At 37.5% G+C, this 70,990-nt stretch overlaps 8 protein-coding genes and 1 non-coding gene across 12 annotated transcripts; 4 read left to right on the top strand and 5 right to left on the bottom strand.

The window, feature by feature from the left end:
* The first annotated feature begins 16,319 nt into the window (after positions 1-16,319).
* Positions 16,320-21,721, top strand: LOC141622169 (vacuolar lysine transporter YPQ1). The gene is made up of 11 exons (XM_074438226.1): positions 16,320-16,724; positions 17,167-17,209; positions 17,475-17,501; positions 18,901-18,999; positions 19,262-19,365; positions 19,534-19,717; positions 20,570-20,674; positions 20,763-20,858; positions 20,991-21,070; positions 21,167-21,257; positions 21,457-21,721. Exons 1-11 carry the CDS (start codon positions 16,468-16,470, stop codon positions 21,556-21,558), a joined length of 1,188 nt encoding a protein of 395 aa, XP_074294327.1. The 5' UTR covers positions 16,320-16,467; the 3' UTR covers positions 21,559-21,721.
* Positions 21,722-23,999: 2,278 nt separating this feature from the next.
* LOC141622167 (uncharacterized) lies at positions 24,000-25,372 on the bottom strand. The gene is made up of 2 exons (XM_074438225.1): positions 25,185-25,372; positions 24,000-25,029 (listed from the first exon to the last, which is right to left on the bottom strand). The coding sequence occupies exon 2, from the start codon at positions 25,025-25,027 to the stop codon at positions 24,281-24,283; it is 747 nt and encodes a 248-aa protein (XP_074294326.1). The 5' UTR covers positions 25,028-25,029; positions 25,185-25,372; the 3' UTR covers positions 24,000-24,280.
* A 5,947-nt stretch (positions 25,373-31,319) lies between these two features.
* On the top strand, positions 31,320-32,862 carry LOC141622165 (fatty acid elongase 3-like). Its single transcript, XM_074438223.1, has one exon. The coding sequence runs from the start codon at positions 31,594-31,596 to the stop codon at positions 32,461-32,463; it is 870 nt and encodes a 289-aa protein (XP_074294324.1). The 5' UTR covers positions 31,320-31,593; the 3' UTR covers positions 32,464-32,862.
* Positions 32,863-39,973: 7,111 nt separating this feature from the next.
* On the bottom strand, positions 39,974-43,016 carry LOC141622164 (calcium uniporter protein 2, mitochondrial). Of its 2 annotated transcripts, XM_074438221.1 has the most exons (3): positions 42,256-42,971; positions 41,966-41,980; positions 39,974-40,730 (listed from the first exon to the last, which is right to left on the bottom strand). In XM_074438221.1, the coding sequence occupies exons 1-3, from the start codon at positions 42,808-42,810 to the stop codon at positions 40,248-40,250; spliced, it is 1,053 nt and encodes a 350-aa protein (XP_074294322.1). In that variant the 5' UTR covers positions 42,811-42,971; the 3' UTR covers positions 39,974-40,247. The 2 variants fall into 2 exon arrangements, with proteins under 2 accessions (XP_074294322.1, XP_074294323.1); XM_074438222.1 differs by lacking the exon at positions 41,966-41,980 and having other exon boundaries at positions 42,256-43,016.
* Positions 43,017-44,860: 1,844 nt separating this feature from the next.
* Positions 44,861-50,355, bottom strand: LOC141622163 (pentatricopeptide repeat-containing protein At2g01390-like). Of its 3 annotated transcripts, XR_012532887.1 has the most exons (5): positions 50,266-50,355; positions 48,797-49,644; positions 46,781-48,032; positions 45,286-45,424; positions 44,862-45,186 (listed from the first exon to the last, which is right to left on the bottom strand). XR_012532887.1 is itself a non-coding variant. In XM_074438220.1 (3 exons), the coding sequence occupies exons 2-3, from the start codon at positions 49,557-49,559 to the stop codon at positions 47,032-47,034; spliced, it is 1,764 nt and encodes a 587-aa protein (XP_074294321.1). In that variant the 5' UTR covers positions 49,560-49,644; positions 50,266-50,355; the 3' UTR covers positions 46,636-47,031. The 3 variants fall into 3 exon arrangements, 1 of the variants encoding a protein (XP_074294321.1); XR_012532886.1 differs by having other exon boundaries at positions 44,861-45,424; XM_074438220.1 differs by lacking the exons at positions 44,862-45,186; positions 45,286-45,424 and having other exon boundaries at positions 46,636-48,032.
* A 31-nt stretch (positions 50,356-50,386) lies between these two features.
* TRNAD-GUC (transfer RNA aspartic acid (anticodon GUC)) lies at positions 50,387-50,458 on the bottom strand. The gene has a single exon. It is a non-coding gene; the product is annotated as a tRNA-Asp (tRNA).
* Positions 50,459-51,370: 912 nt separating this feature from the next.
* LOC141621125 (kinesin-like protein KIN-14D) lies at positions 51,371-53,139 on the bottom strand. The gene is made up of 7 exons (XM_074437822.1): positions 52,926-53,139; positions 52,676-52,820; positions 52,448-52,545; positions 52,287-52,352; positions 52,029-52,148; positions 51,883-51,948; positions 51,371-51,794 (listed from the first exon to the last, which is right to left on the bottom strand). Exons 1-7 carry the CDS (start codon positions 52,998-53,000, stop codon positions 51,642-51,644), a joined length of 723 nt encoding a protein of 240 aa, XP_074293923.1. The 5' UTR covers positions 53,001-53,139; the 3' UTR covers positions 51,371-51,641.
* A 4,047-nt stretch (positions 53,140-57,186) lies between these two features.
* On the top strand, positions 57,187-58,826 carry LOC141622161 (UPF0496 protein At4g34320-like). Its single transcript, XM_074438219.1, has one exon. The coding sequence runs from the start codon at positions 57,343-57,345 to the stop codon at positions 58,501-58,503; it is 1,161 nt and encodes a 386-aa protein (XP_074294320.1). The 5' UTR covers positions 57,187-57,342; the 3' UTR covers positions 58,504-58,826.
* Positions 58,827-61,044: 2,218 nt separating this feature from the next.
* On the top strand, positions 61,045-68,439 carry LOC141622179 (uncharacterized). The gene is made up of 3 exons (XM_074438237.1): positions 61,045-61,653; positions 62,533-63,968; positions 66,956-68,439. The coding sequence occupies exons 2-3, from the start codon at positions 62,567-62,569 to the stop codon at positions 68,437-68,439; spliced, it is 2,886 nt and encodes a 961-aa protein (XP_074294338.1). The 5' UTR covers positions 61,045-61,653; positions 62,533-62,566.
* The last annotated feature ends 2,551 nt before the right edge of the window (positions 68,440-70,990 follow it).

The raw sequence follows: 70,990 nt of genomic DNA, 5'->3' as shown, positions 1-70,990 counted from the left end.
TATGCCATAAACCAAAGATTCATCGAACCTCGGATAATCGTGAAAAATGGATTAATGGTCGTTTAATGCTCGTTATTTGAGGCTGAATCGAATATATTAACTCCTGAAATGACCTCGAACGCGTGATTAAAAAACAGGGACAAAATGAAACAGTGGTCCGTCGACCGACCCCGAACGGCTCAAATTGAAGTGTATAATACGGTTTTTCGGGATTCAGGATCCCGGAACAAAATTCTCCGGAAATCACATAGAAAGTTTCTCGGGTCGATAAAGCGCCACGCAAAATTTGAGTAGCAACGGAAGACATTTGGGGCTGCAAGTATGCCATAAACCAGTATTCATCGAACTTCGGATAATAGTGAAAATTGGATTAATGCTCGTTTAATGCTCGTTATTTGAGGCTGAATCGAATTGATTAACTCCTGAAATGACCTCGAACGCGTGATTAAAAAACAGGGACAAAATGAAACAGGTGGTCCGACCTCCCGAACGGCTCAAATTGAAGTGTATAATACACGGTTTTTCGGGATTCAGGGATCCCGGAACAAAATTCTCCGGAAATCACATAGAAAGTTCCTCGGGTCGATAAAGCGGCCACGCAAAATTTGAGTAGCAACGGAAGACATTTGGGGGTGCGGTATGCCATAAACCAAAGATTCGTCGAACCTCGGATAATCGCGAAAAATGGATTAATGCTCGTTATTTGAGGCTGAATCGAATAGGTTTACTCCTGAAATGACCTCGAACGCGTGATTAAAAAATAGGGACAAAATGAAACCGGTCGCACGACCTCCCGAACGGCTCAAATTGAAGTGTATAATACACGGTTTTCGGAATTTCGGGGTCCCGGAACAAAATTCTCCGAAATCACATAGAAAGTTCCTCGGGTCAGATAAAGCGGCCACGCAAAATTTGAGTAACAACGTAAGACATTTGGGGATGCCGGTATGCCATAAACTAGCATTCGTCGAACCTCGGATAATCGCGAAAAATGGATTAATGCTCGTTATTTGAGGCTGAATCAAATAGGTTAACTCCTGAAATGACCTCGGACGCGTGATTAAAAACAGGAGAAAATGTAGGAGGTCCGCACGACCTCCCAAAAGCTCAAATTGAAGTGTATAATACACGATTTTCGGGATTCTAGGATCCCGGGACAAAATTCTTCGGAAATAACATAGAAAGTTCCTCGGGTGGATAAAGCGCCACGCAAAATTTGAGTAGCAACGGAAGAAATTTGGGGGTGCCGGTATGCCATAAACCAGCATTCATCGAACCTCGGATAAACGTGAAAAATGGATTAACGCTCGTTTAATGCTCGTTATTTGAGGCTGAATCGAATAGGTTAACTCCTGAAATGACCTCGGACGCGTGATTAAAAACAGGAGAAAATGTAACAGGTCGTGACGACCTCCCGAAAGCTCAAATTGAAGTGTATAATACACGGTTTTTCGGGATTCCAGGGTCCCGGGACAAAATTCTTCGGAAATAACATAGAAAGTTCCTCGGGTCAGATAAAGCGGCCACGCAAAATTTGAGTAGCAACGGAAGACATTTGGGGGTACCGGTATGCCATAAACCAGCATTCATCTAACCTCGGATAATCGTGAAAAATGGATTAATGCTCGTTTAATGCTCGTTATTTGAGGCTGAATCGAATAGGTTAACTCCTGAAATGACCTCGAACGCGTGATTAAAAACGGGGACAAAATGAAACGAGGGTCAAGTACGACCTCCCGACGGCTCAAATTAAAGTGTATAATACACGGTTTTTCGGGATTCAGGGGTTCCGGAACAAAATTCTCCGGAAATCACATAGAAAGTTCCTCGGGCAGATAAAGCGGCCACACAAAATCTGAGTAGCAACAGAAGACATTTGGGCTGCCGGTATGCCATAAACCAAAGATTCGTCGAACCTCGGATAATCGCGAAAAATGGATTAATGCTCGTTATTTGAGGCTGAATCGAATAGGTTAACTCCTGAAATGACCTCGGACGCGTGATTAAAAAACAGGGAGAAAATGTAACTGGGTCCGGTACGACCTCCCGAACAGCTCAAATTGAAGTGTATAATACACGGTTTTTGGGATTCGGGTCCGGGACAAAATTCTTCGGAAATAACATAGAAAGTTCCTCGGGTCAGATAAAGCGGCCACGCAAAATTTGAGTAGCAACGGAAGACATTTGGGGGTACCGGTATGCCATAAACCAGCATTCATCGAACCTCGGATAATCGTGAAAAATGGATTAATGCTCGTTTAATGCTTGTTATTTGAGGTTGAATCGAATAGGTTAACTCCTGAAATGACCACGAACGCGTGATTAAAAAAAAAGGACAAAATGAAACAGGGTCCGGTACGACCTCCCGAACGGCTCAAAGTGAAGTCTATAATACACGGTTTTTCGGGATTCTAGGGTCCCGGAACAAAATTCTCCAGAAATCACATAGAAAGTTCCTCGGGTCAGATAAAGCGGCCACGCAAAATTTGAGTAGCAACGGATGACATTTGGGGGTGCCGGTATGCCATAAATCAGTATTCGTCGAACCTCGGATAATCACGAAAAATGGATTAATGCTCGTTTAATGCTCGTTATTTGAGGCTGAATCAAAAAGGTTAACTCCTAAAATGACCTCGGACGCGTGATTAAAAAACAGGGAGAAAATGTAACAGGGTCCGGTACGACCTCCCGAAAAGCTCAAATTGAAGTGTATAATACACTTTGTTTGCCGGGATTCGGGGTCCCGGACAAAATTCTTCGGAAATAACATAGAAAGTTCCTCGGTCGGATAAAACGGCCACGCAAAATTTGAGTAGCAACGGAAGACATTTGGGGTTGCCAGTATGCCATAAACCAGCATTCGTCGAACCTCGGATAATAGTGAAAAATGGATTAATGCTCGTTTAATGCTCGTCATTTGAGGCTGAATCGAATATATTAACTCCAGAAATGACCTCGGACGCGTGATTAAAAAACAGGGAGAAAATGTAATAGGGTCCGGTACGACCTCCCGTACGGCTCAAATTGAAGTGTATATAATACAAGGTTTTTCGAGATTCCAGGGTCCTCGGACAAAATTCTTCCGAAATCACATAGAAAGTTCCTCGGGTCAGATAAAGCGGTCACGCAAAATTTGAGTTGCAACGGAAGACATTTGAGGTTCTTGGTATGCCATAAACCAAAGATTCGTCGAATCTTGGATAATCGTGAAAAATGGATTGATGTTCGTTTAAACTCGTTATTTGAGGCTGAATCGAATAGCTTAACTCCAGAAATGACCTCGGACGCGTGATTGAAAACCGGGAGAAAAAGTAACTGGGTCCGGTACGACCTCCCGAACGGCTCAAATTGAAGTGTATAGTACACGGTTTTTCGGGATTCCAGGGTCCCGGAAAAAAATTCTCCGGAAATCACGTAGAAAGTTCCTCGGGTCAGATAAAGTCCACGCAAAATTTGAGTAGCAACGGAAGACATTTGGGGGTGCCGGTATACCATAAACCAGCATTCATCGAACCTCGGATAATCGTGAAAAATGGATTAATGGTCGTTTAATGCTCGTTATTTGAGGCTGAATCGAATATATTAACTCCTGAAATGACCTCGAACGCGTGATTAAAAAACAGGGACAAAATGAAACAGGTCGATCGACCTCCCGAACGGCTCAAATTGAAGTGTATAATACACGGTTTTTCGGGATTCCAGGGTCCCGGAACAAAATTCTCCCGAAATCACATAGAAAGTTCCTCGGGTCAGATAAAGCGGCCACGCAAAATTTGAGTAGCAACGGAAGACATTTGGGGCTGCCAGTATGCCATAAACCAGCATTCATCGAACTTCGGATAATAGTGAAAATTGGATTAATGGTCGTCTAATGCTCGTTATTTGAGGCTGAATCGAATTGATTAACTCCTGAAATGACCTCGAACGCGTGATTAAAAAACAGGGACAAAATGAAACAGGTCCGCATGACGACCTCCCGAACGGCTCAAATTAAAGTGTATAATACACGGTTTTTCGGGATTCCGGGGTCCCGGAACAAAATTCTCGTAAATCACATAGAAAGTTCCTCGGGTCAGATAAAGCGGCCACGCAAAATTTGAGTAGCAACGGAAGACATTTGGGGTGCCGGTATGCCATAAACAAAGATTCGTCGAACCTCGGATAATCGCGAAAAATGGATTAATGCTCGTTATTTGAGGCTGAATCGAATAGGTTTACTCCTGAAATGACCTCGAACGCGTGATTAAAAAATAGGGACAAAATGAAACCGGGTCAGGTACGACCTCCCGAACGGCTCAAATTGAAGTGTATAATACACGGTTTTTCGGGATTCCAGGGTCCCGGAACAAAATTCTCCAGAAATCACATAGAAAGTTCCTCGGGTCAGATAAAGCGGCCACGCAAAATTTGAGTAACAACGTAAGACATTTGGGGATGCCGGTATGCCATAAACTAGCATTCGTCGAACCTCGGATAATCGCGAAAAATGGATTAATGCTCGTTTAATGCTCGTTATTTGAGGTGAATCGAATAGGTTAACTCTGAAATGACCTCGGACGCGTGATTAAAAAACAGGGAGAAAATGTAACAGGGTCCGGTACGACCTCCCGAAAAGCTCAAATTGAAGTGTATAATACACGATTTTCGGGATTCTAGGATCCCGGGACAAAATTCTTCGGAAATAACATAGAAAGTTCCTCGGGTCAGATAAAGCGGCCACGCAAAATTTGAGTAGCAACGGAAGAAATTTGGGGGTGCCGGTATGCCATAAACCAGCATTCATCGAACCTCGGATAAACGTGAAAAATGGATTAATGCTCGTTTAATGCTCGTTATTTGAGGCTGAATCGAATAGGTTAACTCCTGAAATGACCTCGGACGCGTGATTAAAAAACAGGGAGAAAATGTAACAGGGTCCGGTACGACCTCCCGAAAAACTCAAATTGAAGTGTATAATACACGGTTTTTGGGATTCCAGGGTCCCGGAACAAAATTCTTCGGAAATCACATAGAAAGTTCCTCGAGTCAGATAAAGCGCCCACGCAAAATTTGAGTAGCAACGGAAGACATTTGGGGTACCGGTATGCCATAAAACCAAAGATTCATCTAACCTCGGATAATCGTGAAAATGGATTAATGCTCGTTTAATGCTCGTTATTTGAGGCTGAATCGAATAGGTTAACTCTGAAATGACCTCGAACGCGTGATTAAAAAACGGGACAAAATAAAACAGGTCCGCATTCGACCTCCCGAACGGCTCAAATTAAAGTGTATAATACACGGTTTTTCGGGATTCAGGGTCCCGGAACAAAATTCTCCGTAAATCACATAGAAAGTTCCTCGGGTCGGATAAAGCGGCCACACAAAATTTGAGTAGCAACGGAAGACATTTGGGGGGCCGGTATGCCATAAACCAAAGATTCGTCGAACCTCGGATAATCGCGAAAAATGGATTAATGCTCGTTATTTGAGGCTGAATCGAATAGGTTAACTCTTGAAATGACCTCGGACGCGTGATTAAAAAACAGGAGAAAATGTAATGGGTCCGTCGACCTCCCGAACAGCTCAAATTGAAGTGTATAATACACGGTTTTTCGGGATTCAGGGTCCAGGACAAAATTCTTCGGAAATAACATAGAAAGTTCCTCGGGTCAGATAAAGCGCCACGCAAAATTTGAGTAGCAACGGAAGACATTTGGGGTACCGGTATGCCATAAACCAGCATTCATCGAACCTCGGATAATCGTGAAAAATGGATTAATGCTCGTTTAATGCTCGTTATTTGAGGTGAATCGAATAGGTTAACTCTGCAATGACCTCGAACGCGTGATTAAAAACGGGGACAAAATGAAACAGGGTCGGTCCGACGACCTCCCGAACGGCTCAAATTGAAGTCTATAATACGGTTTTTCGGGATTCTAGGGTCCGGAACAAAATTCTCAGAAATCACATAGAAAGTTCCTCGGGTCAGATAAAGCGGCCACGCTAAATTTGAGTAGCAACGGAAGACATTTGGGGGTGCCGGTATGCCATAAACCAGTATTCGTCGAACCTCGGATAATCACGAAAAATGGATTAATGCTCGTTTAATGCTCGTTATTTGAGGCTGAATCAAAAAGGTTAACTCCTAAAATGACCTCGGACGCGTGATTAAAAAACAGGGAGAAAATGTAACAGGGTCCGGTACGACCTCCCGAAAAGCTCAAATTGAAGTGTATAATACACTGTTTTTCGGGATTCCAGGGTCCCGGGACAAAATTCTTTGGAAATAACATAGAAAGTTCCTCGGGTCAGATAAAACGGCCACGCAAAATTTGAGTAGCAACGGAGGACATTTGGGGTTGCCAGTATGCCATAAACCAGCATTCGTCGAACCTCGGATAATAGTGAAAAATGGATTAATGCTCGTTTAATGCTCGTTATTTGAGGCTGAATCGAATTGATTAACTCCATAAATGACCTCGGACGCGTGATTAAAAAACAGGGAGAAAATGTAATAGGTCCGCATTCGACCTCCGCACGGCTCAAATTGAAGTGTATATAATACAAGGTTTTTCAAGATTCCAGGGTCCTCGGACAAAATTCTTCCGAAATCACATAGAAAGTTCCTCGGGCCAGATAAAGCGGTCACGCAAAATTTGAGTTGCAACTGAAGACATTTAAGGTTGCCGGTATGCCATAAACCAGCATTCGTCGAATCTTGGATAATCGTGAAAAATGGATTGATGTTCGTTTAAACTCATTATTTGAGGCTGAATCGAATAGCTTAACTCCAGAAATGACCTCGGACGCATGATTGAAAACCGGAGAAAAAAATGGCGGGTCACGACCTCTAACGGCTCAAATTGAAGTGTATAGTACACGGTTTTTCGGGATTCCAGGGTCCCGGAAAAAAATTCTCCGGAAATCACGTAGAAAGTTCCTCGGGTCAGATAAAGCGGCCACGCAAAATTTGAGTAGCAACGGAAGACATTTGGGGGTGCCGGTATGCCATAAACCAGCATTCGTCGAACCTCGGATAATCGTGAAAAATGGATTAATGCTCGTTTAGTGCTCGTTATTTGAGTCTGAATCGAATAGGTTAACTCCTGAAATGACTTCAGACGCTTGATTAAAAAACAGGGAGAAAATGTAATAGGGTTTGGTACGACCTCCCGAACAGCTCAAATTGAAGTGTATAATACACGGTTTTTCGGGATTTATGGGTCCCGGGACAAAATTCCTCCGAAGTAACATAGAAAGTTCCTCGGGTCAGATAAAGCGGTCACGCAAAATTTGAGTAGCAACGGAAGACATTTGGGGGTGCCGGTATGCCATAAACCAGCATTCGTCGAACCTCGGATAATCGTGAAAATGGATTAATGCTCGTTATTTGAGGCTGAATCGAATAGGTTAACTCCTGAAAGGACCTCGAACGCGTGATTAAAAAACAAGGAGAAAATGAAACAGGGTCTGGTACGACCTCCGGAACGGCTCAAATTGAAGTGTATAATACACGGTTTTTCGGAATTCCAGGGTCCCGGAACAAAATTTTCCGAAAATCACATAGAAAGTTCCTCGGGTCAGATAAAGCGGCCACGCAAAATTTGAGTAGCAACGGAAGACATTTGGGGTGCCGGTATGCCATAAACCAGCATTCGTCGAACCTCGGATAATCGTGAAAAATTGATTAATGCTCGTTTAATGCTCGTTATTTGAGGCTGAATCGAATAGGTTAACTCCTGAAATGAACTCGGACACGTGATTAAAAACAGGAGAAAATGTAACAGGTCCCATGCGACCTCTCGAACGGCTCAAATTGAAGTGTATATAATACGGTTTTGGGATTCCAGGTCCGGGACAAAATTCTCGAAAATCACATAGAAAGTTACTCGGGTCGGATAAAGTGGCCACGCAAAATTTGAGTAGCTACGGAAGACATTTGGGGATGCCGGTATGCCATAAACCAGCATTTGTCGAACCTCAGATAGGTGAAAAATGGATTAATGCTCGTTATTTGAGGCTGAATCGAATAGGTTAACTCCTGAAATGACCTCGAACGCGTGATTAAAAAACAGGGAGAAAATGAAACATGGTCTGGTACAACTTCCCGAACGGCTCAAATTGAAGTGTATAATACACGGTTTTCGGGATTCCAAGGTTCCGGAACAAAATTCTCCGGAAATCACATAGAAAGTTTCTCGGGTCAGATAAAGCGGCCACGCAAAATTTGAGTAGCAACGGAAGACATTTGGGGTGTCGGTATTCCATAAACCAAAGATTAAATCGAACCTCGGATAATCGCGAAAAATGGATTAATGCTCGTTTAATGCTCGTTATTTGAGGTGAATCGAATAGGTTAACTCGAAATGACCTCGGACGCGTGATTAAAAAACAGGGAGAAAATGTAGGTCCAGGTCGACCTCCGAAAAGCTCAAATTGAAGTGTATAATACACGATTTTCGGGATTCTAGGATCCCGGGACAAAATTCTTCGGAAATAACATAGAAAGTTCCTCGGGTCAGATAAAGCGGCCACGCAAAATTTGAGTAGCAACGGAAGACATTTGGGGGTGACGGTATGCCATAAACGAGCATTCGTCGAACCTCGGATAATCGAAAAAAATGGATTAATGCTCGTTTAATGCTCGTTATTTGAGGCTGAATCGAAAATTTTGTTCCGGGACCCTCTAATCTCGAAAACCGCGTATTATACACTTCAATTTGAGCCGTTCGAGAGGTCGTACCGGACCACATTTCTTTTTCTCCCGGTTTTTCTACCACGTGTTTGAGGGTCATTTCATAAGTTAACCTATTCAATTTCAGCCGAAAAAAACGAGTATTAATCCATTTCTCACGATAATCCGAGATTCGACTAATGAGGGTTTATTGCATAGCGGCACCCCAAAATATCCTACGTTTCTCCTCAAATTTTTTGTGGCCGCTTTACCTAATCCTAGGAACCTTCTGTGTCATTTACGTAGAATTTTGTTTCGGGACCCTGTAATCTCGAAAACCGTATATTATTATACACTTCAATTTGATCCGTTCGGGAGGTCGCACCGGACCAGGTTTCTTTTTCACCCGGTTTTTTACCACGTGTCCGAGGTCATTTCAGGAATTAACCTATTCGATTTCAGACCCAAATAACGAGTATTAATCCATTTTTCACGATTATCGGAGGTTCGACGAATGCTGGTTTATTGCATACCGGCACCTCCCAAATGTCCTATGTTGCTCCTCAAATTTTGTGTGGCCGCTTTTTCTGATCCGCGGAATCTTCTGTGTGATTTCCAGAGAATTTTGTTCCGAGACCTTGTAATCTCGAAAATCGTGTATTGTTATACACTTCAATTTGAGCCGTTCGGGAGGTGGTACCGGACCACGTTTCTTTTTCTCCCGATTTTTATACCATGTGTCTGAAGTCATTTCACGAGTTTAACCTATTCTATTTCATCCCCAAATAACAAGTGCAGTTTTTAAATTAAAAGGCAAGTATAAGCGTAGACTAGGAAATGATAATACATGTGGAAATGGTTTCACGTCGATGGGAACAGGCTGCAGGCAGGTGGTGGCCAAGCCCACGAGGAGGGAGTTGTGGTCCTGTTGGTCAACCCCAAAAGACTTATGCGCTCATAGGAGAGGATCCTTTCATTACTCACTAAGTCACTAGACCCATAACCATCCTCACAATGACACAAATAAATAATAACCAATTAAAATTTGACTCCAATTTACGAGTCAATCAACCGCGGGTATATTATTGTAAAGGTCTTAGTTTAATGGTAAAGATGTACGTCGTATACTCGTATACATAATTTATTAAAAGTTTGCAAATTTTACATTTTTATAAAGTTGTAGTCTTATGTTTATTGTCGTTATATAAAACCCGTTTTTCCATAAATATGTTAAATTCAAAATTAAAGAATTTGAAGCCTATGCAAATATTTGTGTGAAGTTTTCACCAAATGACCTTTTTGTATACAACCTCAACATAAAATGTGTATACTTCGTAAATGATAATGCGAGGTCGATAGATTTACTTGTTGAATATCGTAAATCATATAATGGTAGACATAGCTTTCACCTTTCGGGTTCACTGAATACTATAACCGGGTGTATGAGGACTCTAAAAGCATACACAATATTTTTTACAATTTATTCTGACCCAAATTGACTCTCCCATAAGATTATCATACAGCGAGTTATTTATACTTTTATATATCAAAAACTTTTCTATAAGACCGTTTTATATCTTAAGATTGGTCCAATAGGAGAATAACCAAAGTTGACATTTAGTTTTATTTATATTTTACTTTAATTTGATAAACCGTTATCTTCTGATGAATACGGATATATTTAAATGTGCAAGCTATTAATATATAACATTTCGGTGATAAAAAAAATCACAAGGTGTCTACATAGGCGACGACGCAAATGGAATGTCCTTTCTATTTTTGGATCAATTAAGAAAAGATAATGATTAGTAGCATGAGTGTCCAGCATAAAGCCGAACACAAAGACCCTAAAAGACTCTAAATCTAACTACAAACAAATATATACAAAGACACTTAAACAAACAATTGTCTTCCCCGGCAACGACGCCAAAATTTGACTAGGCTTGTCGTGAGCTTCCAAATTAGAACATTTATAAAGCCTTAGACTCACTAATTATGTAGTACAGTATCGGTAAGTTAAGGGTCGAACCCAAGAGAAGGTAATGTAGTGTTTAACAAGTGTCTTAGATTGTCACAAATAAAGGAGGGTTGTTTTGATTGAACCTATTGTTAATGAGAGAAAATAAAAGTTAAGCAAATCAATAATAACAAGTATTCTTACCTCTCAACTCGCACCAAACAACAATGTAATCAAATCATTGACCAAATTATCTATAAATTCCAATTAAATGTCCTTTACAAATAACATCAATAAAATCACCCTAACATGAATCGGCATAATCATGGTAGAATTCGATAATACTAGCAATTGAAATAGGAAAAAGAGACGAGCATATCGTATGCAGGCATATACTCCTACCCAATTGATTATCCCCTCCCGCAATACAATAACAATGATCCGCATATAAATTGGATATCACGAGTTGCTACAATACAAGACTACGATGAATCAACATACAAATAGTCTTTAGCAAATAGAAGAGTAACCGTATCAATTTGGTTGAATCGACAATCACAAATCAATATTGTTAGTATATAAACCGACAAGTGAGGTGTCCCACATTGTTGGAGAAATAGAGATTGGACTAGTTTATAACCAAGAGGGTTACTCCTCTTATTGCCAACTGGTTTTAGGATGGAACCACCCTTGTGTTGTCGAGTGGTCCGTCTCTCCTCCATTTGGGTGTGGCCCGACCCATTTGCATGTTCTAACTAATATAATTACTCTAATTAAATCAAAAGGATAATCTAAATCAATTAGAATCAATAAGTAAATTGCTCTCAAAACTTACATCGTTGTTGGTTTGAGAATCGAGATAAGAAATGAAGAACTAGCCAATGATTATCATGGTTGAAAGCGTGATAATCATCTAAGTTTTAATATTCAAATCAAAAATTATTTTTTTAGCTTTTTTGTGTCTTCTTTTTGTCTTTCTAAATGCTAAGATGATATATGATGATAATGATAAAATTAATGGGTAATTATAGCCAATAAAAATCTAAGTTAATGCCATAAAGTCAATGTAACAACTAAAGAAAGGAATCCAAAGCGACGAGTTGCAGCAGTCTAGCCACTGATAGCGGCTTTCCTCTTGTACGGGTCTGATCTTGCCACTTTTAGCGGCTCCAACCGCTTATAGAAGCCCTCTTTTCTTCCGCGTTTGCTTCCTTATTTTGACTTTGATGTTTTGGGCCTTGACTTGTATTCAAATCACAAGGTTTTAGCACTTCTTAGCCCATTAATTGATATTTTTGTAGTCCACGACATGAGTGTAAAGGCGTCCAAGCCGCTTCTCGAACTTGGAATACGACTCTTGATCACGACACCTACACATTAAACTCAAAAAGCGCATAAACATATCCAAACAATGCAACCACTATTCTAATGCATAAGTGAGCTAAAAGTAACTATAAATAATACAATTAGGGTCTAAAATAGTTAACAATTGCGTTGGTAAAGCCGGTATAAAACCGTTACATCAAATGCGTGTGCCGACTGGTTGACGAATCGGAAGTTACTCAAAATCAACAACTTGTCATTTGGGAACCGGGAGATACGCCAAACCACCTTTTCCAGTTGATGCAACAGGATGTAGGTGGTATTTCATGGCCAAGAATCGTTCTTTTATTGCGTTCTATTTTCTATTATGTTATTTCGGTATTTCTGGGTTAATCCCGCTTCTTATACCAAAAAAATACTTATAGGGTAATTTATGACCACAAATATTTGAAGAGTTAGATGCGTACCACGTGATTGGGCCGCGTCAATGTAGAGGTGCGGGAAATTGTTATCAGCTGGGCACAGCCCATTTTCGCTACATTGGGCTTAGCTTAGCAACTTTGTCATGCACTAAAATTTTGACTTTATTATGAAAGTGAGTGTATTTGATCCGTCTTAAGTTTAAGACGACGGTGTTAATCTTAAGCAAGATTTACTAAGTTATGTAAACTATTGTGTGTGAGTTAGAGTTGTTTACGGACGGAAAGATTCACTAGATATAGTCCGTTTAGTCTGTTAATAAAACGAGGCTGGACAATGTATTGTTTTAAAGTTACAAAGGCCTAGCCATGAATCTGTCAAAAACCCACTAATCCGCATGTCTAAGGACACACAAATCATGTCATACCGATCCGTGTTCGCCCCAAGCACGCATTCCATTATTTTTTTTAGTGCAAAGGAGGTCATAAGGCAAATATGTTGTGAAGAGATTTGACCTAGATCATGAGTATTTGATTTATCATTACTCCTTAGATATATTCTATACGAGACAATTATTGGTAAACAAATCTACGGGAGTGTAACAATTGTATCTATGTTTGGAGTTTGAATATTTTTTTTAAAAAAATACTCCCTTCGTCCCGGTCATTTGTTGTCCTTTGGTTTTGACACAAAGACCAAAGAAAGAGGAGAGAGCCAATTATTAAATGACAAGTAAAACAAATTGAGTGTTAATGATCAAAATACTCACCAAGTTCATCCTTAAAATAGAAATGACAATAAATGACTGAGACACCCAAAAAAAAAAAAACGACAATAAATGACCGGGACAGTAAAAGATAAAGAAGACACTAATTAAGCTTGGATTTGGTGGTGGCGGTAACATCTGTTGAGTACTTGAGTTCAGCGAATGACAAATTAAATTGAAAAAGAAAGTGTCCGCATGAGACAGAAAAGAAAGCCACAAGCATACAGATTGCAGCGGACGGTAGCCGCTTCACAACACGCGTCGTCTTCCTCTTTCACTTATCGTCATTTCTATTTCGATTCTCGATAACACAGTTTTTTTTCTTCTTATTTATCTCTTACCTACGTTTCTTAAACGAAAATTTGTGAAGTTGAAGTTAGCTAAACTAAATAGAAATTTGCCAATAAATAGAGCTGAAATTAAGTCGGAGAGAACAAGGTCTAACACTTGATATCAATGTAACATATTATATAATGTCTTCTCATTTTCGCTCATCATTAAATGTACCAGGATGCAAAACAGATAATCTTCCATTTACATCATAATCAAAAATACGAGGCTATAAATGAGTGTTCAAGTAAAGTCTTAACGTATTTTAGAATTTTTACTTTCTCATCTGATTTTTATACGTATCTCTTATGCATACTCCATGCGTCATCGTTCTCATCTGACACCTCAGATACTATATGTAGTCAAATTTTATGTAAACTCAACTTCATCAATATCGTCCACTTAACATGATCAATCGAGGTTTTCTTGAACACCCATCACGATAACTTTTAAATGAATTTGTTTATAATGTACTCCATGTTTTTTAGCCACTAGTTCCAAAAAAAAATTCAATTGATTTCTTATGAAGCCATTTTACGATAATATATAGGATTAGCTTAAATGGAAAATAAAAACTGAAAATTCAGTCATAGAAATCTGTTGTAACACCAATCTTATGAGAAACGGCCTTATTTTTATCGTGAATTTTCAGCGTATTCAAGCCTTTTATCGTGTTTGACACACCAATCTACTAATTTATATGTTTTGTAAATGACATATTGAAACAGTATGAGCTCCAATCTACTGTTTTCCAATATGCTGCTAGCTCCCCCAGCATATTCACTTTAGTAGATTGAAAAAAATGAATTTATCATATCATTTACACATGGATACAACAATCTATTAACATAAACCCGCTAATTACAAAAATACTTTTTACTAAATCTGCCAATTGAAACATACTAATCAAACATGTCAAATACCAAAGTTGGCTGGTGTGAGTGGTAAGGGCTCTCATCTCTTAACCAAGTGGTCAAGAGTTCGATTCTCAACTCTTGCGAATAAAAAAACCAAACTTGGAATAGGTCAACCCATTAAATTGTCTTATACGAACGGTCTAGTAATTGTGGTCACTATAGATAGTCCAATCACTATTGTCTTGGAAACTGCAAATGAACGAGGATGGTATTGAGCAACTGATTCATGAGCTCGTACAGTGCAGGAAAATGCCAGAAATAAAGATCACTGTACTGTACACCCTCATTTAATTTGGACACCATACTTGGGCTATTGAACTTGGTCATGTTCTAGGGTTACATTCATAAGCCAAGTGCATTATTTTACACCGGTTCCAGCAATACATGCCGCATCTACGTACCCGACTTTTAAATCGTACTCCCTCTGTTTTTCTACGCAATTTCGATTTCCAAGAAATCCGTTTCAAGTCTTAATTTGAAGGGAAAATATATACAATCGCGAGTAGCAAGTTAAAATCTGGAAAATTATTTTATATTTTTATAATCGTAAAACATACGTAAATTTTGGTCTCACATAATGTGGTTCGACCAACTGAGGCCTGTTTTGTTCGTTTGGTGTACTCGTTAATTTTTTTCATAACTTTTCTTCTGTATCAATCGTCAGTTAAAATGACCAACGAATATCCTGTTGTAACCTTTAGGATGTAAAGCATCAAAATGCAGAATATCCGCATAAGAAGTACTAGGAATTTGTAATAATTGTTTGGATATGTAGGAAAACGTACGACCGTTCTAACACAAATCATGTCGAAGGAGATCATTTCCGGTTATCTAAATGAGAATCGTTAAATTAGATAATTTTTTTTTTTTTGGATGACGAGGGGTTGAATCCCCGGGCCCATGCATTCCAGCACCACCACATGGACCATGTAAGCCACCCCTTCGGGAGTTGTAGTGGTCAAGTGATCATCGCCACAGCTACTGCACTTCTGCAAGCTTCAAGGTTTAACCCGGCTACCACTGGACTAACATCACTTGGTTAAAATTAGATAAGTTAGATAATGGTTACTGTCATGTGTTCTTAAGCCAACGTTAGAAGATTCTTATATACCATTTCCTATTAATAATATCGATTATCAACTTCAACTATTAATCTCCATCGAATATACTTGTAGTCAAAATTTGTACCTTGTCAAATACGGAGTACTATGTAGGGTTGCTAACGAGCCGAGCTAGGCCCAAGCTTGGCCTTGCTCGGCTTGTGCTCATGAACCAAAACTCGAGGTCGAGCCGATCTCGAGCATATCTGAGCTTGTAGAAAATGTGCTCGCTATCAAGCTTGCGAGAATTAAAGCGAGCTCGAGTCAAACTCGAGCTTAAATCGAGCCTATATATCATAAATAAATTTTTGATTTTTTTTTCTTCCGATATTTTAAATCACAAGGCTCGAAGATTATATGTCAACATATTTGACAAATCAATGAGACATTTAAAATGTATGATACAAAAATTTGAGCAATATCTTATCTAATCATACAAGTTCGAGCCACTCGCGAGCTTTTTGAGTCGAGCATGTGTTTGCTCGGCTTGACTCGTTAAGCTCGTTTGCTCGCGAGTTGTCTCGTCTCATTATCACCCCTAGTCTCAACCAAAACCCGTGTAAAAACTGTCAAAAAATAAATTATCTCAACCAAAAGTTTAAGCTGATGGTTAGAGTTTCAAGATCGATTTTATATTCCACTTTCGAATTAAGAGGGGTAAGATTCGAACTCGTGACCTTGTGATTAAACTGACTCTGATACCATGTCAAGAAACCAAGCCTGCCAACCAAAAGTTTTTTAAGGTGATAATTGAAGTCCTAGATCAATTTTATATGCTAACAAAAACTACTCTTATACTATGGTGGGGACTTAAACCTCATACCTCGTCACATAAATACAAGCAAAGTCTAGTTACATCTCTACAAAACAAACTCAACAATATTTTAGCCGACCTCCCTTGAGTCTCTAAGTTCTAACTCAAAAAAAAAAAAAATTCTCCACAAATTAACTAAATATAAGAAGGTAATAAAACTATCATAATCATTATAACTATAATAATGAAGGGATGGAAGATAAACAAAGTTTCCGAAAATACAATGAAATATTGCTTAAAAGAGAAGAAACCATGTGTTTGGTGGGTTGATAAGTACTTCAAAGATTGTCTATGCAACTTAAAAGATGAATTTTCATTTGCATTTGGGCTAGTTAGTTTGGTTGCTTGGGGTGTTGCTGAAGTTCCTCAAATCATCACTAATTTTCGCACCAAGTCTAGCCATGGTGTCTCTCTTACTTTCCTCCTCACTTGGTTTGTTGGGTATGTTCTCAAATATATGTCCTTAGAGTAATTTATTCGGAAAGTATTGTGTTTTGGTATCACCCTTTTAATCGGGTATTCTGTATATTGTAATTTCTCACTTCACTATTGAGTTTATATGATACATACGTAAAATGATTGGTACTGAGTTTCAGTATCTCGTATCTCGTATCTCCAATCTCCTATCATGTTCTCTAGAAAATAACACATTTATTTACCTTTAATTAACATATTTCACCCAAAGAATAAAAAAGTAATCAAATGAATGGTACGAGGAGTATTGTTTGTTACGAATCAACCCAATTGCATCGTGATCCATATTCCTTCACGTTATTAGACAATTTTTTTTTCCTAAACTAGAGAAAATTATTGATTTGTTAGTGATAAAATATAAAGTTTTTTGTTATTAACCTTGTAATTTAATTAACTTTTTATTTTACAGGGATATTTTTAATCTAATAGGGTGTCTGCTAGAACCTGCAACGGTACGTGAACGGCTTTCTTTATTTTTCTGTATTTTGTTTTTGGTGTAATTTTGCGTAAAAACGTTAAATAAACAGTACGGAATACGGAGTATCACTGAACACTAAAACTGAAAAAAGTCGGAAATATTGATCGTTAGGACTTAGGACTTTATCGATTAAGCTAGTAACTAGTTAAATATACGTAAAATCGAGATTTTTTTTTTTAAAGAGTCGTATTTTGAGTCCGTCATTCTAATTGTAATTGTTTTAATTTGTAAAATTGCAGCTGCCCACCCAATACTACACAGCATTGGTGAGTGTTTCTTTTCAACATACAGCATCACTTATTCACTGTATAATGTACTAAGTTTATGAAGTTAATTAAACATAAAAGTTGAGTAAAATTCAAGAAAATTTTGTGGCAAATAGAAAATGTTTAAGTGCAACTTTTCAATGATAGATAGAAGAGTAGATGTCATATGCACCAAAAGACAGATGCTATGAATTAAGCTTGGTGATGTGGCCAACATGCGTGCGCCCTGATTTGTTGATAATGTTTTATGTAAAGTTAAAGTTAATGATTATCATCAATTAATGAGCTCAAAATTTAATGGACTTTGTCGGCCTTTTCGAGTTGATTGATTTTGAATTTAATGGTTTAAAAGAATGATTCATGTTAGCTGACTAATGATAAATCCTTTTGTTGAATCAAGTATATCAACTAGCACTCGGCCTTTAGTTGATGACCATGTGATAATGATCGATGTTAGAAACGAGTTCAAATAAACTTCAGCTCCTCGTACTTTTTCTCCGAAATTTGACACTAAGAGTGTATTTGGATTGAGAGATTTGGAGAGAAAAGAAATGAATAGAGAGTAGGTGATTTAAAATTCATTGTTTGGATAATAAATAAGGGTGGAGGGAAATGGAGGGGGAGAGATTAGGGGGATCCATTTTCCCTCCTCCAAGTCTAATCAAAGTCTCTCCACAATAGACAAGATTTGGAGGAAAGCTGTATCCAAACACCCACACCCTATTCCCCCTCCTCTTCCCTTCTCTCCCCTCCTTCACCCTCTCGTCCCTTTCCCTCCACATTTGCTATCCAAACACACCCTAAGAGTGTGTTTGGATAGTAAAAGTGGAGGGAAAGGGAGGGGAGGGGGAAGGAGAGAAGGGAAGGGGAGGGGAATGGGGGGTGGGTGTTTGGATACAATTTCCCTCCAAATTTTGCCTATTGTGGAGAGATTTTGATTAGGCTTGGTGGAGGTAAATTGGATCCCTTTGAATCTCTCCCCCTCCATTTTCCTCCACCCTCATTTCCTATCCAAACAAAGAATTTTTAATTCCCTAGTCCCCCTCCCTTTCTTTTCGCTCCAAATCACTCAATCCAAACACACCCTAAGGTGGCTCAAAACATCGATACGGAGTACTATTCATACTACGGAACTGCTATTACTAAACTTGACATTTTTAGATGCCAAAAAAAAAAAAAAAAAACTTGACATTTTATTGACAAAAATTGTTGTACTTTTGTCTATGTGGCAACAATATCGTCACAATGACTCGGTGATGCCACATTACTTGGACTACAAACATTATTTTCAAATCTCTATTAGTTTCATTGTTTAATTAATACTTGTGAATTGTTTTAAAAATCTATAGGCACGAATGCAAGATTGACATTATACATTTATACTGCTCTGTTATTACAGCTTTACACAGTAAGCACAATAGTGCTGGTATTGCAGAGCCTGTACTATGACCACATCTATACATGGTGGAAATGTCCTCATAATAGAGCTCATCTTGAGGTAACAATGTCCTTATTCCTACATTATGATTATGTTTCTTTTTGTAAATGTCATTTTTCGACAATAGCCGATCATTTTGTCACCGTAGCATAAAAAAGCGAATCAAGAGAATATAATAAGTTAGTATGACTATTTAATATCTCAACAAGAATATCACGATGCCATTCAAAACAATTTAATTAATGACGAGTCTAATTTTAGTACTCTGAGTCTGTGACCAAATGCCCATCTATTTAAAAATATTGTTTTGTTAATGTTATAGATTGAAGAAGAGAAAAAACCACTTAATCCAAAGACAACCGATGATCAGCAAGGTATCCCGATTCCAACTGCCCCAGTGAGAGCATCCCCGCGAAGATACTACATGTATGTTCTAGACTGTTCGTGATAGTACGTTCAATCATTAGTGGTAATTAAATGCAGCCTTGGGTCGGACACGGGTCAGGCCAAGTGGCCAACATGAATTATTTTGTGGCGCTTAATAGATAAATTTATATTCATATCATATAACTTAAAAAATGCCGAAAAATACAGGTCAGCAAGGTCTCTAGCTGGGAGTGACACACCTCCATTCCGATCTTATCTACGGTCAGGTCCACAGAGTGGTCCTTCAGCTCTAGGACTTCATGACCTGTCATCTTCCGATGATGACGAGCCAGTTCCCGTTCCTATCCCTCGCAGGAAAGGCTCAAGCCAACCCAGAGATATTCCTCGTTCTGTAAGCCTTTTTTTCCTGGTTATATGTCAATAGGATTAGTAATCAGACTCGATCTCGATTCTTAAGCCCTAATGTCTTTCTAGTACCAACCACAAGCCCCACACGAAAAAAAAAAAAAAAAAAAAAAAAAAAAAAAAAACGTACAAGCTTTAAATTGATACAAAATCATTTTTTCTCACAAGCCGTAGATCGTTGGCAATCCTATAATTTGCATGTTTGATTACGATGTTCCGAAATTCTAATGTTTTCTTCCTTTAAACAAACATTCCTGGGATCCGTACAGAATTTAGTGCCACTAATTGTATTATTTGTATAGTTGATGACTTGCTGTCTTTGTCAATCCTTGGACCCCTGCTAGCTTTGAATATCTTTGAAAGGTGCTAGAGAAATCCCAATAATACCAAACATGCAATTATGCGGAAACTCGAGTGCGTTTTCGATGTTATAAAGTTGATAAAGTTGATAAAGTTGATATATACGTTTGTTACTTGTCCTCTGGCTCTATGACAGTAACATGTCCAAAACAATCAATATTCTTATCCATAGACTAGATAAGATTGCTACATCTTCCTCAAAACTGAAGCATGGCCGGGCAGCTGTCGGACGTAAATGTCTAACTTAGTTTCTAACACTTCGCCATGTGATTGTCATCGTTATCATCATATCAGTTCCGAAAAAAGACTTCCTGTAAATAGTCGGATGTACACGACAGTAAGTCAATAACGTAAGATGTAAAACGGAACTCTGTGTAAGATCCGGAAGATAAATTGTGCAGACAAATTAACGAGTCTAACCATATTTAGTTGTATGCACATCCTTAATGAGTAAAGAAAACTTTGCTGCAATATATAGGCTGCTCGAGGAGCAATGGTCGCAGCTGCAACTGTCAACTTGCCTTTCCAAGGCAATGCATTATCTGAAGCATACATGGGACTCACAGGGAGACGAATTCTAAGTGTATGAATCCTTAGTTATTCATATTCTAGTAATAATCAGTTGTAGGAATACAAAAACGAGGACTGAAAAGTCGTGACCTTACTTGCAGGAACGTAGTTTTGAGCATAATGCTGTGGGACAGTGGCTAGGATGGTTGATGGCCGCAATTTACATGGGCGGCCGAGTTCCTCAGATTGTCTTGAATGTGAGGCTTTCTAACTTTCTTCTCGAACCTGTTTAGCGATATACGAGTACAAGTTAGAACATTTAATTACTTGAAAATTCTAAATTGTAATTTCTTAAGATAACAACTGTTCTTGCTGTATTTGTTGAGCAGATCAGAAGAGGAAGCGTAGAGGGACTGAATCCATTGATGTTCATATTTGCGCTTGTTGCGAACGCCACCTATGTCGCTAGGTACACCTGACCGACCTTTCTTTTCTGACGGAAATATCTCAATTTCCTTGTAAAATCATTCACTCCAAATTGACATTATTTGTGTTTCAAATGCAGCATTTTGGTAAGAACTACAGAGTGGAGTAGCATTAAACCCAATATGCCATGGCTGCTGGATGCTATAGTTTGCGTGGCGCTTGATTTTTTCGTATCCTTGCCCATCGAGCTAATTTTTTTATTTCATACTAGTCCATTCTATATAGGTCAAGTGTGTACATAGTTTTACCCGTATTTCTACACGACTAATTTAGAATTGCGACAGTATGATAGCAGTTGTCGAAATTTAACAAGACAATCATGGTTTCTATAAAATGGTTTATTAACCTTAACCGAGCTTCTTTTACAAGATAATTATGCAGTACATCTACTATCGATATCTGAGGAGGAACTCAAGGGAGGAAGTGCAGGATCAATTCTACGAGGAGGCGGAAAAGGCAATTGGTTCCTGAATGTAATATGTCAAGTTTCATACTGTGAGGATTGTATTATAGAATATGAGTGGCTGTATTCTTCTTTAATGTATGTAGAGAGACTGTAGCATGGCATTCTTGGTTATCATCAAATCAAGTTTACCGACGGGATTCTACTGTTAATTCTTACTGTTGTAGTTAATCAACCACCAATGAACACCCTTTGCACCCATTCCAAATAATCAACACACCCACTTTGGCCAAGGCTCTCCTACTATTATTTCCCCAATGAGTCATCTTCTGCATAGCAATGTATTGTCTGTCAGTTTCCGCCTGCATATTAGAAAGGAACAAAAGTCTGGTAATCCAAAATGGGTATAGGTATCAAGGACGTGACTTTGGAGAGTTGGGGCGTTTACAAGGGGCCGAGGCAACGTGGAAGGAGAGGCCGTTGAGGCAAGAAGAGCAGAGAAGGATAAACATGAGCGCAGCCATACAGCCTGAAGGAAGCTGGACGTTCAGCAATTACTTTGTTAACGGTAACAAAATGCGCTAAACTATGAGCTACTTGATCATGATTCACGAGTAAAAATAACACAGCTTTGGCAACGATCTTTATGGGAAGTACATAGTAGTATTCATTTTTTTTTGGTGTAAACCGGGGTGTCCACCGTCGACAGCAGTGTATAATCCCCTCGCCGCGCGTGCTCTCACATAGTAGTATTCATGAAATGGTTAAGAAACATCAACACTTGTTATTCCTTAACACACTCCAAAAAAACACAAGCACTTATTTAAGACAGCTTTATACAAGTATATTGTAAAACCGATTCTTTAGGTAACTAGTCTATGGCCGTGTTATTGGGATCCATTTTACACGGTAGTAGTTTAAAACCGCCTCACATAAGACTAATTGCCAAAAAACACAGTTATACACAATGTGATGAGAACAAGGAAATAAACAGCAGATTGAATATTTCACTGACTAAAGAGTCTAAGTCAAGTTAACCGACAAGCAAAAAAGTCGAGGGAAAACAGTAAAAACACCCAGGAAAGTGCAGTAACCATCCTTAATGTGATTCAATGGATATGACGCTCCCTGATAACTGGATGCGCCTACCAACAATGACATACTTAATGTGATTCAATGGATATGACGCGCCCTGATAACTGGACGCGCCTACCAACAATGACATACTTAATGTGATTCGATGGATAAGATGCAATCTAAGAACTGGATGCGCCTACCAACAATGACATACTAAATGACCCAGACCCTCTTAATATAGACAACAGTTGGATCTCATGTACCTAAGGTTGCAGTCTTGCGGAGGGTGCACATCTTAGGTACATGAAATACTAGTATTATATAAAATCAGCACCCTAGTAAATATGTGTACCTAAGGTTGCAGTCTTGCGGAAGCTCAAAGGCTCAATCTATCATGTACACATCTCTACTGCGTACCTTCTTATTATATAAAATCTGCACCCTAGTATCTCAAAGGCTCAATCTATCATGTACACATCTCTACTGTGTTACTGAATTACACACAGAAGCTGATAATGAATGACACATTAGAGTGCACTAAGAAATATGTTGATCAGTGGCCACAAGCACAAACAGTTTAGTAAGAAGTGGTATTTCACTCCATATTTCAGAGTCAAAAGAACAATAATATAGTCTGACAGATGTCAATGAAATGAAGGTACAAACTCTTCAAACGTGCCCTTACTTATCAACTGAAATGAGGGAGTAACTCCTCGCATATCCTAGGAAGCCACTAAGTGAAAGACAATGGGGTCTTTTGAAAGTTAAAACATCACGCAATGGCAAAAGAAGATAAAAAGGCCACAGGTTAGGTTACTCGTACACACCAATTCACACCCGCATACAGTCGTACTCACACAACCTATATTGGAGTATATGCAACTCCTACCCAAGACAGGCTACTGCCACATCCTCGTCTGAATCTAGATGATATTAGTGACTTGAAACATTGAACATATCAGGAACCTAGTCGAGGAACAGAGATTACCAGTCCTCAAGACTTCGAACAAGTAAACAACCATCACCGACTCGCAAAGAAGATGTATGCAATACATTTAAGCTAGAGAAATCTGCAAATAACTGCTATGCAGAAGTGTCCGTCGTTAGGTAAAGTAGTGACCAAGTAGTCCAATGCTAAAGGTACAGGGAAAAGGGCAGATAGACCAAGGCCAGGTCCTAGTATCTACACAAAGCGTAAGATCATTGATTCCAATGGTGAAGGTCGTGGCGGAATGAGGGGGCTAGCATGCCAGATTAGACACATACGTTATAGGAATGGGATCAAGGCTCTACTAGGCGTGTCACCATCAGACAAAGACAGGCCACAAACAACATCAAAGGTCCAACCATCCAATCCAAAACGATGAAATACATCTCTTAAGAGAAAAGCGAATGAGATATCCTCCTCAAGATCACTGCAAACTTAAACAAGGCTCAAACAAATCTTCATTAGAAGCTGTGCAAATGCATATGTAAAAGAGAGTGTGAATTCCAATCAAGCATGTCAAGCAATAACCCAGAATCTAGATGAATTACAACAAACAATGATCAAACAGAAACCGATGATTGACATCCTATTTTATACACAACTTTCTCAATCACATACAGCTATACAGAGAACACAAAATGGGCTATACTTGTGGTGCAGAATTATCAAATATTAGAAGACATTACCAGGACGATGTCCAACAGTAAAGTAGTAAACTTCAATCCTCAGGTAAAAATGATACTAAGCAGCACAAGAAACCCAACAATCACAAGCAGATTCTTCAGAAGCATATCCTGTCGTTGACTCGAACCCTGGGGATGATTCCGATACCCATACCCATGTCCATGGTGTAACCCATGACCATAAACCGCCCGTGGAAAACCATGTTGAAACCCATGAGCATGACCACCTCCATACATCGAACCACCAGGAAATCCATTAAACTGAAAACTCATAGCCGGGAACAACCCACCAAGCCCAGCCGACATATTCACACTCCCAAACCTCGCACTAGCCATAGGCATAAACCCCTCTAACAACCCAAACCCAAAATTCCCAAAATTCGGCAAATACCTTTGCTCAGCCGAAACTGGGGACGAGGCAGTTTCCGGCCGCATCCCAGCAGGACGGTTAGGCACCTCAAAACCCGGGATTGGCCTCGTCCGAGGATCGGACGTCGACTTTCCCCTACCATAAAGGGGCACAAGTTTGTTTCCTTGAACAAGGGCCTTACAAACAGGACATTCTTGTGATTTAGAATGGTAATGAAGCCATCTATATAAACATGGCCAACAAAATAGATGCCCACATGATGTAACAATTGGGTCTTGTGCTAAATCTAAACATATATTACACTCAAAATCACCAACATCATTGTTATTGTTATCGTTGTCGTTATCGTAATTTGTTTCTCCACCATTATTACTTGAACTTGATGCAAATGTTGAAGATTCATTCAACCCTCTTCCCATTTCTAAATCACATAAAAAAATGAAGAATTTAGATGCAATTGAAAGATTGTTGATGATGATGGGGTCAATTATTATTTACTCGTACATTAAATCAAATAGTTTATGACAACAAAACTAATAAAATAGAATTAATAAAAATATGGAAAGATTAACTGACCTGTAGAATGAGTGAAAAGGGAAGAGTAACAATTAGAAGAACCCTTAATTAGGGGAAATAATGTTAGGGTTTAGAATTGGGGGTATTTTTGTGGTGCATTAGATTAGATGTACATCAGTACATGTAGTATTGGTTAACGCACCGGAGTATATATCACAATTTAGACCCATAAGTCTCTGCAATGTAGTCTATAAGATAATTAGCAAGACTATTGCAAACCGTATTAAAAAAGTCCTTCCTTGGCTCATTTCTGAGACTCAAAGTGGGTTCGTCCCGGGGCGACAAATTACGGATAATATCGTAGTTTTCCAGGAAGCTATCCACACGATGCGAAAGAAAAAGGGAAATAAAGGGTATATGGCTATAAAAATTGATCTCGAGAAAGCATACGATCGTCCAATGTTTGGGCCGGGATTACTTCACAAGCTAAGATCATCAATAAGGGCAGCAGTACAGCCGTGGGTAACGGTCGAAAGACACTTTTCTGGGACCATTCATGGGTTGATTCGGGGTGTCTATCCGACAGAATTATTTCGCCTATTCCGGATAGCATATTAGGCGCCACCGTAGCAGATATGTGGGACGAGGAAACAGGGTGGAAATGGGATGAATTCTCCAATTATTTATCACGAGAAGACCTCCTAAAAATAGCAGCTTATTATCTATCCCCGGAGCCTTATTTGGAAGATTCGCTTTACTGGAATGCCTCATCAAACGGGAAATTTACCATAAAATCAGCCCTAGCCCTTATAAAAACAGCCGAAGTAGCTCCTGAGACGGAACCGATAGCTTGGCATGTAATTTGGAACTCCCTGTTCAACAAAGAATTAGGATGTTTATTTGGCTCGAACTCATCGACGCCTTATGACCAACTACAATCGAGTAAGGAGGGGCATCCATGACGATCCTATATGTCCAAGATGTCTCGAAGAAGACGGGTCCACTGACCACCTCCTACGTAATTGCCCGTACTCCAAGGAACTTTGGAGTCTTCTCGGTGAGTGTGCCACAACCCCTTCCTTTTATACTCTTCCTTTTGCGAGTTGGATTTCTAAAAATGCTAGCAACGAGATTCCTTCTGCATCACATAACTGGTCAATGAAATTTGCGATAACTTGTTGGTGGATTTGGCGATGGCGAAATAATGTAGCTTTTGGTCGAGCTGTTGATAACCCCACGGACCCCTTACCCTTTCTTCGACATCAATTCGAAGTTACCAGTAGAGCTCTTGACCCCTTCTCCCTCCTTATCCCTTCTCCTGGCACGGTTCATGAGGAACGGTACATTCGTTGGAATGCTCCGCCACACGGTTGGATGCTCTTAAATACTGACGGAGCTTCTAAAGGGAACCCAGGTCCTGCGGGTTGTGGAGGCATTTTGCGTGACGAGACGGGTAATTTTATAAGTGCTTTTACCTTATCCTGCGGTATTTGTAATTCAATGAGAGCGGAGATGCGAGCCCTAGTGATTGGTCTTGAGCGCGCTCGAAGCATGGGAATAAGCAAATTGTTAGTGCATATGGACAACTCGTCTTGCGTAAGCTTCGTACACCAAGAACAACTCATAAATAACAGCTTAAGGCCTCTCGTCCAAAGATGTATTGACCTCATCAATCTAGACGGATGGTCAGTGAAGGTATATCATGTTTTTCGTGAAGCAAATAGAGCAGCTGACTGACTCGCTAACATCGGGGTTGAAGCTAATACTACCGTCACCTACTTCGAACACCCTCCTGATGGCCTTCGTTCGATTTTACGGGAAGACGCTCTCGGTGTTGCCTTTCCTCGTTTAGTACCTATTTAGTCATTCTATTTGTATCGGGGCTTTGCCCTCTTAAGCACCAAAAAAAAGTACATGTAGTATTAGAGTTTTATCGAGTTTGAACTCTTTGATGTGATGAAGGAAAGAGAGTTGAAATTAGCATGAGTGATATTGGTAGCACAACGTTTTCTGGATTATTTCAACATCTATCTACATAACTACATTTGAGGCTATTGTGTTTTAATTAGGGAAAATAAATTTTAGGGTCTCTATCCCCGATTAGAGGTGTTCATCGGTTCGATCTAAGACCGAAAAATTTGACTTGGAGCTGAAGGATGATTTTTTTTTTTTTTACTAGAAGTATCCCCTACTAATACAGCCAGGACATTTTTGACTTTTTCATTTACAAGAGTCAGTATTCGAATCTCTAACCACTTGTTTAAGAGATGAGAGCATTTACCCATTCACACCAGCCAATTTTGGTTGGAGCTGAAGTATGATGATAAAGTAGATTAGAGATCCCAATTATAATGACATTGGTGAAGACTACATCTCGGATTGATACCTTTATGCGAAAACCACCCTAATTTAATTTTTGATTCCGTGAATTAGACTGAACAAGACCACATGGATCTTACAGAATTCTCTCATGCAAATTTGTGGAATGAACAATATCTTAAAGTGATATTATAGTTCATCTGAATTATTATAAGTTATTATAAATATCAACTAATTAACCAAATTCTAACATTATAGAACAAATATACGAAGTATTTCATATATACAAATTCTCACTTTATACGAACATTATCCGTCTAAAGTTGTAGACGGATAGTGTTCATCTCACAAAATGAGAGTAAATAGTGTAAGTGAGTGGAAAATGGATACCTCCACTTGCATTTTGTGAGATGGTCACTATCCATCTACAGACGGATAGCGTCCGTCTACAATAAGATGGATTGTTTCATATAATGATCATTTAATATATTTTTTTGAAAAAAGATTCGATCCGCGGTAGAGTACCGCCTTTCATGATCATCCAATTTGTTCTACGACCGGACCGAAGACTCAAGTAGCATAATCGTTAAATAGTAGATTGGACCACGTAAATTATGGCAAAGTGAAGTCTAGTCCGGACTAGATTATTAGGTTTGAGCTAATTGTTGGTCCTGACCTGTCATGCATGAGATATTTTCGGCCCAATTTTATGGGAAGTTGGGCTTCATGGGCTATTTCCTGAGTGGGCATTGGGCCATCATAGTTATTTTGGGATTGAGTTGGCATTTGATTGTGATGTGATAAATGGCGGAGTTTTAGCTTTTAGGCGGGTATGCGGTTTAAGAAGGTATTCTATTGAGTTGGCATTTGATTGTTTATTCATTTGAAAAAAAAAAAATCGTCACTTTTTATGCTCTCATAAATACGAATTATGACCTCTTAAAGTTTCCTGAATTAAAAAATTAGGTATTTTAAACAAAATATTAAACCTTAAGAATACAGCAATGCATTTTCCGCTTTTGTAAAGAGCCCAAATTAATTTTCAACCATGTTGGATCTCATCCTAAAAGTTAAATAAATCGACCCAAACGAGGAGATCAAATTGTGTAGGTATATGATTATATTCCCTCGTAGAAATAAACAAAACGTTTGATTATATTCCCTCGTAGAAATAAACAAAACGTTTGCTTAACAAGGATGAACTAAACATGCTCACACCGACCTTATCTTGGTGACTATGGTGAGACCGCGTAGGGCCAAAACATATAGACTGACTTTGATATTTTGATGTCTCTTCGCCCAAGCCACCCATGACGCCATGACCCACCTCTTTGGCTCTTTCCTTAGCATAGTCTTCAGATTCTGTTGAGGGAAACTTAAGTCTTGAGTTTTCGACTATAGGTGTTTATGGGTCATCTCATTCATTGTATCTGGTTCATTCCGCCTGTTAAATAAGCGGGTATAGACAAAACATTTTGAGAAACATACAAAGGTCCAGCCCACTAATCCGTCCCAAACCCTCTAACCCGCTTGTCCGTTGGCTAAAAATTAAATGTGAGGCCGGCGCATATCCGCATTTGATTACCTCTATTTGCAACTGCCTTCCAAACTATCAAGTCTTGAGGTTCTTCGCCCTATTTTGTCTTCTATTATGTGTCCCATTATAAATTTAGGGGCGGTTATGACGGGGTGCAGGGGATTTATCCGCACCGCACCCCCTTTGTCAAAAATAAATACAATTTGATTGACAAAGGAGCATATAAATTATGTTGGTCTAGTGGTTTGTGATATGTTTTCTCACCTTAAAAGGTCATGAGTTCAATCCTTCAATTGAGCAAATTTTTTAAATGTTTTTTCACTATACATTTTGCTCAATTAAATAGGATTTTTTAATGTATAACTTGAATTTTCGTTGTAAAATTTTTTTACGCACCCCATCTATCAAATCCTAAAATCGCCCCTGATTATAATCTTTTTTTTTTTTTTTTTTTTTACAATGACACCACTTTTATTATGAAAAACATAATGCGTCATAAGATAAAGGTGGCTGGACATAAAAGTGAGACAAACAACTCCTAATCCAAATCACCCTATTCTAAATTTTTAATTGCTTCATCAATATATCGAATGCATTTGAGTTTATATGAGTTTGATTACTTTAATCCAAAATCTTCTTGGAAATATAAGTCTAAGGTCGGTGAGACACGTATCTCGGTAAATCTAAAGTATTTAAGCTAGTAAAAGGCCCGAGCTTGATTTAAATCACATCTTTTTCAAATCTAATTTATAAAAAACAATTTTTTTTCAATCGTCTTAATCACAAAGCCCCGGTATTTGTTACTCTGTATTCTACATTGAGTTATTCATTTACATAGGAACTAGTGCAGATCCCGTGCGAAAGCACGGTTTTTTAGACCGTGTTTTTATAGAGAATTTAACTATTAAATTGATTGTAAAACAAATTTTAATAATGTGTATAGTTGATATTAATTAATTAGGAGGGTGCAGATCCCGTGCGAAAGCACGGTTTTTTAGACCGTGTTTTTATAGAGAATTTAACTATTAAATTGATTGTAAAACAAATTTTAATAATGTGTATAGTTGATATTAATTAATTAGGAGGTAGTCCATTCATTCTTGATTGTTTTCATAGAGAATTTAACAATTAAATTGATTGTAAAAAATTTAGCAACTTATAGTTTCTAGTTGAGTTAATTAGATTTTACTCCTTTTTAAAAATTACTCCATTTTAAAAAAAAAATCATGAAATTACTCCCTTAAGTTGTATTTTAACCTAAATTGCTTTAAATCTCCAACTAAGTGACTTATTTTGTCTGTTGTTTAACTCTTCCTTTATTTGTCTACACAATTATACTTTTCATAATATAAATTTGCTAATTCACAAATGGAATAAGTTCAAAAACAGACGAAATAAGTCTTTTTAGTTGGAGTTCTGAAGCAATTTTAGGTCAAAATGCAACCTAAGGGAGTAATTTCAGGAAAAAAAATTCAAAATCGAGAAATTTTTAAAAAGGGAGTAAAATTTAATGAACTCTTTTATAGTTTAATACCAAATTTATATCATTAATAATAAAAACAATCATAATTTTGAATTTAAATAAAAAATTAGAGTATAATTATAATAAGATTATATTTTAAGGAAAAGATAATAGTTTATTAAAAGAAAATTTTAATTGTTTCCTTATTAAGATTGATGCATTTTGGAGGGAAAAACTAAGAGAATTTTTATTCTCTTAGTAGTAGGGGGACTAATTCATACTCTGTATTAGCAAGTACTCGCACTTCGTATAAATTATCTTTTGCAACTTTGCTGATTCATCTTAGCTAAATGAAATAACAAATTTACCGTTCAACAAGGAGAACAAGTAAACAACAATGATACCAATTAAATGTCGTGAATCTGATTATATAACAACCTATTCAATTCTTCAATTATTAAACTACATAAGACAGTTTACAATTCACAACAATTTTACAATGCATTTCTACACCTTAACTAGTAGTAACAACAATATATAAAATCGTCTTACACAAAAAATCGTGTTCGTACAAATAATTTACCATAAACAAAATTAATTACGATTACAATGTATGTATAATGAATTCAATAAGTCTTGCTGAAGACGGGTCGGAGCAAGTGACGGATAATGCCACTCACAAAACGAATAGGGGGACAAGGTGGGGCACCCCCATGTGCTTCCCCTTCTCCTCTATTTGGGTCATTTGTGAGAGAAAATGGTATCTGTCTTTCTAAAGTGACGGATACGTGCCGTCACAAATGAGATTTTGTATAATGAATTAATGATCATCCCAACTCCCCAATCATTAAAAAAAAGTAGCACAAAACGCTCACAATTTCCTTCCAATAAAATCAATCGACACCCCCTTTTCCATAACAAACAATCCCACACCAACCATTCCTTTATTTCCTTCCCCAAAAATCACTTTTCCAACCCACAAATAAAATCTACACCAAACAAATCATATTCACTCAAATTACAACTTTACAACCCTAATTTAACACCCCTTTAATCCCAATTTAATCACCCCCCAACTCTCAAAAATCCCAAAAAAAAAAAAAAAAAAAAAAAAAAGTTACACCACCAAAGTACCAAAAACAATAACAATAATGGCGACGGCGGTGACGATGGCGATTAAAACAATAACACATAACTTATCGGAACACCCGTCAGTAAAAACGTTTCGATGGAGCCCTTCTCAATCTTGGGGCTCAACATGGTCATTTTTATTTACCTCTATTACCGCCTACGTTATTATTTCATTAGCTCTTCATTCTATATTATGTCTTTTCCGAAAGCGAAACCGTCCGATCTCATTAGGTCCTATTCCGGCTGTTCATTCTCTTTGCATGGCGTTAATCTCCGCCTCCATTTGCGCTGGAATTTTAATATCGTCTGCGGCTGAGATCCGCGACACGCGCTGGTTTTGGAGGCGGAGTAAAACGACGCCGTGGCAATGGCTGCTTTGTTTTCCTTTAGGAACTCGGCCTTCGGGTCGGGTTTTCTTTTGGTCGTACGTGTTTTATCTTTCGAGATTCTTACATTTGTTTCGGACTTTCTTCACCATTTTACGGCGAAGAGAGTTGCCGGTTCATTGTTTGATTACTCATTCGTTTCTGATATTCACGTCATTCGTTTGGCTCGAGTTTTCTCAGAGCTTTCAGGTGCTTGCAATTGTTGCGACATCGATTGTGTCGGCTGTGGTTTATGGATATCGGTTTTGGACAGCTGTCGGTTTACCCTCTGCTTGTTTTCCGTTCGTGTTGAATTGTCAGATTGTTTTGTTAGGGTGTAATTTGGTTATACATGTTGGAGTACTTTTGATGCATTTGTTAAAAGGCGGGTGTAACGGAATCGGAGCTTGGGGATTTAATTCGATTCTGAATTCGGGTATTTTGTTGCTCTTTATGAATTTCTATATCAAGCATTACGTCAGGAAGACTAAGGGTGGTCGTGACTCCATTAAAACGACTATTTGAGATATTTTATGATACTGATGCAGATGCGGGTATGGTACTCATGACCTGGGTTCGAATTTCGAAATTGTTCGGATTTGTGTGTCGGTGTTGACAGTGTAACATCTTTTGTACTCCTATGTATGTGTGATGATGATGTAGATATGGATATGCTAGTATATCTGAGGAATTCGCAACAAAATACTCACTCCGTCCCAATCATTTTGAATAAAAAAAAAGGCAAACAGATGATTGAGACGGAGGGATTATATGATAATAAATAATGGTTTGTTGCTTCAATTGTTCAATACTCCGTATGTTACTACTAGATTAAATTAGTGGTGTACATTAATTTTGTAAATCTAGATTAATTGAAGATATGGTTTTACTAAATGAATATTACTACCAATCTTTGCTTTGTTATTAATCCGATCTGATAACTATACAATTTTGTTTCGCAATTTTGATGATTTGTTTAAGTGATGCTTATTTGAATCATGGAAGATTGTGATCAATGTATTTTGATTAAAAAATGATAATCTATGATATTTTGTCTATTTTATTAAGGATATTGTTAGAGATATGATTCGGGATAAAAATGAGTTGATATCTAATTTAGAATCAAATATCTAACTTTTTGTATATTGTATTAGGGACAGTGTTAGAGATATGATTCGGGATGAAACTATTGTAGTAGGGAATAGGGACAGTGTTAGAGATATGATTCGGGATGAAATGAGCCGAGCTGAGTTCAATCGAATATCTAAGTGTCATTGTTTAGCATACAGAATTACAGACTATGGATATGATTCGCAGGGACGGTAGCTTGATAATATCAAGCTTTTAGCTAGCTCTGGCAACACCCTTGGTTACTGAACTCTGTTCTGGTACTTCTGGAGATATTTTTAGTTGTTGAATAAGGAGTAAAAATCCTCTCCATTTCCTCAAAAGAAATGGAGAGGCAAGTACCTATTAATGACCCGGATCGCTTATTGACAACATCTAACGATTCTAAATTTACGCATAAAAATAAAGGAAAATGAGGGTGAAAGAGGAAATTATTGTTTAATGAGATTGTGAGAGGAAATGGAGAGAAAGGAAATGGAGAGGATCCATTTCCTTGAATAAGACAATAGTTTCTTTTGTGATTGTTATGTAATAGGAATATTCATGTAAAAGATCCTATAATCTATTTACTTCCGCCGTCGTATCATACAACGGTCGTAAAAGAAATCCGATGCAATACAACCGTATTACCAGCGGTTAGGGATGGCAACAGAATCCAGATTCTGAGATCCAGATCCTACGGAGCGGATATGGATTGCGATATTTAAGATCCAGTGGATAAGGATATGGATATGGATCGTATGGTCGAGATCCAGATCCTACCCTTAGATCCACTTTTATTTCATTTTCTTAAAAAATAAGTTCAGCTAAACAAATAGTAAAATTATATGCTTTGTTCTTTTAATTTTTTTCATAAATCAAACCATGATTTTTTCTGATTAACATTTTTTGGTTAAAAAAAGATACTTTTTTAGTGTTATTGTAATTTCATAAGACTTTACTTTTATGTTTTTAGAACTTTAGCTTTATTATTAGTATCTAATAAAGGAAAATAGTATGTTACGTCGTAGTAAAATACAAAAAATAATATTTTCATATTTTAAGAGGGACTTTTCTTTTATTATCAAAAGGATATGGATATATCCCGATCCAATCCAGATCCTGCGGATCCGGATATGGATATGGGAATTTCAGATCCTGTAAATATGGATCGGATCTGGATCTTATAGGATCTTATCCAGATCCTACCCATTGTCATCCCTACCAGCGGTCATTACTAAATAAGATATTTAATTGATCTTAGATATACGGAGTAGTAATCATTACTTCCTCCATTTAACTCCACTCTATCTATTTGTATTTTGCACAAATATTAAGAAGGGTGGGGTTGGGTGGAAAATATTGTAAATAAATAATGGGGTATAATGTAATTAAGTGGGGTATGAGTGGAAAATGGTGGAGTTTGATGTAGAAGTAGTGGGGTATGAGTGACAAATATTGTAAATAAGTAATGGGATATGGGGACAAAATGGTCATTTGGCATTCCTTTTTAGGAAATAGGTAGAGTGGAATTGAATGGATGAAAAAGGAAAGATGGTAGAGTGGAGTTGAATGGAGGAAGTATTACATAAAGAAGTATTAAACTGATTTGTACGAGTGTCTTCAATAATTGGGCTCCTTTAATTTGGATTTTATTGTTCCATAAACATGTTTTTTTTTTATGAAAATGGGTAAGAATACACTTTTGTAATCTTTCTATAAACCAATAATGGTTTGTGCTCCATTCCTTTATGTGTGATGTTAAATACAACCAATTATCTCGTAATTTTTTTTCTCTTTTACAAATCACGGAGTCTCTCGACGATAACTTCCACATCTTAATACGAAAACAAATCAAATATGTTCTTACTTGCCGACTTGTTAGAAGTTAGAACCTAGCCATTCTCTTTTTGTCTCATCTATTATATTTGACCCGTTTTAAATTTAAAACGGATATTATCATCTTAAACTGTTAAACAATCATTAGTGTTTACCAATTGAGTAGTTTGGCCAGACAATGAGGTCGGTATTTGTTTCCATCCATAAAATTTAGAGGTTGTCTATTTCAATCCGGCATTTGGTTAAGGCAATCACCATCCCCATTAATTGTTTCACACGAAAAGGTAGTTAGATGGAAATTTTGCTTCATTTCAATCACAAAATCTCATTGAAGACGGCATGTATCCGTTACTTTGGAGTGACGGATACCATTTTCTCTCATAAATGACCCAAATAGATGAGAGAGGGAAGCACATGGGGGTGCCCCCACCTTGTCCCCACTATCCATTTTGTGAGTGGCATTACCCGTCACTTGCTCCGACCCGTCTTCAGCAAGACTAATTGTCAATTCAACTATGTGGTGGAAATTTTGGCACCATTTATATATATGTAGGAGCATTTATTTGTTATTGTTTTTATTGGTGAAAGTGATACTCTTAAAATCTTAATGAATACACAAATTCTCATTGAAGACATGACATATCCGTCACAAGCTGAAGACGGATACCATTTTACCTCACAATGTACCCACGTTTTCTCTCTCTGCAACACTATTCATGTGGTCCCCTTTCTCCACTAACCCATTTTGTTACCATTTTATCTCACAAAATATCCGTCACAAATGGTAACCCGTCACAAGGGAGACCAATTGTAATGAATAACTTAAAATATGCGGTTCTATACGATTTTCTTACATGTGAACTAATCTTTCGATTAATTAAATGAAGAATATATAAGTACTTGATTATCGACTTTATGGGTAAAGACTCACATGAAAATGTAAGTCTAAAAAAAGCTACTCAAGCTAATGTGAATTCGAATGGATAGTGAAACGTAAACAATGATTAATTGTTGTTGTCTGTTTAATTTGTTAACAATGTTACATTAGTTAGTCTTGTTGAAGACGGGTCGGAGCAAGTGACGGGTAATGTCACTCATAAAATGGATAGGGGGACAAGGTGGAGTCACCCCATGTGCTTCTCTCTCTCCTCTATTTGGGTCATTTGTGAGAGAAAATGGTATCCGTCACTCCAAAGTAACGGATATGTGCCGTCTTCAATGAGATTTTGTGGTGTACATATTCGTGTGTATATGAATCATGCCTAATTTTTTTTGTTGTGTCAAGCAACATGAGACATCTCCACTTTACTTTGTTGACCTTTAACCACTTGACTTGTAAAACCCAGAACAATGAGTCTCTCTTGTGATGGGTATATCCGTCATAAGCTTATGAGAGGTTAAGTATCACTCATATGGATAGATAGGACAAAAATTAAAGTACATAGGAAATCACAAATAATTTGTCTTATTTACCCATGTGGGTTTTAGTTGACCCGTCACAAACTTGTGACTGATATCGGCCGTCACAAATAAGAATTTGGAACCCGGAAAGGCATATTCTTCCGATAATGTTGCACTAATTTACTTTTGATCTCTTATTCTCCAACGTCATTGACGGGCACGACGGCCCTGGACCCTCTTAAAAAAAATAGTTACGTACTCCATATTATTTAAACTATTTCTTAATGTTACGATTAGTTTTTAATTGCAGTTAGTCTTGCTGAAGACGGGTCGGAGCAAGTGACGGGTAATGTCACTCACAAAACGGATAGGGGGATAAGGTAGGGACACCCCATGTGCTTCCCTCTCTCCTCTATTTGGGTCATTTGTGAGAGGAAATGGTATCCGTCACTCCAAAGTGACGGATACATGCCGTCTTCAATGAGATTTTGTGTTTTTAATTAGAGTTGATGGTTAGTAGAAATTATAATTGGTTTTCCAGCAAGATGAGCGCATGGAAATAGACATTTCGCACTGATTGATTCATTATCAGTCGCAATATAATTAGTAGTCAGACTTAGTCACGTTTAAGTTGCAGATTATTGGAGAAAGTCCACAAACGTTGTTTTCTTAGTTGCATTTATGAAAAACGAGGGCGGGATGGACGGTTGTCGGCTTCTCGCTTGTGGCCCTTCCCAAACTACTCCACAGTCCACACCACTTGTTTTTATACTAGCTTTTCAGCAAGTCTCACCGAAGACGGGCATATCCGTCACAAGTTGAAGACGGGTTAAGTAATACCCAAGTGGGTAGATAAGACAAAAGCAAAATGGCTAGGGAGTAGTATTCTGCTTTTGTCTTATCTACCCATTTTGGTATTACTTGACCCGACTTCAGCTTGTGACGGATATGTCCGTCGTCAATGAGAATTTGTGCTAGCTTTTATAGATGTTACACGCTCTGTCACTATTATTGGTTCGTCTTTAATTAAAATATTCTTACAAAAATAAAAATAAATAAATGTTTGAGACAAAATAGAGTACTCTAGTGAATAATTTGCAAGGGTGTATTGGTCATTCGTAGACAAAATATATTTAAAAGTTATATTCCCTCCTAGTCTAATTGTTAGTTCCCTTTCTTTTGGACACCAAAATTAAGGAAATGAATTTAGACCACACAAAACACCCTACCCCACATGAAATTAAATTTGGACCACACAAAACTTACTAAAAAGAGAAAGGGAAACCAATACCCGACTAGCATCAAAAAGGAAAGAGAAACCAACAATCAGGCTAGGAGGGAGTACTACTCTTTAACACGTTATCATAGTGACGACTTTACGAGGTTGTCATGTTTTCAAAAGATCAATATGAAGAAGAGGAGCTAATACATTTTCATGATAACATGACTCAAATGAATATTCACTTAAAAGTTACGACTTCACCATCTTACGAATTCAAGAAACGTATATAAAACATGGTATACTACTGAAAATAGGTGATTAACGAATTCACCATATTACGAATTCAAGAACTGTATACGTTATGAAACTTTAATTTCCAGAGTTCAAAAGAGTAAGAGCTACGAGTAGTTACATTTGAGTCTAAGATGATAACTGAGTTCGAAACCATTCTATATCTTAAGATATACTGTAGATCTATAGATGGCATTAGAGCTTTGCGCCCTGGGTTGGCTAGTGCTAGATTGCCTGCCCCGTTTGGTCTTTCCCGAGCCTAACTTAGTCACTGAACTCAGTCCATTTCCTAATATAGCAATTTTTAAACTACAAATGACCAATACACCCTTGCAATTATTCACTGAGTAGCGAGCCAGCTCCGAGGCGGGCCGGGCTGGGTCTTCACATATATTTTTATTAGTTCTTGGATTGGTCTGGGCTGAGGAAATTGCAGCACTAGCGTGGCTCGAGGATGACACTGGGCTGGGCCTAACTGACACTAGTGCTAGCCTGGCTGCTGGAAAGCGGCCCACGAGGCCGGCTGAGTCGAGCTAGGCTAGATTGGCCCGCTACGTTGCACATGTCTAAATGACAGGGACTGTAGAGGCAGGTAGGGGCGTTGCTCGTGAATTCGTCGAGTTATAAGTATGTTATGGTGGTAAACAAGTGAGTTACCATCTTTAGGGTAAAATTATTGGTAGTCTTGACACAAAACTTTGGCAAGTCTTAAGACAAGACTCACTCAAGACTATCAATAATTTACCCCACCTTAAAGGAAAGTTAACGAATGAGTGAATCTCGTGTGTCATTTTTTTTTTGTGAAAAAAATGAGTAAAGTGGAAAAGTAGAGTTTGAAGTGAGTCATAGTGTATAAAGTCTGAGGTGACTTTGAAGTGTGTCTAAACAACAAAGAAATAATAAAAGTTAGTGAAAATTTGATGTGGCAAAATCTTAAGACTTGGGAGAGTATTACTGATAATCTCACCCTTAAATGTAAGCCAGTCACCCAATTCAACACCCAAGGTCCTTTACTCCTTTTGATGTCGATGAGTACTAGGCCCAGAGCCCAGTAAGCCAGTGCCCAATGGTTATGTACCCACTACCCGGTAAAGCGCAATACAAGGAAATCTAATAATGCTTTTTTTTTTTTTTTTTTTTTTTTTTTTTTTTTTTTTGACAATTACGGTAAACTACTAATAATGCTTTTGAAATTGTGTAAATGAATATAGGAAGGGGAGTAACTGGTTAACTTAAAAGAGTAACGAATATTACAGAATACTTTATACTGGGGTCTTTAACTATCTTATATCGTAAACTGAAGTGTTCACCGTCGATAATAACAAAAAATCTCCTTATTACGGTAGCTCTTCAAAGAGAGAAAAATCATAAAACGATTGATTAAGAAGCATAGAATTCGTACATGTAAGAAATTCAGCTTTCCCTAGAACAAATGCAATGCACCGGCAAAGTGTGAATTGTGAACAGATAAAAACTACTTGCACAAAGCAAAGTGTGACTCGTACAGCGGTACGGTCATACATTAATCTACGTGTTGTTTTGTTCGGTGTTGAAAGAGACACGAGTAATGTGTCAAGACTCAAGAGGTGAGTGAAGTGACACATACAATGAGACACAAAAGTGGGACAAAGGATCCCCACTCAAGAGACACAAGATCAGTATAATATAAATAGCACGGCGATTTGAAGATGCAACACCTCTCTCTCATTACTAGGTTAAAACATCAACGCTAAACTTACTCGGTGGGAAAGAAAAATTGGAGGTCTAATCCAGTAACTGTTCCGTTACCCACCTAAAAATTACTAGTGATCTTGTGTCTCTTGAGTGGGGATCCTTTGCCTTGTTTAATTATTTGTGAGAGGTATTTTAATCAAAGTCAAACAAATGATTGAGACGGAGGGAGTAATATGTAACGCTACCTAGTTTCAGATGTAAGTGAAAGTAGCTATGAAATTACGTTGTTTTCTGCACAATCTGGTTTCTGAACAAATCATTTTTTTTTCACTTGCAGAATTGCAATCGTCCCTGGGTTAAGAGTTGGATTAATCGGCTCGTGTCTTCGTCAAGATGCTGCAGAACCGATTAACCGAAGCCTCTTGTTGCCGTGACATATATAGTTATTCGCTGATTTAATCAACCCCAATACATTTTTTACGCCATAAAATACTAGATTCATGATTCAACATGTTTTTCATATGTAATATCTGGACGCATTTTCAATACAAGAAAACCTATATTTTTCAACACAGTGGAATGTTGCGTAAATCTCATGTCCTATATCGTAATAGGTATGAGCTTCGATACATTGATCACACTGAATCATTCAACAATATGATAATTACGTATCCGAGGAATTGACAGTGAGTGTCTAAACAAAGTACAAAATCCGCTTATCCTCTAATTAGATGAATTAGACAACCAAAAGAAAACATCAACTCTATTCTTTTCTTTAGTTAGCTTTATGGCAATCAAACCTGATCAACCTGGTATCATCCAACACGGTCGAAGATGACGAAGAATGGGGGTAAAACACTTTCCTAAGCTCATTATACCTCTCGATATTGAATTCTCGAGCCTTCATAAGCCGCTTTTGCTTAGCGTTAAAGCGACTTTTGAAGAAGCCTTCAAATGAAGGTTCCTTAGATGTTCTAAGGAAGAATGTATAACCAAGCATGAAGTAGGCGGAAGTCACGTAGAAACAAATCGGCTCCATCACATCCCATGAAAGTTCCCAGAATGTTAACCTCATAAAGCCTGCGGTTTGGACCACCATGTAGCCCAACCCAGCCCATAGTTCTCGACGAACTAATGCATCTGCCTTTTGGTCAATCTCGGCTTTCTGCTCCTCCATTAGCTCAAGTTCCTTCCTGCGAGGGTCGTTGGGGTCCGCGGACAAGGGAGGCGTGACTAGGCTATGAATGGCTTTAGCTACCTGTAATCAAAAGATACGGCACAAAAAATATTTGGGTGAAACCTGTCTAAACCTACATTAGCAATATGCTGTTAACGCCTAATTGCCTATGCGGCTATGGACTTCGTATGATTAAATGTTAAACGGTTGACCAAAAGACCCATAACAAATAACAAACGCCAATAATGAATGTGAATGTTTTGGCACACACAAATACATGGCTCCATGGACGTCACCTAACTACCGAGAAAGTCCTTGACTAATTGATACCAGTACTTAAGTAGAAACCTGTCGACATCAGACTACTCTTGTAAATTGTCAAGTCTCTCTAAAAAGACACACATACACGATGAAATTATCCCGCACCTCTACCTGTCTGCCTTCACTCGTCTAAGACGGGTAAAAGAGTCAAATGAATGGATGAAATAATTAAACATGGAATGCATGAATGAGGACCAAATAATGGGGTAGATAACATATCAATTGTCGCTATACTACAACAGGACCAAGTTCATTTTCAATGAAAAAGGTCTAGTAAATTTGGCAAAATAATGGAGAAGATGATGACATGTTATTATTACGTTTACTCCCAAAACTGGTACGACATCAACGATCAACTCAACAAGTAATTGATCTTCTTACGTAAATCTCTATTGTATCACAAATAATTCACAGTTTTCGACTTGTACACTCCAACAGAAGCCAACTAACTTAAAAAAACAAAAAACAAAAGAGAAGATCTTTGAATCATTTTTGAAGGAAAATCTTTGCAATGAAAAAACCAGTTTCAATCTAAAGCAAGCAGGTTCAGAACTCAGAAGCCGAACATTGATAAAAACCGAAAGGAAGAACTTTTTGTAAGTAAAATGTAGTTAGTACTCGGTAGTACTTGTAAGTTGTAATTGATTTCAGAATGAAAAATCAGAAACAATAAATCTGAAGATGGATTATTAGTAATTTTTTAGTCTCCTTTTCCTCCAAATCTCGAAAATTCATCTCACTCGATTTTTTTCACTCTCATAAAGTTGAAAGAATCGATCATTTTCCACCAAATAATCGAATATTCAATATTTTCTTTCCCTCTCATTTCTTTTTTTACCTCCCTTTCATTTCATTTTCTTTTCTCTTTTTTTTTTTCTTTCACCATCCGATCCAAAAACTAAACTTAACTTTGTCGAACAAAAGAATGAATGTGAGATCTCAAATCCGAAATCGGAACAGTGTGTAGAAGAACAACCCTTTTAGATCTTGCGTACCAATGTTCTAATTTCCTGTTCACCAGCAAATCAAATAAACACACATAATAAACCCCATCAGTTTCCATTATTAATCCATAAACTATACAAAACTACCGACTCACTTACAACCATCAGCTTAAACTTTTGTTTAAGACCAGTTCCGACGCGGTCCATGTGTCATGTGTACTAATGTACAAAACCATTACTTACTTAGATTTCAAACATAATCAAATACGAGTATTATTATAACCATATAAAATATAAAACCGTCTTATAAAAGAATTTACGAGATGAAACAAAAAACCAACCTGAAGAGGACGCAAGCAAACGGAATTCCCAAGAACAATAACAGAACCACAATCATCCAAATTTGTTGCAAACATTAACGCAAGATCTTTATTCCCACCACAATACTCTCCGATTAATTCCAAATATTCACCATATGACACCCAATCTTTTCCATAACTTCGCAATTTATCCCTAATCACTTCCGCCTGCGTCGCCATTAACACTTTCCTCACCTCCCCAACCGTCAGCGGCGACCCCGCATTTTCCTCCTCTCGTTTCGGCGTGGTGGGACCCGCTTCTGCAATTAACCCGTCGAGGTTCAGTCTTCCCTTTGTAATGTCCATCCCTTTTAACGTTTCCGATAGCGCCGCCCCGGTTATCGGGAACAGCCGCATCGCCGCAGTGGACGGCGGCGATGCGGCTGTTGATTGGTGGATGGGGCGGCGGGGATTCGGAAATATTCGGTTTGGTTTTGGATCGGGTTTTATAATAGTGGTTCGGGTCGGGGATAGGTTTGGGGTTGAGAATCTGGATAGGTTGAATAATCTTTGTACAAGCGTTTTCTTGAACGCCATTGTTGTTGTGAAATCCTAAAATTCTACAAACTAACTCAAATCCAATGAAATAAATTAGGAAAATTAGTAAGAGAGTAATAATATTATAAAGACATGGAAGTTTATATTTGATTTGATTTTAATGAAGAATGTTATGAAAGCATGGAGGTTTTTATTTGATTTTGATGAATGTGTAAGATTGTGTAAGGTAGGAGTAGAAGGATTGAATGTTATAGGGTTTGGGTGGGCTGATTTGTTTATATAGGTCCGATGGCTTGGGAAGATTTGTGAGATAAATAGACAAGACTAATTTCCTAATTTAACAAACAACTCCCTCTAATTTCCTAATCTTCTTCTTTCCTTTTTCGGTTTGATTATCTTCTCTTTTTCCTTTTTTTTTTTGATAAGTGGACATATGTTAATAACCTTAATATGGTAAAATTGACAACATATTCTCATGAGATATTTAACTATAAACTCAGTGTTACCATAATTAGTGAGAATATATTGTTAATCTTACCATATTCACATTTTAGAAAAACCGTTACAATATTTACCAATACTTTATTCCTCTTTCTTCCCCTTTCTTATTTTTTGTGCCCAAAAAAAGGGGAAGATATTAAGAAACTGGAGGGAGTAATAATAAAAAATTTAACAAGTCTTACTCCAATACTCCATACGATTTGAAATAAGACGGATTATATGTCATCATTTTTTTAATAGAATTTAACCATTTTTAATAGAATTTTACCCTGAAAATGATGGTAACATTTTTATCAGAAAATAGTAAAATTTTATTTTAAAATGACTACATTTGATCTGTCTTATTTCAGACGCAAAATAGCCCCTAAAAAATGAACTTTTTGACAAAATAATGCTAAAAATAATCATTTCTCGTTTTAGGTTGGGAAGTAAACTATTTCTCATTTAGCAGTCCAAATAAACATGTTTTGTACGAATTTAAGGGGTTTAGAGTCGCCATTTCGTATGGCGGGTCAAACACAAAACCGCCACGCCTTATGGCGGATTTACTGTGTAATATTTTCCTTCACCTGTACATAATATGCCTCTACCAAACTCAAAGCCGCCCTTGGGCATGGTGGCTCTATCCTAAAACTGCCATTGGGACAAACACTTTTAAACAACCTCTTCTCCCTCTTTAAAAACTCTAGCCTCCATCAATCAAATCCGAGGCTTACATCGACAATTAATCAATGGTAATTGGTAAGCCCCAAAATTGCTAATTGTGGGTTTGGATATCTAATTCTTAGGATAAGATTATTGGTAGTCTTGAGACAAGACTCACTCAAGACTGCCAATAATCTATCATACTTTTAATAAAGTCTTGACAAAGTCTTAAGTAGAGTCTTGGAAATCCAAGACTCAACTTAAACTCTACATGAGTCTTGACCCCACTGTTAAAAGAAGACATCCAATGAAAGAATGACAAGTGTTATATTATTTTTTTTCTTTTTTTCTTAAACCCCACATTTTCTCAAGTAAAGTGTAAAAGTAGAGTCTGAGGAGGTGGGTCTGACTGATAATGTATAAAATCTGAGGTAAGTCTGAACAATAAATAAATAATAAAAGTTAGTGGAAAACTGATGTGGCAGAGTCTTAAGACTTTGGTGAGTCTGATTGATAATCTCACCCTTATCTATTAGTCCCTTCGTCCCGGTCATTTTTTTATCGATAAGTGGACAATAATGACATTGGATAATCAAATTAACCATAAAAAACATTCCCAATATAGAAAATTAAACAAATAAATGAGACCCTAAAATGGAATAGGTAAAACAATGACCGGAGCAGGGGAATACAGTTCCGTAAATAGAAATATTCCATTTCAAAAATATGTTTTTGAATTGTGGTATCTTTGATGAGAAGAAAACTTCGATCCAACATACATACCCCAAGATAGATGATGCTTGATTGCCTGGTATAGCTCATAAATGATTAAAATGTGACTAATTTTACGCTTTCTTAAGAGAATGTCCAACAAAGCCAGTTACGCAAGTTTCTGGGCACATAAATCGTACGGACTATTTCCATATATTGGGAGCACACAAAAAAAAAGTGTAAAATATGCGTGGTTTACAAGACCTATTTGTCCCACCCAAAACACAGAATTGCAAATTGATAATGTAATAAAATGTTTGCAAAACAAACTTTCTAAAACCCAGGTCCGGCTGAGTTGTACGATATTACCCTGAACTCGACTCAATCCGTCACTTGACTTATTGGCGACTCGCATTGCTAGGCAACAAGCATGGGAAAAGGCAAGTGCCAAATGCTTACATCAGTGACTGGAGTCCATCCATCAACTTGGATACAAGCCAAGAAACTGACGCAAGCCAACGATTCAGCTAATAATGCATGTTAATCAACACCATCCCCCTGACAATGCATGCTTACAGAGTGACAGTTGATAAAATTATCGGGACAAACCGAAACCTTAAGCTATTTAAAGTGAGCATAGTTTGGTGGAATCAATACCGTATAGGCGTATACCCTTGCGTTTCTATCGTTCATCATCCGCAATTTCTTTTTCTCGTCCATTCATCACTTCACTGGCTTCTTTAGAAGCAACCTGCACCGCCCAGTTTTGCAGGCCCGTTTTACCTCGTACCTGCCACTGGCACAAATAAATAGGGTTAGCCGGTACCACTTCCACCTCGTCTATATTATACGCCCTTTGTCTCAATCAATTGTATATCTTTGATCAAAATATTTCTCGAATAATATAAAAGGTAAACAAAAAACTTTATCATTTGACTTTGATGGTTAACTTCATAATTATTTCTACAAATAAACGTAAATGTATAATGACAAATTTATCCATGAAGCAACAGGATTTACTAAGAAAATTAAGCTGTCCAAGATATAGGTAAGTAAACTTTTTCTTGGATAAATCACTTCCCGCCATATATGATTTGATGGTCGTAACTGATGTAATTTCAACAATATTTACCGAGAATATAAGCAAACATGCAATCCACTTCGCGAAACGTAACAAATACTCCCAAGTAGTTGTCAGAGTACAAGGGGGAGGGCTACTATGGGCCAGAATTAATTAAAATAAAAAAAACTATTCATTATTCAGACTGTGCTCTAGGGTCACAGCTAAGATGGATGAGCGTTGAGTGATTCAGAATTCTAGAGATACAAGCAATATTTTTGATTAAAACAACATTTAAAACAACCAATAATCCAATGTTATCCTAGTTCTTCGTCGAAACGTAAACTCTATCCATAAGTTCAACCCTACTTTCCTGATAGAAATTGGCTTATAATATGCCCCATCAGTACAAGGAGCAGAAGGAAGCTATGTCATAGCAGAAAGCCTAAAGGGGTGCCGTCCATATATCTTATTATATCAATGAATGATAAAACGTAAGCAATCAAGTAAAACATAATTAGCCGACCTAATTTTAGGCAATTATGCCAAAGAATATGCGTAATGCCCTCATAATACCACAGATAAAACAAAGCATAACATAATCATTCACGTAAACATAATCACCCTGCAGATCATGTGCTTAAAAATGGCTAATTAATACGGAGTAATTAGTTTGTTAATAAAAAACGGGAACAACTGTGAGAACATGATTAGAAGTCATCTTAATAAAATAGACTGACTATTGGGTCTTGGTCAGGCTAATCGGCTCAAGGCATCGATCATTCAGATTGGATCAGTTTTCCGGGTCTAATTAGAGACCCATTAGATTAAGGAATCCAACCCACCTAAGTCCTAGTCAGCATATACAAGGATCATCAACAAATTATAAATATACCGTACAACAATGACTTCATACTGCTGAATAATCATGCTTTTTTCCCAACTATGCCAATTAATAATGCACCAATAATATCATTAAAATAAATTTCTTTGTCGCAAACAATCTTTTGTGAGGTCAACTATTTCTTAAGTAGCTGACAAAAGACGAGCAGATGACATTAACAATGTTAATCAATTGATTAAATTCCTTACCAAGAGTTAGTGGTCTCCAGTCAGCAATCAAGAAAATAATCACCGGGTGTATGACAGATCCACTTGGCGCTTTTCATGTGGCTAAGAATGCGTGTTGCTATTTTGATATCAGAGAAGGATTCCACCCATCATGTCTTTCAAGAGTTTACTCCGAACTCTTCATTTTATGGGCATCTGACACTTAAGAAACGCATCCGACAAATACTCTGTGAAGTTATAACCGAGTTTGAGTAACATAGCCAATCAGTGTTTTATGACACCATGTAACCTGCAAATAAGGTATCACATAGTTTTTCCTCAATAAGAACAGCATTAAGAACATGATATTTCGTCTCCACACTTCTCTTTTCCCTTCTGTAGAATTGTGCTTCATCAGCTCGGCCACACATTTCAAGACCTCTTATGAGAATAGTGTACGTTGCTGACGCTGCTTGAATGTCTTTCCTTTTCATGGCTTTAAATGTTTCAATTCCTTTATTCCGCTCTCCAGCTGAGAAGTAGACGTCAATCAACGCAGTATATACAGAAGTGGTCTTAATCTCCTCGGGCAATAAACTGAATATTTTTACAGCAATATCAAGTTCTTTGGCTTGACCAAGCCTATAAATCAGAGAAGCAGAAAATGCTGGTTCTAAAAACGATTTGAGAGAAACCATTTGCTCTACCAGCTGCAAGATCTTTGAAAACTCACTGGCTCGCATCAGAACCCCGATTAATGAAAGAAAGGCTATCTGCTCAATGACAATTCCCATATTTTTACTGTATTCAAAGGCCAATAAAGCAGCATCTATCCTGTCATGATCACAATTTATCTCTATAATTTCTGAAACCAGCTTGGAGTCCAACAATTTACCATGAGATATCATTCCGGTAAAAATGCAGTCAATGGCACCAAAATTCTTCTTTCTCAAAAAAGCAATTAGGAGTCCCTTATCTATGACAGAGTTGACATCAGACTCCATCTCCTCTGGTTCTAAAGTTACACTCTCATCATAAATAATGATATGGGGATTAACTTGTCGAAGAAGGATATCATCCTCACCGGCCATTTTCAGAGTTTCTTGAGCTTGAAGATATATAGGATATCGTAGAACAATAGAATTTTCCTTCATATAATGAAGGATTTGGATAATGGCCCACGCCTCTTCAGCTTTGCTAAATTGCTCTACCAAAATATTGCACATGGCTTTGTCAGGTTGCACTCCAGTTTCTTGCAATTTTACAAAGACCTCTAGAGCTGATTTGCATTTGCCTGAAACAAATTGATTATCAGCTTTGTACGATAATGCCAGAAATGCATCACATTTGTGATCTTTAGTTAAAAATGTTATTAGAAGTGTAAAAAACATCCTAACAACTAAGCACATAATAATATGAAAGATGTCACTGAACAACCTGAAACCCATCCTACCTGCTGACTCGAAAATAGCCGTTATTGCAATTTGTCGCTGGACTTCAAAAACTACCGTCAAACTAGGGGCCCACACTGGTAAGGAATTTTTAACAGTACTAGTACCACCATTATGCCATCAGATTAAGCTTCAATCTACCAATAGAGAAAATTGTACTTACAAATGAACCACATCTGAGTAAATCCTCTATGCCGAAAGGATACTATAAGATCTCTATGTATGAGACTATGAGCTACCTGAACATCACTAAATAGGTGCGTTTTGCTTTTGATTTTCCACGCATATCCTAATAATAAAGAACTCTTGAGTTGGGTGATCAGTATTGGGTGCTTTGACTGCTTTCTAAAAACCTAGGCAAATCATCAAATTCAATAATCCATACAACGAATTATCAAATGATTCAATAAAAATTATCATTTTTAACTAGTAAATATATCTTCCATAGTTCCAACACAAGTGCGTTGAGTAGGAGGGCCTCAGAGAAACCTCTGTACTGGAAAATGTAAATGCCATTTGACAATCAAGAGATGCTTTAATAAATAAAGGTGATAATAATGTGTACACCAGAACGAAAAGGTAAAACCAATTCTTTACGCCATCTTACCAGAAAAGACGAGATGCACCATTAAGATTGTATAAGTGTGACAAGTAGGAGTAAGTCCAGACTGAAGCATCTCCTTGTACACCTCAGTGGCCTCTTCAGCTCTGTTATTATCAAACAGGACCTTCATGAAGGCGGTATAAGAAACAACAGTAGGATGACATCGCTTAGCTTTCATCTCCTCCCATATCTTCACAGCCCCATCAAAGTCTCCGCTTTTTGAAAGCCAATGGAGAACTGACGTGTAGGTAACGACAGTAATCTTTATTCTTTTCTCCTGCATCATCTGAAGGACATACTTCATCGAACTTATCCTATTTGCCTCTCCAAAAATATCAAGCATGGTCGTGTAAGTAAACTGATCATGCTTAAAACCCTTTTTAGAAACCCAATTAAAGAATAACCAAGCCCTCTCCATCGGTGGGTGCGTTTTTAAAACTTGATTTACAGTAAAAGAATCCCATTTGAGACGTATCTCTTGAAGCCGTTCTTGCGCAGATTCCCAAGAGGAATCCCTGAGGATATTTGAAATTTTCCTAACGACATCTCTCATGTATACTTTCGGATATAAACTAAGGTCTTCTTTAACTTTAACCTTTTTATTTACACCTCTCCAAACTGATTTAGAGGGCTTTCTAAATCTTAATGCAGGACAGATATACTTTCTAGACGAACTTTTACATCCTTGAAAGTTCAAACTCCCACACCCAGGCACCAACAATGCATATTTTCGGAAAAGTCCTCTACTAGCAAACTGTCGCGACATGAATAACAAACAGCCTTGACAGAGAAACAGTTCATACGTATAGCTTATATATAGCGCTAAACATCAGTAATCTTTGAAATTCAACCTGCACAAACATACATTTCATAAGATCAAATGACATAAAGCAAAATAAGAGGCAACCGGTTTCACGACAGAGAGTCTCTAAACATCACAGGAAAACTACGCCAGTTTAACGAAAACCAGCATTACCCCAGTACCTCAAGAGATCCCACTGATTACTAGGTAAAGGGGTAGGAAAAACGCAGCCTTAATTGTATTAGGAACACATATAGGCTGTTTCCAAATGACCATAGATGAAAATTGCGCGGAAAATTGCATCAAATGACGACTACTTGACAATAAAAAGAAGTGCAACCAATTTAGATAACTATTGTACTTTAATTTCCCACCAACAACAAGATTACCCCCAAAGCCTTGTGAGTTCCCGCCTAAGACGGGGAAAAGGGTCGGATGTACGCAACCTTAGCGTTCCGTTAGAAACACAGAGAATGAAACTACAAATAACTCAAACAAGACGTGCCAATTAGCTATTAGTATGCTGGTGTTTTACAATGTTGTGGTGGTTTATCAGCAAATATAAATTAATTTAAATCACATAAAACAATAAATAAAAATGAACTTGAGAAATAATAAATTAGGGTTTAAATAATTTGGATATGGATTGAACAACAAGTAGAGAACTTACCCAGATTTTTGGGGATAACACGAGAGGGGGAGAGAAGAGGAGTTCCTGTTAAACTGCTAGAGTAAAAAAATTCACACAAAATGCGATTTCAAAGTAAAGAAAGGCAAAATTAAAATTAAAACGCCGTTGCCGGGGATCGAACCCGGGAAACCCGCGTGACAGGCGGGAATACTTACCACTATACTACAACGACTTTGTTAATTACTTTGATAAAGCTCGTATTTAGTTTAATGTAATTACATGTAACCTATGAAAGGAGAGAAGTAACCCAAATCTACTCTTTTATGAGAAGGATTTTGACAATATGCATATTTGAATTTTAAAGGAGAACGAATAAATTAAATTAAGAGCAAATCTTTATTTGTGATAATATAATTTACAATGAAAATGGTATTAAAAGTAATTAAATATATATGTAATTTAAAATGGTGTAGCATTATAGAAAACATAATAAGGGTACCAAAAATTGTACTAATATGCAAGCTCTTAATAATAAGCCAGGTAATGTCACTCACAAATCTTTAATTAAATACACGAATAAAAGGTGTAAAATAAAAATCTAAACCACATATTAAATTAAATGCCTCGCTATTATGTGTTGATAACTTGAGCATGATTCATAATATGAGTGATAAATAATTAAATGTCTTTTTTTCATATTGGCAGTCGCGTAAAGGCGGAGTTTGGTTGTGATGAGCTTATTGATTGAGGATTTGGGGTGTTGTAGACTTGTAGCCACTATTAATAAATTTGGTCCAATGTTGTTTTTATATGCTTGCTTTCTGGGATGTGCTATTTTATTGGATTACTTGTTATTATGGGCCAGAAAGAGTGGAACGGGAAAATATGAGGTTGTTTCTGTTTTATTATATTGTATAGTTTATGGGTTAGGTAATAATAATGTATCGTCTAAAGTGAACGTCAAATTGGTGAAACACTTTTGTAAAATAGACTTGTTTAGTAAAAGTTATATAGGTCTCTTTAGAAAAAGTCTCATCTAGAAATGTATGAGACATGTCATTAACTACCTAGAAACTAAGAAAAAGAAATGAAAAATAAATATAAATTGATAACTACTCTTATCATGTAAGTTCTCACACAAACATTTTTTTTTTTGAGTGGAAAACCCCCGAAGGGGATTCCTTCATTAGAGATAAATCAAATAAAACAGCCGAGTTCGCCGAAGGCGGAAGCGCATTCGACCACAAGACCCTACTATCAAGCCTAGGTATCGCGTGAGCTAGAGCATGAGCAACACAATTGTTCACACGATTAGTGTACGACCAAGTAACCGACTCAAAAGCATTACAAATAAGAAAAATATCCTCACACAAACATTATTGAAATACTTATAACAAGGACAATTGCAATGGGGGCTAACGCTTTCTCCTCGGCAACTTCTTTTTGGTCGGCAACTTCTTCTCATTAACTTGAATTTCTGTTTCCGCTAAACGATTCTCAAGCTCTATTATCAGTTGCCTTTGCTCTTCACACTTTATTCTTGCTTCCAAAAGAGATAAACCAGCACTCTGCAGAAACGGAATTTAAAGCATAAATAAATACATGAATGGTAAGAAAATGACTACTAAAAATGATACATAGACGATAATTAGTCACCTTTCGTTTTTGTTTTGCCAAATCTAATTGTTGGTCAATTGTCCGGAGTTTTGAATAATACTCTTCCTGTGACAGAAAAAGGGACATACTTTACACTTAGGTACATTATGATAGCGATGAAGCTAAACGAGGATCCAGATACAAACCAGCAGGTCTTTCCGGTCCTTCTCAGACTCAAGCATTTGTTCCTTAATCACGCAGAGCTGTTTCACACCTGAACAAATCACTTCCCATTCCGTTTGCTCTGCAGTTTTATCTTCGTAAGCCTGCAACACACGCTTTTACAAGTCATTATTCATTAACTGATGTTCATGCTATTGAACCTAGAAATGAGTAGCGAATTTTCTCATTAAGAATTTTTGGGTAACAAACTAGAAAGTATGGAAGCCGCTAAAGTAACTCACGACATTCAATGTCTCAGCAATCCCTGCATACCTTTCGTTTTTGTAACTCGCGATAGCCTCCTGCATCTGTCAACATACGAAATAGATAATCATAATTCATACACATCAAAAGATCCCGCAATAAAGTTTTGATCAACTGAATGCATATCAAGCGAACAGACCAACTTATTCAACTTTTCCTTTGCAAATTCCTTCAACAAAGCTACGTATTTTCCCTGCAGCGCATTATTCTCGTCTTCTTTGCTCTTCCTTGCATTCTCTATTACCATACACACCCACCCAAATTTTAGAAAATAAATTTTACTTAAAAATTCATCATTTAACATACCAATGATATTTAGAATTTTTAAAAAAATAAATCTGTTAAAAATAAGTGTGTGTATGCATACCGATCTCGACACACTTCTTTTCGGAACAATCCAACAAATTCTGCAAGTTCTCTTTCTCGGAAATCCAGTTCTGCTCAATCCCTTGAAACCATTTCACACAAAGCTTCAAACTCGTATTCGACTCCATAATTTGCTGCAATTCCCCCTACGAAATCAACACAACAATCCTTAAACTCAATCAAACAAATACATATCGTAACATAGATCGAAACAAAAAAAATAAAATAAAAAAAATACAAAATCAAATCACCATAAGATCAAGCTTCTTCCCCTTAATCTCCTCATTCAAAAGCGCCTCTATATCATCCTTGCTAAACTCCGCCATTTCCGAAACCGTGTCCGTAATTAAACTGCTGCGAGTATTGAAGTTGAATGCTACTGTTTTGTGTTATTGGTGTTATGTATATAATTCACACAGAATTATCATATTATATAGGCACTCAAAATAGGAGTTACGGAGAGATGATTGAGGAGAAATAATGACCATTAAAACTGATTTAATGGCTCATTATACAGCCATAATAACACAATATTACTCCTTGTAATAATCACGTAGCTTAAATCATGGGATCTTTATTGTGTGTATGACGGTTACTGAACGTTGACGGTAGCGCGGGATCATTTGAAAGTTGAATACGAGCCATTACGAGGAGAGGAACGCGGTATTTTTAAATCAGTAATTATTGTGGAGGAGGCGGTTACATAAGGTGAGAGTTGAGACGGTCCTATTTAGACCGGTTAAAACATAACCCGACCCGTAAAACCGACATGACCCGATTTTTTAAGGTCAAACACCCGTAAATTTTGACCCGCAATCTGAACCCGAAATGACATGTTATTTTAGGGTCGAAACCCACCCGACGCGGGCAACCCGATGGGTCAAAGATTTATTTATTATATTGGATTTGAAATAATTGAGAAATGTTGAATTATTGAAAAAATCTCTGCAACTTTTTGAAAAGATAAAAGTGTGACCGATTTTGTAATTAGATCTCACCTCATCTATAGAAAACATTTTACAAATCTCACCCCATTTAGAAATAATCCAGCATTTACCATTATTAAATACTCCGTATTAATCATCATAATATACGGAGAATAATATACGGAGAATAATGAGTACGGGATAATATATGGAATATTCCATCATATGCCAATAATTTAGCATGTTGTCATATTTTTTGTTTTTATGATTTAATTCTTGTCATTTGTCACTGGTTAATCGTTCCTTATTTGATGACATTAATTTGATATGCTGCTTTTTTTATGATTTTTCTTTAACCTCTCCTTTGGCTGCCATGTCAGATTATAATGTAGAATTAGGATGCCAAGTCAGCTTTTTAACAGCTGCATTAGAGAAATATATGATAATGATGATGCGTCAATGTTATCGCAGATAAGAATCTTGAATCTTTTGACTTGGAAAAAAGTTAGGTGTCCGATTAGGTACACATCTATCATTGGTTGAAACAATCTTCAATTCCTTGACTTAGTAACTAATGCAGATTCCGCGTAAATGCGCGGTAAATATAAACTTTTTAATTTTTAGTGTATTAGTAATAAATTTTAGATTTATATCTCGCGAATTTTTATAAAAAAATAACTAATATTAAAATTAATCAAAAGAATTGAATAATTCCATGAATTGTGCTTTTTATGAAAATATTTTAACTACATCAAATTTTTAAAAAAAAACTTTTTTCGTCACGAAGTTAATAATAGGAGATACAGTTTTTATGTATATTATTTTAAATGGAAAATTAGTTTAATAAATGAAAATCTAACTTGTTTCCATATATAAGTTTGAGTACTTTGTAGGTAAAACTTTAGAAAAGTTGTATTCTCTTAGTGACTTAGTATATAGGGAAAACTCCATTGTATTTTGATACTTCCTCCATTCCAATCAATTTTATACATTTGCTTTATACACGCATATCAATGCTCGTTTTCTTTTGTTCATATCTTTAGCTACATATTACTAAAAATTATAGAAATTTGATATTTATAATATACTCGGTAAGACAATTCAAATAAGATCTCACATGACTATCTTTTATGTTATATATTAGAAGTTATATCGAATATTCTCCTCACAGGTGAATAGTGCCCAAAAAGCAAATGTATAGTATTCATTGGAATGGAGGAAGTATGAAACAAAAAAATTGAAATGAAAAACTAATAAAAAAATTTTATTTAAGTTTTGAATTTTTTGTAGTGAATATTTTTTGTCACGAAGCTAATAGTAAGCATGTGACAAATTATTCTCTATAGTAATAATTATTGCATTACTGAAAAATTTAGCAACTTATACTTTATAATTTAATATCAATTTTATTTTATTTAATAAAAAAATCATATTTATGAATTTATTTAAAAAATTAGAGTTTATTTATAAAAATATATTCATTGAAAAGATAATAATGTAACAAAGAAAATTTTATTTATTACCTTATTTAGCTAGATAGAATTTTTATTCTCTTAGTAGTAGGAGGATTGTAAGAAATAATGACAAACTACACTTAACAAAACGAAAATGAACAAACTTATCTATATTCCTGTGCCGTAGCCAAAAGACCAATGACCTATAAACAAAATACGCCAAGCCACCGATACAGAGCTTCGTAGGCGTTTGGTCCTCAAGCTTCACAAATCGTAAATAATGTACACTCGAACATTCCCGGCCGAAAGGGAACTCGACAACAATGGAGTTAAATTTAGAGTTAATAAGGAGAGGAAGGAAGAGGTTGTATTTTCATGTAAACAATAATGATAAAAGAGTAGGGGAATCGGGTCACACATGTAAATTATGTAAATGTTCATGTCAAACTAGGAAATTGATAATATGATAATTGTTTAGGCTTAAAGACAACCACCGCTCGGCCTTATTGTCAACCATAGAACGGGTTCTAGCGAGCTCTCGCTATGGTTACATCGGTCTAGTAAAAGTCTAAAACATGCTTAGTCTAATTCAATTTCGTGTCTCTCAACTTATATAAGTGGAATTAACAAATTTAATCTAAGACAGTGACCAACAATCAAAGACTAACAAATCAATACAAAACACGTGATAGAAACTATTATACAATTATCCCGTGAATCTTTGCCTTGCTAAGATTTCGACTCTTGAACGGGGAAGAAAGATTTTGTGCTTCAACCAAAGCGTCTTGCCATGACGGCTAATCCGTCACTTGGTCAAGACTCTCACAAAAGGGAGAGGGGACAAGGTGCAGACCCACAAAGTGCTTTCCACTCACCTCTCATGGGTATTTTGTGAGAGGAAATAGTATCCGTCACAAGCTTGTGACGGATATCGCCGTATTTGTGCTTCAACAAAGGTTACTACATTTTCTAGTGCAACACTTGTACGTAACACGTCCAGATTTATTTCAACAACTTTTTGACTACATTGTCAACCACTCTATTCCTTGTTCCGCAATCTCCTCTGATTAGTTACTTTCATGCTTCTAAACATCTACATCCTCTCCTTTTTCCCATTACTCCATACTTCATTCAATTTTATTTATACTCCTATACTCTGTGGCGAAGCCAGAATTATTCATTAGAGGGTGAAAAACTTTAACGGGGGCGAACTGGTAATGCCATAAATAAACCTCGAAAAATTTCAAAAATTTTAACTAAGAAATTTAAAATTTCCAATATCCAGCCGGGACGACCGCCCTGCTACGGCTGCTAGCCCCCCTAAATCCACCACTACCTACACTTCCATACCATTACCAATCAATAATTCATATCCTAATACTCCATATTTTCATAAAGTTACTAAAATTTTCCCGATTCGGCATAAAACAAACCCAAATTTATCAGAAATATCATAACAATCGAACAACTTCGACCTATTTAGAAATTCATTTCTTCATATAATTCACTTTGTTAAAAATACCGTCTCACTTAAATCATCGGGTAAGAAATTATTCTAACTTAACCTGAAATCACGAGTACAAACAATTAAGTGTGTGTTTGGCCTTGTTTGTAAAAGTGTTTTTGGACTCAAAAACACTTTTTCGCCAAACACATCATTTTCTAAAAGTTAAACAAAAAATTCTCAAAAACTAAAAATCCATATTTTTGCCCAGAAATAGAAGCATCAATTTATTGCTTCTGCTTTTGAAAAATTAAGTTTGAAAAACAAAAAATCATTTTCAAGGGCCAAACATGCTCTCGCTAATGGTGGAATATATCGAACTGAAATCCGACTAAACCGGATGGTATATACAATATACCCAACAAATATCCCATCCCACCCAAGATGTGTGAGTCTAGTGGAATTCCAGGGTAACCTCAAAGCCTCCTAAGGAGGAATTGCGAGGTCCTGGGTTCGATTCCCTAGATGAACACTTTCCTGGGGACCTGACGCCCGGAGAGGAATAATCCCCATGTTAACTCACACAGTGATGGGCGCTAGCAGCGGGGTGGGGTCTGTCCTCAGGGATGATCCAACCTCCTCCTCGTCATCAAAAAAAAAAAAAAAAAAAAAAAAAAAAAAAAAAAAAAAATCCCATCCCACATTTCCTAAACCCTCATCTCAACCCCAAAGTTGTAAACTTTCCTCAATTTACACAGAAACAAGCTCAAATTTTCTAAGCTTTGTGCTCAAAACCTTCACAATTACTATTATTTTTACTCAATTATTTCTTTCTAATCCAAAAATGGGTGCCAAATTAAGCAAAAACTCAAATGGAACAACAACAACAACAATGGAGCAACAAAACACAAACACCAACAACAATGGTGAACTAAGTTCATATATACAAGCATGTGAATTAGACCCAGATGTACAAGTATTCGATTCACACCTTCATGAACAAACTACCCATATAATCAACTCAATTGTCGGAAATGGTGATGAAGGTTTTGAAATTCATTCAGTTTCTCTCGATTCGCTTCGACGGGTTGCAGGTTGTTTAATTGATATGAATCAAGAAGTTGTTCGAGTTATTTTAGAATGTAAGAAAGATATTTGGAATAATCAGGAATTATTTGCATTAGTTCAAGATTATTTTGAGTATAGTGTTCAAACCCTTGATTTCTTCACTACTCTTGATACATGTCTGAAAAGAGCTCGTGATAGACAGTTGATTGTTAGGGTTGCATTGCTGCAATTTGAGGAGGAAATGGCGGAGGTTACTGAGGGTTGTGGTGATTTTAAATACGAGTCGATTTTACGAGAATTGAGGAAGTTTAAGGAGGCTGGTGATCCTTTTAATGAGGATTTTTTTGTTATGTTTAAATCTGTTTATATGCAGCAAATGCAATTGTTTGAGAAATTGCAGGTTAGGAAACATAAGCTTGACAAAAAGCTGAAATCTTTGGGTGTTTACAGGAAACTGTCGAATATAATTTTCGCGGCTAGTTTTATAGCGATTATTATTTGTTCAGTGGTGGCAGCAGCTATATCGGCCCCACCTTTGGTGTCGGCCTTGGCTGCTGCCGCGTCTGCTCCAATGGGGGGAATTGGGAAATGGATGAATACATTGTGGAAAAAGTATGAAAATGAGTTGAAGAATCAAAGGGAGTTGATTAGCTCAATGCAGGTTGGGACTTATATTGCTGTCAAGGATTTGGATAGTATTCGGGTTCTTGTTGATAAGCTTGAGATACAAATCGGGTCATTGTTGGCAAATGCTGAGTTTGCACTTGTGGAAGAAGGGGGGATTGTTACTGTGATAGAGGAAATTAAGAAGAAACAGACGGAGTTTTTGGAGACGATTGATGAGCTTGGAAAACAGGGTGATAAATACAGTCGCGATATAAGAAGGGCGAGGACTGTCATCTTGCAAAGGATAATCAAGCACCCTAATGAAGACTGATACCAATGGTAATAAATACAGTCGCGATATAAGAAGGGCTAGGACTGTCATCTTGCAATCGATAATCAAACACCCTAATGAAGACTGAGACGGTATCATACGTTCGTGTATCTTATAGTTTTATCAAGTTTAATTTATTTTCCTGCTAGTAATTTGCTTGTACAATGATTGTTTTAGGTGTATTTGAGTTCAAGGGAAATGTTGGTGCTTTTGTTGTGATCATAGGAGTATGATGCTATTTATGCATTTGTATGCTGTTTCCGTTTAACAATGTTAGTTGAGCTTCTAGATTGACATCCTAATAATAAGTGGATTTTGTAAAACTGTATTGGGTATCATGTGAATTGTCGAGAACTATATACTAGCGGAAATCATTGCGTAGGGAGAACCTTGATGTGTGTCACAGTATGTTCAATTGCAGACCAAATCCGTTGTTAATAGAGTAAATCAGTTACGATTACCCCGTGTAATATTCCCCTTTGAGATTCAACAATGTGACGGCTTCCAGCATCTTAGATGAGATTTCCATCTCCCTCAAAGGCTCAAACATATAATGTCTTTGTTCCCAACTTTTCTCCAGTCCAGAGGGAATATAGGTTCGAAGTACTCTGCCATGGAGGACTCAGAACTACGCCGTGATTTCTGATACTTCAGCTTACTAAATTTCAAAGAGGATAGAAACTGTACAATTTCATAACCCAACAGCAAAACCATGGCCTTGCTGAACTCGGACAAAATATCCTCTCTGCACCTCTTCTGTTACAACTTCCATACCAATACAGATCAACTCTGTAGACCAGTAACTTCGTGCAGCAACAACTAACTGAAGTACATCAATGCTGACCAACTTTCCGAACGTTTTGAAAGAATCGTTTACGTCTTTAAAGCATTCAGCATCAGGGTGCAGACACACATAATGACAAACTATACCGGAATTAGAAGGCAGTTTCCGGACCCCAAGGTAGTTTAAGCAAAATTCACCAATTTCAGGAACATCGTCATTCAGTCACTGGCTTCAATTGTATCAAGGTACTTGAATATAGGATGGTCTCTTGCCATGACATCCAAAAATAAATCATTGTTTCCAAAGAGATCTTGTCTTCGGAAATCTTCTGCAGTGAATGCATGGCCGTATTTGGTATAAGGCCAGTTTCCAGAATTCTCCTTGTAGATACACGCTCTCCTATGAGGGTTCTTACAATTTCGAAAAAAGGCCAGACACTCATGCAACTGAGGGAGTGAATAGTTTTCGTTCAGCAAAATCTGGACATCATTACACACAATCTTGTATAAAAGGTATTGCCCTGAATTGTGAGCGGAAACTTTCGCTTTCAACAAGAGTTCTTCCTTCAACAGTAAGTGTTTCAAAGGCTTTAGCCCAAAGGCAACTAGCAAAAACATGCCACGGGCTTCCTTGAAATGGACCCTTCAACAGTTACTGAGCGACTTTGCTACAAACTTAATTTCCTTTTTATATTTTTCTATTTATTTACAAGCTACTGAGTCGATCTCTCGTTGAGGTACCCAACGACTTAACTTCAAGTTGCTCCGTGACTTTTAGGTGTGTTTGGATAGCAAAAGTGGGAGAAAGAGAGGGGAGGGTGAAGGAGGGAAGAGAGAGGGAGGTAAGGGAAGGGGAGGGAAAATAGGATGTGGGTGTTTGGATATAATTTCCTTCCAAATCTTGCCTATTGTGGAGAGATTTTGATTTACCTTGGAGGAGGGAAAATCGATCCCTCCAAATCTCTCCCCCTCCATTTCCCTCCACCCTTATTTATTATCCAAACAAAGGATTTTAAATCCCCTAATTTCCCTCCCTTTCTTTTCTCTCCAAATCCCTCAATCCAAACACACCCAAGGTAGGGTGTATTTGGATAGCAAAAGTGGAGGGAAAGAGAGGGGAGGGGGAAGGAGGGAAGGGAAGGGGAGCGGGAATGAAGTGTGGGTGTTTGGATACAATTTCTCTTCAAAGCTTGCTTATTGTGGAGAGATTTTGGTTAGACTTGGAGGAGAGAAACTGGATCCCTCCAAATCTCTCTCTTTCCATTTCCCTCCAACCTCATTTGCTATCCAAACAAGAGATTTTAAATCTTCTACTCTCTCTCCCTTTCTTTTCCCTCCAATTCCCTCAATCCAAACACATCCTAGAGTATATTTGGATAGCAAAAGTGTAAGGAAAGGGAGGAGAGGGGGATGGAGGGAAGGGAAAGAGAGGGGAGGGAAGGGGAGGTGGAATGGGTGTTTGGATACAATTTTCCTCCAAATATTACCTACTGTGGAAAGATTTTGATTCACCTTAGGAGGAGGAAAAGTGGATCCTTTCAAATCTCTCCCGCTCCATTTCCCTCCACCCATTATTTCCTATCCAAACAAGAAATTTTGAATCTCCTACCCTCTCTCTCTTTCCCTCCAAATCTCTCAATCCAAACATACCCTTAGGGTGTGTTTGGATTGAGTGATTTGGAGAGAAAAGAAAGGGAGGGGGAGTAGGGGATTTAAAATCCCTTATTTGGATTGCAAATAAGGGTGGAAGAAAATGGAGGGAGAGAGATTTGGAGGGATCCATTTTCCCTCCTCCAAGGCAAATCAAAATCTCTCCACAATAGGCAAGATTTGGAAGGAAATTGTATCCAAATACCCACTCCCCATTTGCCCTCCCCTTCCCTTACCTCCCTTTCTCTTCCCTCCTTCCCCCTCCCCTCCCTTTCCCTCCACTTTCGCTATCCAAACACACCCTTATTGTAAAACATAGTTTCGACCATTCCTATCCTATATGGACCAATTTGAGTCCCCATTTATTACATGTGATACACACATAATTATTAAAATCCCCACTTATTATATGTGAGAGAGTAACATTGAGATTGAACGTCACGCGGTAGCACTGACTCATTTTCCTTTCTTTCTTTAATAATAACTTCCATCTAAACCCATTTAAATACTGTAAATATTTTTTCGCCACTACTATGCAAGACACGAAGCACACGTGTCAATGATTGTGTGTCATGTCTCACGTGTAACACGTGTAGAGGAATAGGCCGGGTTGGGACTTGGACTTCGTTGGAAATACATTGGATTAGTTAAGTTTTGTGAAGACGATGAACTCTGGGAATTTGATAATTATGCCAAAGAAATGACCACCTCGATATGGTATGTGTACTCTCTCCTTTTCAATTACTCCGTATTTGTTTATCAAAGGTACTTCCTAAGTCCCGCTAATTTGTTTACCTATTTCATTTTGGACGTCTCATTTATTTATTTACCTTTTTAAATTAGGTAGTTTTTATGGATAATTTGATCATATACATTTATTATGTCCACCAGTCATCCACTAACAATCGTCCTAATAGTTCGTTCCCGTTTCCTTCGTCTTTGTGCCAAAATTAAAATTAAACAAATGATCGGGACGGAGGGAGTACAAATGATTGGGACATAGGGCTATGACATGACTGTATGAGACCGCGAATCTGTTAAGCCGGGAGTGATATGTATAATCACGTTGGCATGCATATATATAGGATAACAAACTTATACTGATGGGGAGTAACATGATATATTGATATGTATGATGTATTGATGTATGATCATATTCAACCTGGATGCATCTCATTTGTTAACGTTTGGTTTTGACACAAAGACCAAGGAGGGGGAATGAACCATTTGTATATATTGTTATTGAACGACAAGTGGATAAGAATAGGTAAACCAATGACTAGGATGGAGGAAGTAAAAGATACTCGCTATTTGGTTTAAGAATAGTACGGTGTTTTAGTGTTATACTCATGCCCAATACTGAAATATCGAGTAGGGTAAAAAGCGGGTATACAGAAAAAAATAATTCAGAGTCGAAGTAGCATAAATGGCATTTAATTGTGGAATATGTTAATCCGCCTATGTAGTTACGTACTTACGTTCACTTGTTAAGTTCGCCTAACAAGAATGTTCGGCGATTAATTATGAGTTGAGACTATCATGCATACTACAAATTCATAATGTTATAATTAATCCTTTTGTTTTCTTTCATTTCAGGCTTAATTAACACCATCCTTATAATCGTCCAACAATGTCTAAACCATCAAAGCCCCATGTTGCTCTTTTAGCCAGTCCAGGAATAGGTCATCTAATCCCAATTGTTGAACTAGCTAGGCGACTTGTAGCCCAACATCGGTTCACGGTTACGGTTTTTGCCGTGGCCAGGGATGACCATGAGGCCGAGGACGAGCTGCTTCGATTAGCCTCCTCGTCATGGACGGCTGACGTCTTCAACACTCTGGTCCTCAATGTCGTGGATGTAGCATTGGAGCTTGAGCCAAATGCTAATGTAGTCGCCGTTATCTTGGCTAGAATTAGGGCCACTCTACCTACCTTACAATCCTTCATTCTCGGCATGAAGGTTAAACCGACGGCCTTCATTGTCGATCAATTCGGGATTGAGGCCGTAAAGATGGTGGGTAAGGAGTTTAATTTGTCGAAATACGTGTTTATTGCTTCAAATGCATGGTTCTTGGCCTATTTAGTGTATTTGCCTTACGTGCGAAATGAGGTTAACCCCAATAAGCCCTATTGTATCCCTGGATGTGAGTCAATCTCGGCTGGGGATTGGCCTCGGGCCACAATTGACTCCGATAATAGAGCCAACCGCTATTTTGTCAGGATTGGACTCGACGTCACGACTGTGGATGGTATTCTAGTTAACACATGGGAGGAGCTCGAACCTCGAACACTGAGGGCATTTGAGGATAACGAGTCCTTAAAATCCATAGTTAAGGTGCCTGTTTATCCTATTGGACCAGTGATTAGAAAGCCTGATCAAGTCGAAAAAACCGAATTAATTGAGTGGTTGGATGCTCAGCCCGATAAGTCGGTCGTGTATATATCATTCGGAAGTGGTGGGACTATATCAACTCAACAAACTATAGAGTTGGCTTCCGGTTTAGAATTAAGTAAGCATAGGTTTATATGGGTGATTCGGCCTCCAGTGGAAAATGATAGGTCTGCTTCGTATTTTAAGTCCGAGCATAAGTCAGATGAATCGATATACAAGTTTCTACCAAATGGGTTCTTGGATCGAACTCGAGATCTCGGGAAAGTAATTCCAAGGTGGGCACCCCAAGCGGAAATCCTCAAACATAGGTCGGTTGGGGGGTTTGCAAGTCATTGTGGGTGGAATTCAGTGATGGAGGGTATTGTCAATGGATTGCCAATAATTGCTTGGCCTCTTTATGCTGAACAAAATATGAATTCAACAATGTTGGCTGAACATCTCGGGATCGCGATTCGGCCTAAGGTGAAACCTAGCAAAGGGCTAGTTACAAGGGAAGAGATTGTAAGAATGGTGAAGCATGCTATGGGCAATGAAGGTTTTGGCCCAAGGAGAAAAGTTGAAGACCTAAAAATGAGTGCAAATCAAGCATTGAATGAGGGTGGTTCTTCCTATTGTGCATTATCCAAATTTGCTCAAGATTGTGAGAAGAAGTTCCATTTGGATCAATGATCATACTTAAGACAATGATGATAATTCTGAGGAGGACATGCATGTTGAACTCTTAGCCCAGCCCAGGATTAGCAGACGAAGATGCGTGTAAACGTCTTAAATTTGATACGGGTCAAAAATAACAATATGAAAGAAATAAGACAAAAACATACTCCTAATACATTAGGAAAAAGAAAAAAACTTGTTCTATATACTTATTTGGTATCAGCAACTCTCCTATAGGACCGTCTTATAGCATAGGACTGGTCCAATAGAAGAAAAGCCCAAGCAAAAACATTGAGATATTAAGTTTTTGATTTTATTTTGATAACTTTATACTTTATAATGAAAACCAACCTATTTAAATATGTAAGTTATTAATTTAAAATATTAGGTTATTAAAATAAAAGTATTATTTCATATTTTTATTAAGTAATTTTGTTGGGCCTTATGCTATTGGGTTAGTCTTACCTAAATATAGGTCTTATAGAATTTGGTATATATAATTTAGAAAAATTCTTGGGTACACTCGCTGTACAAGATTATCGTACACCCTAGCCTATGATAAAGCTTTAATCATATTCCACTTAGATTTTGCTTTATTATTTATGGAGAGTGTGTGTAATTCTAATATTCTTATTGGCTAGGGGGTACGGTAACATGGTGCACCGGATGTACCTAAGAATTTTTCTATAATTTAACCCCGTTTTAACTTACGTGTGATGGAAGACTAGTTGCCCATGATTAGGCCGTCTAACCCCAATAGTAGAGCAAAACCATGCGTCGTATAACTTTGCCACTTTGCAAATTGCATGGCATGAAAGCATACACATGTCAACATAAGCAACAAACGAGTCAAGGAAATACAGGTGTAGAAAACTAATTAAGATCATCTACCCAAATTAAACCATTTTGTCGTGTTTCATTTATTTCCATTTTCTCCTGAGTGTTGAATGTTGGTGGTCGGATTTTGTTTTGAAACGTTTTAACGGTTAATTGCTTAGAAATGGATTAGTATTAATGATTTAAAGTTATTTTATTGGGAGAGATGAAAGGAAAGGTTGAGAAAGAAATGGAGATGATTTATATGGGATGAAACTTGGATGAAAATAAATTGGGCCAAAAAAGTTGACAAAATGACTAGTTTCATTTTTTATTATTAGTGTGTAAGATTTATGCAATACGGATTATAAACGTCTTGTATATGTACATATAATTCAAGATAATTATTGAACTTTTCTGTAAAGATAACATAGCTATAAAAATGGTAAATGTAAAATCACGACGGCGTGTAATATGAACCAGTGCATGGTATGAGACACGAGTTTCACATTGGTTATATTGGGGCCTTGGGGGTGGGGGGCTTGATGTGGAGTTTATATAGGAAATTAGGAATTACGCTCTACTATTCTTTGAGTTAGCTTGTGGATGTGTGATTCCAATATCTTTATCAATGGTATCAGAGCTAATTACTACCACGCTTTTGTGCCCCCGCGCCCTAGGAGGTGATGTCGGTATTGTGGTAATGATATAAAGTAGAGCTGATCATGGGTCGGGCCTATGCGGGCTTGGGCCGGGCCAGGATGATAAAAATGGCCCACATATGCGGGTTGGGCCGGACCGGGCCAAATGAGAAGGCCTATTTAGCGAGCCCAAGCCCGGCCCTTATGGGCTAAATCGGGCTTTTGGGCCTATATGGGCTTTTCGGGCCCTAAAATTTACGACTTACCGAACGAGATATGTAGTATAATTCCTTCAACTTGTACTTTAAAGGTGCGCTTAGTATAAAAAATCGTACAAAGTATGATGAAATACATATGAATTAATCTCCAAAAATAGAATAAAAGACAATCATCGACACATTATAATGCTTAATCATAACTAGTAGATATGATTTATGTTACGTGAACATCGCTTTTAAATCTCAATAAATATATACATGAGTTCATAAGGAATTATATATAAAATTTACGCTACTTAAAAAAATTGTATAAGAAAAATATTCCTTAGTTAATATATGGGCTGGGCCGGGCCAAAATCTGGGCCAAACGCTTGGCCCAAACCCGGCCCAAAAGTACATTGGGCTTTTTGGACCGGCCCATGGGCTTTTTTGGGCCAAAATAAAAGGCCCGAGCCCTTCAAAAAAGCGGGATGGGCCGGGCCGGGCCAATGTGCTTGGGCCATTTGATCACCTCTAATATAAAGGTACACTCGATTTTTTTTTTAGAAATTTTAACTAAAATTTTCAAAAATTTAATCCGGAAGGGGGACGAGCGCCCATGCTGATAAGTTCTGTTATTGGGCCTGGGTCGCACCTGCATGGAGGAGAGAGAGAGTCCGGCTTATAAGTCCAAGGAGGTTCCATCCCAAAACCAATTGGCGATGAGTGGAGCAACTCCTTGATTTATATGATAGACAACTCTCTGATCTCCTCTTTTTCTAATATGGGATACTCACATGTGCCTTTATCATGGGTGAACCGTATCTTGACACCTGTTAGCTCGAAGACAGAAGATTCTAATGCAAAGCCAACGAGCGAGGGTGCTGGATGCGGAGTGTGATGGAGTAACATGATTTGTCAGATGTATGATCATATTAGACAGAGATGCATGCATATCTAGCAGTCAAACTCGACCTATATTTAAAAAACAGCTAGGCTTTCTTAAGACGGAGATATCTATTTTAATATTAAAACGAGTCAAATATCATCCCACAGAACATATATAACAAATTTTTATTTTTTCTATGTATTCTATTTTTGTCTTACCCATCTTACACTTAAGATCTAAGACGGAGATATCCATGTATGGAATATCGAGTGGCGAAAACTGATACGCAGAGCTGTCTCAAGTGTTGAAGTTGCTTAAATGGCATTTATTTGTGGAAAATGCTAATTCACCTATGCGGTTCACTATAAATCCATACAGATGGGAGTTTGTTATCATAATTTATAATCCTTTCCCTTTCATTCATTTATCACTCTTAATTACTTATTAACCATGGTTAAACCATCAAAGCCACATGTTGCTCTTTTAGCAAGTCCCGCATTAGGCCATCTAATCCCAATGGTTGAACTAGCCAACCGTCTTGTAGCCCAACATGGGTTCACTGTCACAGTTTTCGCCGTGGCTAGGGATGCCAACGGGGCCGAGCACGAACTGCTTCGATCAGCCTCCTTACAATGGGAAGGCCAAGGCCTGTTCAACACTATTGTCCTTCCCAATGTTATGGACGTCTCGAAGCTTGAGCCTAATGCTGATGTTATTACCACTCTCTTGGCTAGAGTTAGGGTCACATTACCTAACCTACGGTCCTTAATCTTTAATATGAAGGTTAAACCGACGGCCTTCATTGTCGATCAATTCGGGACTGAGGCCTTAAATGTGGTGGGTGATGAGTTTAATATGTTGAAATATGTATTCGTTGCTACAAGTGCATGGTTCTTGGCCTACTATGCATACTTGACTTGCACGCGAAGTAAGGTTAACCCGAATATGCCCTTTCATATCCCTGGATGTGAGTCAATCTTGCCCGGGGATTTTCCCGTGCCTACAATTGACCCTAATAATAGGGTCAACAGCTCTTTCGTCAGTATTGGACGCTACAGCGTGACCACTACTGACGGTATTTTAGTTAACACATGGGACGATCTTGAACCTCGAACACTGAGGGCATTTGAAAGTAATAAATCATTAAAATCCATTGTTAAGGTTCCGGTTTATCCTATTGGACCAGTGTTTAGAAGGCCTGACCACCAAGTCGAAAAAACCGAATTAATTGAGTTTTTGGATGCTCAACCCGATAAATCTGTCGTATATATATCGTTTGGAAGTGGTGGGACTATTTCAACTCAACAAACTATAGAGTTGGCTTGCGGTTTAGAGTTGAGTAAGCATAGGTTTATATGGGTCATTCGGCCTCCTGTCGAAAATGAGAGTTTTGCTTCGCTTTTTAAGTCTGAGCATAAGTCGGATGAGAAGTTGGATGAATCGATATACAAGTGTCTACCAAATGGGTTCTTGGATCGAACTCGAGATCTCGGGAAAGTAATTCCAAGGTGGGCACCCCAAACGGAAATCCTCCAACATAGATCGGTTGGCGGGTTTGTAAGTCATTGTGGGTGGAATTCAGTGATGGAGAGTATTGTCAATGGATTGCCAATAATTGCTTGGCCTCTTTATGCTGAACAAGATATGAATTCAACAATGCTGGCTGAAGATCTCGGGATCGCGATTCGTCCTAAGGTGAAACCTAGCAAGGGGATAGTTACAAGAGAAGAGATTTCAAATATGGTGAAGTATGTTATGGGCAGTGAAGGTATTGGCTTGAGGAGAACCGTTGAAGACCTAAAAATGAGTGCAAATCAAGCTTTGAACGAGGGTGGTTCGTCGTATTGTGCATTATCCAAAGTTGCTAAAGATTGTGAGAAGAAGTTCGATTTGGATTATTTAAGACAAATATGATAATTCTGAGGAGGACATGCATGTTGAACTCTTAGCCCAGCCCAGGATTAGCAGACGAAGATGCGTATAAATGTCTTAAATTTGATACGGGTCAAAAATAACAATATGAAAGAAATAAGACAAAAACATACTCCTAATACATTAGGAAAAACAAAAAAAACTTGTTCTATATACTTTACTAAATTTTGTGCCCGTTCGTTGCACGGATTTCAAATTTGATTCTCCTTTAATTGTTGTGGAACTTTTTTACCATTTTAAGCGGTGTTCACAATTATAAATATTAATTAACATCCATATAATATTTTACCGATAGTAGTTGTTGCCCGAGATAGCTGATTGTCTATTAATGATTTTACCCTCTAGGTTTAAAAAAAATGCAAATACTTCGTATGAGTTTTAGTGGGTAAAAAACTCAAAATAAATATAAATAATGTATAATTGAAACCAACCCAAACACTATAACATTATTTTATTATATATACACCTTATATATATAGGCTCCATCTACTATATATAACAGAGCAAGTTATTTTGTTAAATGTGACAAATCACTCCTAAGTGTAACCAATATATCATGGAAATATCATATATAGCTTATAAAAACACACTTCAATCTTACACGAGTTTACATCTAATAATTAACATGCAACAAAGTACCCCTTATATAATTGGGTTCCGATCCACAAACGAACCCAATTAACATGAAGCTAAGCAATCCATCGAGTTTCAACGAACGGAAAACATGAATGTGGAAGATGCTCCAATGGGGAAAGGCGGTCGCATCGACTACCATGCCCTTCACCTTTTTTGTTGCAATACCCTGTATATTTCCATTAGTTTCTGAGAAATTAAACAACAACTTACCATAAAAAAAACTAATTTATGCGTGGGAACTATAACTTTTTGCATAAGAAGGGGTGATTATACCATAATGATAAAAATTTGATAAATATGAGCATGACGAATTCCTGCAAAATTAAAAAGTAATTTGATTATTTATTCAATACGATCTATATATAAAAAAACATTGAAATAACAAATCAACCAGAATAAATATTAATTGGGGCATAAAACCATGTTTTGAGCTAAATTAAATGTCCACATCTCATGCCTACGTCTGGATGTCGAGTGTTAATGGGTACGCAGGTAGCATGAAAGAGTTGAACTGACATAGTTTATACGGAGTAAGTCAACAAAATGGCTCACCTGTTACTTCTTTCGATAACCATTAAATTTCAAGCCTTATTGGGCACAAAAATTAGCAAAATGGATCCTCTCCATTTTTCTCTCTCCATTTCCTCTCTTAAACTCATTTAATAATATTTTTCCCACCAAACCTCATTATCCCTTTATTTTTACCCATTAATTTTGAGCCGTTCGATGATGCCAGAATACGATCTGGACCACCGAGAGGAAATGGCCTCTCCATTTCTAAAGTTAAAGTTTTAGGTGTTTTATACGCCAGTTAAAATTCGAGTTAACTACTCCATCCGTTCCAATCGATAGTTTACACTGACTTTATTTTTCCCCTTATAAAATAACGCAAGGGTAAATTATTCAATAGGACAGAGGGAGTATACAATACAATAGGTCTTGGTATAGACGGGTGGGGCGAACAGACGGGTAAAGACCTCTAATAAAATGGGTAGGGGGAACAAGGTGGGGCACTCCCATGTGTTTTCCACTTTATGGCAAATGGGTATTTTGTGAGGGAAAATGGTATCCGTCTATACATATAGACGGATAGTGCCCGTCTATAATGAGAATTTGTGTATACAATATTGATTTTAAAGTAGTTTGAAACTAATAATTTTCAATTTAAAATCCAAAGATGGTATTCATTGGTCCGATCCTGGACTGGACCGAGCCAAACTAGGTGGACCAAATACCAAACTAAGGAAAAAAGGTGGACCACAGACCAAACTGTAATTGCATTGGTCCGGTCTGGACCGGACTGGACCTATACCGATAGGGAGTAACATGATATGTCTTATGTATGATCATATTCAACTCGGATGCATGTCCCAGATGTCGAACTTGCCTATATTATAAAAAAAGGAAAATGAGATGGCGACACCCGGTGTTACCGATTTTGAGTAACACCGGGGATAATTTTGTAAATTTAACGACACTTTAATATTTTTTATAAGATTAGTCAAATAATTTAGCTAAGGGCAAAAATGGAATATTATGTTCTTATGCATGTTAATGATCAGATCCTTCAAAGTTTAGCTTGTTAATCGCCAACCGTCATATCCATCTTCGATATGTCACCGCTGTAAGCTAATAATTAATACGCACTCTTTTCCCATAGATAAGCAAAAGAATGCAACATAGACTCGACTTTTTAACTGAAATGTGCTAATAAAACATATCACGGAAATCAAGTGATGGTTGTCAACAAAACATGGGAGATGAATATAACGATCGATTCCGATGTGACGGCTGTCGGCAAAACGAATTCCAATAACTTCGCGACTGAAGAATTATTTGCTTGTACTCCGTAGCTAATTATAGTAAGCTTCTTTCGTAATCGAGATTTAAACCCCAT

Source organism: Silene latifolia, chromosome X, assembly GCF_048544455.1.
Source record: "Silene latifolia isolate original U9 population chromosome X, ASM4854445v1, whole genome shotgun sequence".
NCBI lineage: Eukaryota > Viridiplantae > Streptophyta > Magnoliopsida > Caryophyllales > Caryophyllaceae > Silene > Silene latifolia.
Note: the sequence above shows the minus strand (reverse complement) of the source record. Positions and strands in the feature narration are given on the sequence as shown.

What these genes read in the sequence shown, in the direction of transcription:
- LOC141622164 (XM_074438221.1), bottom strand. Translation starts at nt 42,810, where the DNA reads ATGGCGTTCAAGAAAACGCTTGTACAAAGATTATTCAACCTATCCAGA.
- LOC141622179 (XM_074438237.1), top strand. Translation starts at nt 62,567, where the DNA reads ATGTCTAAACCATCAAAGCCCCATGTTGCTCTTTTAGCCAGTCCAGGA. An exon ending in ATCCAAATTTGCTCAAGATT is followed by an intron (nt 63,969 to 66,955) that starts GTGAGAAGAAGT and finishes ATTCATTTATCA; the next exon opens with CTCTTAATTACTTATTAACC.
- LOC141621125 (XM_074437822.1), bottom strand. Translation starts at nt 53,000, where the DNA reads ATGGCGGAGTTTAGCAAGGATGATATAGAGGCGCTTTTGAATGAGGAG. An exon ending in GGAAGAAGCTTGATCTTATG is followed by an intron (nt 52,821 to 52,925) that starts GTGATTTGATTT and finishes TTGATTTCGTAG; the next exon opens with GGGGAATTGCAGCAAATTAT. An exon ending in AGGACCGGAAAGACCTGCTG is followed by an intron (nt 51,949 to 52,028) that starts GTTTGTATCTGG and finishes TTTCTGTCACAG; the next exon opens with GAAGAGTATTATTCAAAACT.
- LOC141622165 (XM_074438223.1), top strand. Translation starts at nt 31,594, where the DNA reads ATGGCGACGGCGGTGACGATGGCGATTAAAACAATAACACATAACTTA.
- LOC141622163 (XM_074438220.1), bottom strand. Translation starts at nt 49,559, where the DNA reads ATGTCGCGACAGTTTGCTAGTAGAGGACTTTTCCGAAAATATGCATTG. An exon ending in GGTGCATCTCGTCTTTTCTG is followed by an intron (nt 48,033 to 48,796) that starts GTAAGATGGCGT and finishes AATTTGTTTCAG; the next exon opens with GCAAATGCAAATCAGCTCTA.
- LOC141622167 (XM_074438225.1), bottom strand. Translation starts at nt 25,027, where the DNA reads ATGGGAAGAGGGTTGAATGAATCTTCAACATTTGCATCAAGTTCAAGT.
- LOC141622169 (XM_074438226.1), top strand. Translation starts at nt 16,468, where the DNA reads ATGAAGGGATGGAAGATAAACAAAGTTTCCGAAAATACAATGAAATAT. An exon ending in GTCTGCTAGAACCTGCAACG is followed by an intron (nt 17,210 to 17,474) that starts GTACGTGAACGG and finishes GTAAAATTGCAG; the next exon opens with CTGCCCACCCAATACTACAC. An exon ending in GCGTGGCGCTTGATTTTTTC is followed by an intron (nt 21,258 to 21,456) that starts GTATCCTTGCCC and finishes TTCTTTTACAAG; the next exon opens with ATAATTATGCAGTACATCTA.
- LOC141622161 (XM_074438219.1), top strand. Translation starts at nt 57,343, where the DNA reads ATGGGTGCCAAATTAAGCAAAAACTCAAATGGAACAACAACAACAACA.